At 37.3% G+C, this 72089-nt stretch overlaps 2 protein-coding genes and 1 pseudogene across 2 annotated transcripts; all 3 read left to right on the forward strand.

The window, feature by feature from the left end:
- The first annotated feature begins 28738 nt into the window (after positions 1-28738).
- On the forward strand, positions 28739-40606 carry MMP8 (matrix metallopeptidase 8). Its single transcript, XM_016133989.2, has 10 exons — positions 28739-28925; positions 30291-30535; positions 31188-31336; positions 31424-31549; positions 34271-34432; positions 35738-35855; positions 36613-36746; positions 37300-37453; positions 38152-38255; positions 38440-40606. Exons 1-10 carry the CDS (start codon positions 28815-28817, stop codon positions 38541-38543), a joined length of 1407 nt encoding a protein of 468 aa, XP_015989475.2. The 5' UTR covers positions 28739-28814; the 3' UTR covers positions 38544-40606.
- A 2605-nt stretch (positions 40607-43211) lies between these two features.
- Positions 43212-54755, forward strand: MMP27 (matrix metallopeptidase 27). Its single transcript, XM_016134027.2, has 10 exons — positions 43212-43359; positions 44188-44426; positions 45438-45586; positions 45688-45816; positions 50020-50181; positions 50370-50490; positions 51550-51680; positions 52415-52574; positions 53125-53228; positions 54433-54755. Exons 1-10 carry the CDS (start codon positions 43258-43260, stop codon positions 54675-54677), a joined length of 1542 nt encoding a protein of 513 aa, XP_015989513.2. The 5' UTR covers positions 43212-43257; the 3' UTR covers positions 54678-54755.
- LOC118603599 lies at positions 53917-54035 on the forward strand (annotated as a pseudogene).
- Positions 54756-72089: the final 17334 nt, after the last annotated feature.

Here is a 72089-nt window from a genome sequence, read left to right on the forward strand (position 1 = left end):
TCCTATGTTTTTAGTACTTTAATTTTTATGCCAGAAAATTTTTCTATGAACAACATAAAAAAAATGCCTGATTATAAAGAATATCAGGGAAATAATTATTATAATTTTTATTAACACAACCCACAAGGTATTCATCAATATAATTATGCATTTAATAATCTAGTGAGTGAAGCATTATATTTAAATTTTTTACAATTGAGCACCATATAGGTTAAGAAACCTCCATGCTTACAAGGGTGGTACTGGATCTCAAATTAAACCCTTTGACTCTAATCCTGTGCTTTTTCAAACATGCTGCTTGGCAGATCTAAAAACAAACCATCTCTCTCCTCGTACCTGCACAACTCTCCTCAGACCCAGAGTCATTAATTTAGGAACAAAGCACAAAAATAACAAAGAATATTGACTTTGAAATCAGTTCATGCTGGCCTTAAATCTCATCTGTGTCATCCATTTTACCCTGGGGAGGATAAGTCCCTATTTTTTTTTTCACCTGCCAAAAAGACCAAATGGTACCCTCTTGCAGGTGAGGGACTGGCCTCCCTTGTCATACCACAGATGTTCCCTGGGATCTTGACTTCCTACATGTGTTGCCACCAAGCTGGAAAGCAGAGTAAAATCCTCCAGGCTGAGGGGACACTCGTGGTTATGAGTTTGATCTACATTTGTATGTAATTTTTTGTTTATTCTCACTTTGTATAGTTTTCCATGGGGTGAATATATAACATTTTATATATTCAATCCACTCTTGAAAGGCATTTAGGTTGTTTCCAATTGGAGTCCATTTGTACAGAGCTCCCGTGGATATTCTAATGTGTGGTTTTTTGAATGCCTCTAGTCATTTCTGTAGAGGAAATGCTGGATCTTAGGGTATGCACATCTTCAGCTGTAACAGATACTACCAGACAGTTTTCCAAAATGATTGTACCAATTGCCATGCTTTATTATAACAATATTATGCTTTATTATAACAGCCACATTTTCAAACAGTGTGCCTCCAGTTTAAAATGAAACAGGCAAATTTACAAAGCAATTATGTGGGAAGATAGAAAGTTATATAAGAAGTTCAAAAGAATATATGTTGCCTGGGTCAAGGGGGGACCCAGGCTATTGAACTTATATCACTTATTTTTATTTTGAACCATGCCTTAGATCCTGCAGGCGGGAGCCATCATATCTAGTAGTTTTATGAGCATCTGTCAAGATTCCTGTTGATGATTAAGACTCATTCAGATGTACAAAGTCCATGAAATCTTCTGAAGTGCTTCTGACCATCGTGCTTAGCTGGCTGTCTCTGGGGTAGTGAGGTGTTGAGTAGGCCAACCATTATCAACTCAGGAGGTTAGAAAGACGTGTGAGTCCCTTGGCCAATCTTCCTGGGCTGGGACAGGGCGACTTGGGCAAGATGGACTCACTAGTCGGCATTACTCTACTTCCAGAGGCTCTCTGAAGGTTCGTTCCACACACACTGAAGACCAGTGGTAGGGGAGACATTCCACTCTAGTAGTTCTTAAGGGAACGAACGTGCAAAATACCCCCAGAAAAAATTGACTTCATCAAGATTCTCACCCCCTTTTGAGAATACTAGCCTTCGCCAAATCCCTCCTCTTACCTACTAAGTGGTCTCAGGACTTCCACATTGCTGCATTAATAAGTTTAACTTATTCATAATCAGGCGTAAATAAAAGACTGATAAATCTTTCTAGTTTACACTTTGTGCTGGCAAAGTTATTATTGGAATGGCAGAAAATCAGGCAGCAACAAAGAGGACAATAAAGTGGGATATCTTTCTGGCGTTCTCCAATACACTGAAGTGCACAGTTGGCTCTGAGAGCATGCAAGTGAACTTGTTTAATCTGACTGGTCCACACATTCTCCTTCTGCTGTGAAAAGTACCTGCTTCATTCAGGGAACCTCTCTTCTCTCCACTGCAGCCACATCGTTCTAGTGCAATCTACCTACCATAGTACTCCAGCACTTGGTCACTGCTAATTGTTGAGGTTATATGACAAAGAAAAGACAAATAGAACAGTTTCCTGAGATCTTTTTAAGCTGAAAATAAGGGGAAAGGAATGGATTGGAGTAAGGGCTCTGATTTAGAATGAGAAAGGTTTAGGAGCTGCCAATATTATTTTTCTCTAGATTTCACTTGAAATGTATAAAAAGGTATAAAACTATATCAAAACTCTTTTATAATAATCCTTATGAGAATCAAGGTTCTGACAGGAAACATTGCACACCCATGGGTCAGTGAGGAGGACTTCGGGAAAAGACAATCTATAAAAGTATGGGCTGGGTTAGAGAAAACCAACAAATCACGGTGAAGAAGCATGGAAGAACTAGCACCATAAAGCCTGAAGCAGCAAGGAGAGGGAACTGGCACCAAACAGCTTTAGCAGTAGTTAGAGCTGTAGTTACAAGAGATGGCAGCTCAGGAGAAACTGTGACCTTCACTAGAGAAAATCATCAAATATACAAAATAGAAGTTGTTGAAGGAACTCAAGAAGAGTCTAGAGGCTTTGCTAGAAATAAATAATAGAGATTTATTCAAAGGTCTTGGAGTTTGAAAACTGGGAACACCGCTAAGGAAAACCCAGAAGTGTTTCAAAGGAGAAAGAAAAGTTAGAAGTTCTTGTAGTAAAAAAGTATATTCTTGAGAATTATCAGTCCTGTATTGTTAACCCTAGATTGGTCCAGAATGGTTATCAGTCAGATGTCAGACAGTCAGGATGATGGGTGTGGGAGGTCCAGTCATGTCTTAGTGGTCTGGATAAGGGATGTATACGTGAGTCCTTCTGAGGTAATTGAGTGGCCTGAATTCATGAATCCAGGGGATAATTAGATGGCTACCTGGAGATCCAGATAGTTATCCAGGCATTAATGCAGGACTGAAAAGTTCAAAAAAGTTTAAATTCTCAGGCTAGTCTGAACAAGAATGAAGTCTTTCCTCATGCCCCAAGCTTCACGATGTTCATAATTTTAGTAGCTTGGTTAAAATGATGTGATTTTATATATTCCCTCTCTTCATTCTTTCCTCAAGGCGGAACAATCAACTCTATATATTTCAAATTGAAGAGTATGAGCAAGATTTTATACTTTCTCACTTTCCATTCATCCCTTCTTAAAATGAAAGACTACCCTACTTTTCACAAACTCTATTGCAGTGAATTTAATTTGGAGAACAACCAGCTGTGGTGGAGCAATAAGTGTTCTTCTTGTTATTACCGTGGTTAAGTTCTTTACTAAGCATGGACAATATCGATGGTGATTTCAGTTGGGAAACAATCAGAAAAACAGATAATTTCAATAGTGGATTGTCAATTACCATTACAGCAAAAGGGAAGAGAATGAATGCAACTTTTGGGAGAGGCGGGAGTGTTTTAGGGAAAGGAAATCAAAGGTGGCTTTCTGAAGGAGGTGACAAACTGCATTCAAGTGATGGTTTTGTCAGTTGCTACTCCTTGGGGAAGTCAGTTCACTTCTGAGATGGTCAAATGAAATAATACACATACACTGTATGGGAACCCACATGAGCCTAGGCTCGGAAGTCAGTTCACCTCTGAGATGGTCAAATGAAATAATACACATACACTGTATGAGAACCCACCTGAATCTGGGCTCTCATTGTGTGGTCAAAGGGCAACATCAGAGCCATTGCTGCAGTGCTGGAGGTATCAAGATTGTTCAAGGGATCATGGGGCAACATGAAGGGGAATTCATTTTTAGTAGAAATCGACTCTTCCTGCCAAGAGAGCTTTAACATTCCTCTCCTGAAAACTTAGGACTCAGAAAAGTGTTGATCCTGCAAGATAATTTGACCAGAGACACAGCAGACACAGACATTGCTAAGCTTGTTCTGACTCTTAGAAAACAGCCCAAGAAAACCTGCTGTGGTAATAAGGGTTTTGAATGAAGAAGACGATATTCTAATGCAGAACAAGGTGGTGAGGGGTGGGAGTCAGGGCGAACGCACGGCAGTGGGCCTAGGAAGGAGAGCACAGAGACTCTTTTCTCAGCTCCATTAGTGGAGGCTTATCTCCTGTTCCTTGGTGAGGAAACTGGAGATCCCTGCCATCACTATTCTGCATCCTCTTAGTTTGTGGTATAAAAGCTTGTTCAGTAAATACTTTGGACTTTCCAACTACTCTCAACGCATGTTGGGTTGTTTTCAAACAGTTCTGAGTCTATGCTTGATTTTAGAGTTACGAGTCTAGTACTTCAGACGTTCTTATTAACAAACATTCTGGGTAGATTCCAAGCTCTATTATGCAGACATAGGGCTATGCTACTGTGCTCTGCACGCATTTTAATGTTTGTTTCTACTAAGCACTACACTCAATTTTAAATTTCTTTCTGCTGGCTCTATAAATAAGGACCTCAAGAATCCTAGCTGAGGAACATGATATTGCTAAATTTCAATGACCCTGCCAGTCTCTGAGCTTCCTGCTTTTTGACAAGATCTATGAGAGATAATACAATTTTGAGTTTGGGGTCTGTCTCCAGTTGTTCAAGCTCACGTAATCCCAACAAATTATACATTGGAAACAACCATGAATTTTTGTTCTGTTTATCAGTCAACCTCTATTTGTCATACGAGTGAATATATTATCCTTAATTCCTTCGGAGCTTTTTCCTCTGAGATGTCTATGATATCATCATGATATCATAGGTATCGTGATATCATTAATGTACCTCACTAACTTGTTCTTATGATTATCAAATCCTAGTCCCACCTCACTAGATTATGATAATATACTGGTAAAGGCAAATATCCTTGGTTTTCATTCCAGGATGGTAAAAATTTCTGCTTGGCTGTACTCTGAAATGGGTATTAAAAAAGAGAAGAAGAAGAAGGAGAAGAATTTAGCCAAATCTATAACAGCACAGCGGTCCCATTGGCCATTGCGCTGCTTACTGTACAAGCTTTACTGTCAGTTTTCCAGATACTGCTGAAACAATTTGCGGAACCACCTTGTTTAATCTGCAATCATGACCCTCCATGAGTTATCTACCTTAAATATTGGCTACACGAGACCATTACAAAAGGATTTAGTGGAAATCAAAAGCCAACCATTTCCTCCATTACCAACAGTGATCTCGCATCAGGACTAGCAACATGATGTGCATTGGCCAATGCTAAGTGCAACTGCAGAGCTCTGTTCAAAAGCAGGGGAAAGCGCAGCTCCTTTCTCATGCGGTCTCTCTCATCCTGCCATACGTTTTCTTTGTGTGTCGTTTATGCCCTTTTTTGCTCCTAAAAATTTCAGTGTGTATTTCCTAAAACAAGGAGATTCTTTTACCTATCCATAGAATAATGATCAAAATTAGGAAATCAACATTAACAAAATACTATTACTTAGTCTATATACCTGATTCAGATTTTATCAATTGTTCCAATAATGCCCTTTATTTATTTTATTTTATTTAAACTAAAAAACAAACAAACAAAAAACAATACATCTATTGTTCACACACACACACACACACACACACACACACACACACACACACCCATCTCTGGCAACTACCAATCTGTTCTATGAGCTTGTTTTTTTGCTTGGTGGAGGTTTGTTTATTTGTTTTAGATTTCACATATAAGAGATCATACAATATTTGTGTTTCTCTGTCTGATTTAGTACACTTATCCTAATGCCTCCAAAGCTTTTTAAATTTAAAAGGACCCCTCATACACTGGTGGGACTGCAAATTGGTACAGCCACTGTGGAAAACTAATAATTGATCTACCATATGATTCAGCAATCCCTCTACTGGGTATTTACCCACAAAGACTTGAAAACTCATGTCCAAAAAGATATTTGCATGCCTATGTTCATAGCAGCATTATTCACAGTGGCCAGGACATGGAAGCAACCAAAGTGTCCTACGATAGATGATTGGCTAAAGAAGCTATAGTACATATATACAATGGAATATTACTCAGCCATAAGAAGAGATGAAATACTGCCATTTACGACAACATGAATGGACCTTAAGTTAATCAAGCTAAGCAAAATAAGCCACATAGAAAAAGTTGAAAACCACATGATATCACTTATATGTGGAATATGAACCTAAAAGCAACAAGCAAACAGGACAAGCAGAGACTTTTGGACATGGACAATAGACTAGTGGTTACCAGAGGGTGAGGGGAAGGGGGAAAGAGGGAAGTAGTTGAGATTAAAGGTGGTGACAGAAAGAAATCTAACTATGGTAGGTGAACACAGTGCAATACACACACACACACACACATACATACATACACTTTACTGTCAAATTGTATACCTGAAACTTACTGGATTTCATTAACCAATATCACCATTAAAAAGTAATAAATTTAAAAAATAAATTTAAAAATTAAAATATTAAAAACTCAAATAAATAAATAAATTTACTATTTAAGGTCACACTCTTTTGAGCACAGGGGTAATTGGAAGGCAAGTGCAGATTCTCCCTGGGGCTCCTTTCCAGCAATTTTGAGGTGCAAATGCATGGTAGATGCAGGAGTTGCTGGTTCCCCTTCTCACCAGCCACCGGAATGACTGGCAGAAAACAGGACAATTGAGCCACCCCTCTCCACGGTTGACAGGCATCCTTCAAGGGTATTGAACCTCTGCGCCAGGATGTGCATATCGCTGGGAGCAGGCAAGAGGCTTGCACCCAGCAAACTGTGTGTTGAACACATCATGAAATATTTTCAGCAGAAAATATTTGGTGTTTCTTTGTTTTATCTCACTGCACAGCAATAATTTTCTCAAGACTCATTTCCTTTGGCAATTTCCTCTTAAAATGATGTAACTTTGTCCTTTGAATCAGTCACAATTGTTTTACTAAGAAACAAAACAACAACATTCAAAGGTCTCAGTTTCCTCATTTCCAATGTAACAGGATTTAATTAGGAATTTTTAAATGTATCTTAACTCTAAAAAGAATCTGCACTCATGAACACTATGTAACAAACATCAAAGTACATATATATAATATACATTATTTTGGTTAATTCTCCTGATAAGCACTTTAGGGTGCTATTATTGTTGTTATTCCAATTTTCTAGTCAAGGGACAACTGAGTCTACACACCTAGTAAGGAGTAAAGTTAGATTTCAAATCTCTATATGCCTCATCCCAAAATCTTAACTAAAATGATGCCTCTCATTCAACATCCTATGAGCCCATGATTATGAAGCTATTCAGCATCTACAATGAAGCAATTTGGAGTGTCAATCACTTAGGGGTTGTGTCCTGTGGTCATATTTTTAGTAACTTTGTTTATGTTCCTTCTTCAGAGCAAGAAAGTATTAACCATGAATCAAGAAAAGGAGCTACATTTCCATGAATATCTGTTTACCTTTTATTACTATATAACACCTGACTACAGAAAAAGTTTTTAATGTCATAGACATAATATTAGTCACTGTTATATTAGTGAGATGTAAAAAACACATGTCTATAACAGCATATTTATAATAATTAAATGGTCTAAATATTGTTTCTTCTTTTTTAACAACTGAGCATCATGCAGGTTAAGAAACTTCTCCATATTTGCAGAGTTTATAAATGTTAAAGCTAGAAATTGAACACAGGTCCTCTAACTAATCCTGTGCTTTTTCACATGCTGCTTGGATGGTATGAATTAATAGAAAATATATACATAATGTTCTCTTCCCCTCAGTAGGTTGTATCAGAATTGAGTTAAATTGTAGAACACCCAGGTGGTGTCACAAAAAATTGCTTGATGTGGGAAAAACCCCTACGTATCTGGTGTCGGAAGTATTGTGAGTGGGGTAGTAGTGTGAGTATAAAGGAGAAGCACAGAGTGTTGGTTTTCCAAACAGATGGTGTAAAAGAACTGCTTCATTCCTCACATATACACAACTCTCCTCAGACCCAAAGTCATTACTGGATACCTCAAATGGCATTATTTCAAGTAACTAAGTCTGTAGCAATTTGTTATGCAGTGATAGCTAATTAACACACCAGAGAAATTGCCTGGAAAGCACTGTTGTATGTTGAATATTTCTTTTTCTATGTCCTATAAATAATTTTGGTGTGTGTGCCCACCTAAAACCTAATTTCTGTATAAAAATTGTGGTAATTTGTAGCTTTCTTAGAACTATTTTCCTTATAGCATATAAAAATCATACTCGAAGCTTCTATAGAATTTTAAGGACCTTGGTTACACACATTTGATTGCAAACATTTCATTTGATATACTACATCTTTTGTGAATACAATCAGAGTTTGATTATTTTTGGAACCCTAGCACATAGCGTAATGTTTCCCATATGATAGACCCTTCATAAACATGTTTTATTAAATCAGTGAGGAAAGTCTATGTTTACTTAGTTCGTTTATACAAACAAAAATTCAAAGTCTTTATTAACCAACATTATTTTGTCAATGTATTTTATAATATCTGAGAATTATAATTTTACCAAGAGATCACCGTGATTCCTTGGGTTCAAATGTTTTGGTACTTATATTAACTTGGGTTTTGCCCAAGTTATTTCAAACAATTCTAGCTGCAACAACCACAGCAAAGCTGTTTGAGTAAAGTATTGGGCAGTATAAAATAGTTATTGCCAAGCACTACACTGAATAACCCCTAAATCTCATTATTAAATGACAACCATGGTTTCCTGAGTTCACCAGGGATTTCCTTTCTTACCACTGTGGCTGCTGAGTGAGGCTGGAGATCCTTAGCTGGAAGCACCAGAACCGGTGATAGCCTCCTCCCCTCCCAAGGAGTGTATTCCTTAGTGAGCAGAGAGCTCCTTGGCTGGGAAAACGTGGCCTGTCTTCCACCTGCCCTAGAAAATACCTCCTTTCCTGATGTCTTGTGACTCTGTAGGTATCAGGGATCCTGTGTGAAAGAGGGGATTTGGTTTTTCCTGAGAAATTAATTCACTTCTCCTTTTCTGCTTGCACTCATGTGATATTCCATTGAGATGGGGAAGTTGTGGTTAAATACTAAATTGTCAGGACAGGGTCGAATGAACTCATTCATTATACCTTGCAAGACAACTGGAGCATCCTTATTATGCACAAGGTAATGTCAAAGTTACTGGATGGAGAGCAGAAATTTATAAAGCCCATGAATTCTGTGAAATTGAATGGACTTGAAAGGAAAGGGAAGAGATACCTGCCAAAGAGAAGGGAGGGGAAAATCTAGTATGAATGTTTTCTCTACTTTGTCTTTCAAGTTCACATTCTCAGGGAAGTTTGCTGAGATGGGAGGAGAAGCCATCAGGCTAGAAAAGTTTTTCCAGAGGGTGGAAAGCAAACCCTCGGAAGCACAGAAGACCTGTGTTTAGTACAGGGATAATATTGAATGTGAAATCAAAATGCTAACTGTGTTTCCACAAATATTACTGCTTAGAATGAGGTTGTTTTTAAAGAGATTGCATTAAAAAAAAAAAAAGCGAAGAAGGACAAAGGTAGGTATCTAGATCTGACAAAAATCTAGGAGGAGGAATGAAGGTTAAGGAAAGCTGGAAAAGACAGGGGCCAACTAACTCTACTATCCTCCCTTGTCTGAGTCCTCCAGAGTAATTCATGTCTGATATCTGTGTAATTGTAGCACTTTGTACAAATCTCTTAGTGCAAACTCAAGGTGCCATGAAAAATTTACTGGCCCATTTCTCCTCACCTTAAGTGACTGAACACTGAAGATAATAAGTAAATATCAGTTGAATGGACAAATGCTTATGGGAATGGATAAATAAATGTGGTCTAGCTCTGTGGATCAAAGGTGTTCAAGTATCTACAGAAAAAGTGTTGTTAAAATTAGTAGCAGGAATATCTGGCTACTCTGTGAAAAGGAGAAAAAGCTCTGAGACTTAAGGAAGAGAGTGACAGAGAGAGAGAGAGACAGAGAGAGAGACAGAGAGAGACAGAGAGAAAGAGAGAGAGAGAGAGAGACAGAGAGAGACAGAGAGAAAGAGAGAGAGAGAGAGAGAGAGAGAGAGAGAGAGACTCCCCAGCTTTCCAATCTTCTCTACCAAGACACCACATCTGTGATGAAGCTGGAACATCTTGGATGTTTCAGCCCCAACCCCCACTGGACTTCAACCACAGGAAAGTCTCCAAACAATACAAGTCCAACTGTCCATCTGAGACCTCATCAGCCATCAAATCACAACAGATAATTGCCTATATTGTTTTGGGACACTAAGTTTTGCAGTGATTTTGCAGCATTAGGTCACTAAAATATTTGCCCTCAAGAACCTATATATATAGAAAAGGATCAGCCAAGCAAACAAACAAAAAAACAATATCTTATTAGGTGACAGGCTAAGCAAAATCTGTGCCACTCTTAGAATCTTTCTCTCTACTTTCTTCTACTTCCAGAAAAATGGAGCCTGTACTAAATACCAAGAATGACAGAGTGCATCCTCTGGCACCCATAAAATATCTTAAAAAAAAAAAAAACAATCTTGTCCTCAAGGCAAGAACATTTATTTTTTTGCAAATTGCAGAGAGTCAATAAGAAGGGAAAAAAAGACAGTCAAGAGACTTAGAGTCATCGAAAAAGGAAATCTTTCAGGAAGCCGAGAGCCAAGTTGCAGACTCATCTTCCCAACTTCTGCTTTTAGATATCTGTTGCTAAGTTATGAGATACGTATGTGTCATCTTCCCACATAAATTCTGCAATGATGATGGCAGAGTTCATGTTCTCATGTGTGGTATAGTTGTTTTGATCACTCACAATGCCTCGTATAATATTCTGCACATAGTAGGCTCTAAATAATCCACAATTGATGGACCATCATGGTTAACTGATCTACCTTTTAATCATATGGATCACGAGATCGACTATGTCCAACAAAAATGTAATATGAGTTTCATGCAGAATTCTTAACTTCCTAGTAGCCAAATTTTAAAAAGTAAAAAAGTAAATGGGAGATTAATTTTTACAACATATTTTATTTAACCTAATATATTCAGCATATTATTCTCTTAACATGTAATTAATATAAATGACCATGATTGAGATATTTTCATTCCTTTTTTCATACTCAGTCTTTGAAATTTGTGTGTATTTTACACTTGTGGAATACATCAGTACATATCAGCTACATTTTAAGGGCTCGGTGGCCATGTTTTTGAGTGGCTACCATATTGGACAGCACAGACCCAAATTCACAATGGACTAATTACTGTCGAGGTCCTCTCAGAAAATTGAAATTTCACAATCATTACCCTTCATTAAAAAATGGTTTAGCAAATGATTTTATTTTCTTTCATTTAGCTTTATAACACTCGTTAGCAAAAGGCAAGATTTTCTTCATAAGGAGAAATGTGCTTTAATAGAATCCAAATAAAATTATCACATATTCATAGCTATTTTACTTTTGAAGTTCTTAGGAAGAAGGCTATGGGGTGATCACTTCATAAGTTTTATAGATGTCTAATCGCTATGTTGTACACCTGAAACTAATATAATATTGTATGTCAAATGTAATTTAAATTTGTTTAATTTAAAAGAAGACACTAAAAACTTTAAAAATGAAATTCGAATTTTCAGAAGACTTGGAAAATAAGAATTTGACCAAATTTTATTTATGCTAAGCTCTTATGCTATTACCCTGAAGAAGAAAAAAACTCACTAAATAGTTCTTTCTGAAATAGCTTTCAGATATACTTTTGTTATTGAACAACATAAATGTGATCAGTAAACTCAAATTACTCCCCTGGCCTGGACAGTAAAACACAGGTTCTATAGCAAACAAAATAGACAGTAGAAGAAGATCAAGATCTTGATCATGTTTTGCACTCAACAATCAGCTGCCTCTTCAAGACATTAAAATATCACTGTCTCTGTTATATATCATGTCGAAACAAAGGTTCTTAAATAGTTAAAGTCATTGAGTGATTTTCATATCTGTGCTTATTTTCTAAATAAAACTAGAACTAAAACAAACAAATAACAATTAGACTGAGACTTGCTTACACAGCTCTATCTAAGCCTCCATCCAAAGATCTTAAAGGAGTACCTCAGAGGGTACCACAATGCCCTGGGCAGGATTGAAACTCAGCGATGAATTATCTGACATTTTCCCTGTGGACCAAGTGGCCTCTCTAACCCAAGCTCATCTGTGATTGAAGAAGTTGATGGTGACTATAAAATCAAAGTATGTCCGGAAGCTGAAGAACCCATTGAAAATTCCTAGGCATCTGTAAAAGTAAGCCGGCTATAGAGCCAATTCTCTGTCCTGCAGGGTAGAAGAGCAGGAGTGGTCCATACACCGCCTGCCACTCCTTTCTCCCTCAGGAAGAAAGTACGCACAGAAACCAGGAGTGGTTTCGAACCAATGGAGTCAAGTAGTAAAGTCCAATGTGTTGAAAGCCCACAGAGTGTTCTATGTGTTATACATTACAGTGTAGATAGTAAGGGCCATTCTTAAAATTAATAAGAGAATACACTGTGTGGGATGGGGTATTTACTTTTTTGATGTTCTGTTTGATCATAATCATGAGACTACAAAGGCAAAAAAGATTAACAAGCTTTATGTACAATTTCTGATGAGTGTTGTGACAGCACATTGCAAATAAAGAGGATGTGAATCACACAACCTTTGCTCTTCTGAGAATGCAAGAGCCCTAATTAAAAGGGAGACTGCAGGTTGAAACCTTGAGCAGCAGGAAATAGAGAGCTATCCAATTCCTTCAGATGAAAAGGAAGACAGAGGCCAGCATAGCCAGCCTCTCTTTGCTTCTGCTGCTCCTCTGGGTTGTGGGATCTCACAGCTTCCCAGTGACTTCAGAAACACAAGATCAAGATACAGAGATTTTAAATGCTGCATTTCACACAGCACACACCAGAAATACAAGAACATGGTCTTTACCTTCATCTTGAAAAACAGCATCAGCTTTTTTTATCTATTCCAGTGAAATCATGTTATCTCCTCGAGATAATCCTCATGCATAGACTGCATATTTTCACCATACCTGGTGAAAAAAAATATTAGAAATATCAGAATGCGAATAATATAATAACAATAAATAACACTTAACATTTATGAAGGACTTCCCATATGCCAGCCACTATTCTAGAATAAAGTGCTTTGAGTATACCGATTCATTTAATCTTCACAATAAATCTAGAGGTAGGTGCTACTTTATCTCCATTTTGCAGAGACCCAATGGCTGCTTAAAACAATCATGGGTGGGTGAATCATTGGCATGAAAATAATAAAGGGTCTGGGTTTAATGGGTTATGAGATTGAGACAGACTATACCATCCCTAAAGTGACATCGGCTCTAAAAATCTGATTCAGATTTTATCTTGAGCTCCACACTCTGCCCTATCAAGGAAAGATGGTAATGGAAAGAAGGTGTCTTTTGGATGCCCTTTTAAAACTCAATCATATAAGTCCCTTGTCTTCCGAGGACAGGCATAGTGTGATAATAACAGGTAGGGGACTTAATGATGCTCAACCTGGCTGTATCCATTTACAGAGAAGGATGGAATTTCAGCACAATTTAAGAATATTTTTTAAAGGCAACTCCTCTTCCAAGCATCCTGTCCTAAGGTGCTTCAATTCTATCTCAGTCCTTAAACTTGCAAAAATAAATAAGAAAGGACCTAGGCTGTAACCCATCTAAAGAGGCCTGGGGAATGGATAGTCCTATGGACATATGAGATCACAGAGTAAATAAGGTTTTGTAACATATATCTGACTAAGGACTTTTATCTAGACTATATTAAAAAGTCCTAAAAATTAATAATAAAGTGACAAATACTCCCATTAAAAATTCAAAGAAGTCTTAACCAAATCAGACTCTTCACAAAAAGGCATATATATGGCCAATAAACACATTTAAAAAGTACTATCATTAGTTATCAAGAAAATAAAATTCTTATAAGGTATTAACTATAAACCACTAAAATTATTAATATTAAAAAGACTGACAATACCAAATGTTTATGAGGAGCTAGAACACCTAGAACTTCCATACAGTATGAAAATTGCTCATAAATTTAAGTATTTATCTACTCTATATCCTCTTCTACATATTTTCCCAGAATAAATGAAAACATAAATACACAAGAAATTTTTCAAGAATGTTTAAAGAAGCTTTATTCATGGTAGCCCAAATCTAGATATGGTATATTCATGTAATACAATATCATAGAAAAATGAAAGTGAGCATACACAATAACATAGATTAATATGAAAACCATTATTCCAAGCAAAAGAAGCCTGTTGCAAAAAAAGGACATATTTCAATTTCATTTATATGAAATTTGTGATTAGGAAAAGTAATCTATAGAAAAATAAATCAGAACAGTAGCTGAGTCTGGGGAGAGATTAGGATTGTCTGAGAAAAGGTGCAGGGAACTTCTTAGAGTGATGGATTCTAATTTCCATCAAGTGTTCATGATTAATACTCTCCCCCATTATTTCCAGTTCTCCATCTACTGGACACATAGGAGAATTACACTTTGTAGCCTAATTGCAAAAGATAGAGGCCACGTGATTAGTTTTGGACAGTGAACTGTGAGTGGAGATTACATATGGCTCTGCGGGGCTGAAGTATTTAATTGCCTGTGCAAAACCTTTCAGATGTCTTTTTTCCATTCAACATAATTGACACAATTCAAGATCATGGTTCCTCTGAAAGCCTGGGAATCTGAGTCACGGTCATGAATAGAGCCCCTCTGTCCAACCATGATGGACATGCAGCATGAGCAAGAAGTAAACTTTTGTTGCTTTAGATATTAAAGGACTCAGGGTTTATACTCACAGAATAATTTAGCCTATCTTCTCTGACATAACCCATGTATAAAATTAAACTTCAAATAAATTTAAGATCTCAATGTGAAAGGTAAAACTATAAAAACAAGAGACTATCTTTGCCACCTTAAAGTGAGAAAGAATATCTCAAATAATGCCAAAGAAAGCATAAACTGTAAGGGGTAAAGCTGATAGGTTTAACTACATCAAAATTAAATAAAATATTAAATGAAGGACAACTAAAACAAAGGCAAAGAAAAACTGAAAGATAAAGATATTCGAAACATAGGCAACTAAGGAAGAATTAATATGTGGTCCATACAAGGAATTCCTGAAGAATTTTCAAAAAGAAAAAAGATAAGAAATCTAATAGAACTACAAGCCAAGGAAATAAAATGGCAATTAATAGAAGAAGAAACCTGAGTAGACAAGAGAATATGAAGAGATATTCAATTTTACTTTTCAATCAAGGAAATGTGAATGTAAACAAGGTACAAATTTATTCCCATCAAAATGGAAGAAATTAGGAGTTCTGATAGTATTAAGTGCTGTTAAAAACATGGGAAACTAAACCTTCATTCACAGCTGGCGGGAGTGTTTCTTGCTACAACCATTATGAAGCAAAATCTGGCTGTATTATAAAAATGGCTATGCCCTAACCCAGTAATTCCTCTCTTGGGTATTAAGTCTGACCATGGTCCATAGGAGATTTATAGGAGGATAACCATTAAAGAACTATTTCTGAGAGCAGGGAGCTAGCAACAGCCTGGGTGGTCTTAGTTTATTGGAAACTGATAATAGGAAGTGATTATATATATATATATATATATATATATATATATATATATATATATATCTTGCCACAGCCTCCATAAGATTACTCATTAAGAACAAATACAAATCTTAAAAGTCTTCTCTAGAAAAATTAAGGAAAAGTGTTACCTATGAACTGGATTTTCTTTTGATCACCTTGAGCTCTTTAAACACATAAACCTGAGACTTAAAGACCTGGGCAGAAACATGGCAGAGTGAGAGACGTCTCCAGATCTCTCCTCTTGAAACAACAATAATCTGAACATCTGAAGCTCAACAAAAAAACACCCAAACTGCACACCAGCACATCTGAACGTAGGGTCTGAGTACAAGTGCCACCACAGGTCCGAACCCTGGGTGTCGGGTGGTGGACTGGTGAAATAAAGAAGTTCCTCCTTGCAGCTGCTGGAGCTACCTATAGGAGGAGGGAGAGAATAGAAGGAGCACCCAATTCATTCAGCAAGGTCCCTGAACATTCCTGCCTGGGACTGCAGTGAGCACCCTGCGTTGGGCAGCAGGGCCCAGTCATCAGGGCAGAAGACAGAAAAGCAGAATGGGACTGCAGAGAAACAACAGTTGGTTTTTACTGGCCCGGTTGCAAAACTGAGGCTGAGCCGCAGCCCCAAACTCCCAGCCCAGAGGGCCCCTTCCCCCATATCCTATGAGACAGATCACCGCGGAGCCCCAGGGGAATCTGAGCAAACGCTACCAAAACTGTTGCAGACACTGACGGGGATTGAAACTGAGAGTAGCAAGTGGGATTAAATATCTACAAAAATATATATATAAGACATTTTAAGGCTTTATATAAAGCAGGGATCCATGAGGTTCAGAAGCCACCTACTGGAAACCAAAAGAAAAGCACCTTCTTTGCAGCATGTTAGAGACCTTTATATAATAAATCTTTCTGGAAAAACAACAGAATACACTTCCATTAATGCCCAGGCAGAGAAATAGTCCATTAAACACCATGAACAACCAAGGTGACAAGGCATCTCAGAAAAAAAAAGAGAAAAATCTCCAGAGAATAAGCTTATAGACATAGAAATATGTGACTTAAATGACAGAGAATTCAGGGTGGTAGTTCTGAAAAAACTCAGTGAGATCCAAAACAACTCAAATCAATAATTTCAGGAATTGAAAAAACAACTAGATAAGCAGAGCAACAAGACTGAAACCCTCAAAAGGAACCACAGAGAACTTCTGGAGATGAAGTATACACTGCAAGAGTTGAAAAATGAAATAGCAAGTTTGGGAAATATTGTCGATCAAATGGAGGAAAGGATTAGTGATTTCAAAGACAGAAATCTAGAAATAAATCAGAAGGAAGAAGAGAGAAACCGAAGAATGAAAAATAAAGAGAAATTCAAGAATTAGCTGATACCATGAGGAGAGGAAACATAAGAATAATGGGCATTATCAAAGGCAAAGAAAAGGAGCAGGGACTAGAAAGCATTTTCAGACAAATAATGGGTGAAAATTTCCCAAATCTAAGCAATGAGCTGGAGCGTGAGATTCAAGAAGTCAACAGAACACCCGATTATCTCAACCCAAAAAGGCCTTTGCCAAAACACATTGTATTAAAGTTATCAAAAATCAACGACAAAGATAGGAGTAAAGCGACTATCAGGCAAATAGAAGCAGAGAAGTGCAACCTTTACTAAGAACAGGGCATTATAGCTTAAATAATAAAAAGTGAATTGTTATAACAAGATAGTAATGAACATTCAGCATACATAGGGACAAATAGACACAACAATGACTGAAAAGGGGAAGATTCAAAGATCCAACCTTGTAAAGGGGTATGGAGATTAGGCACATGCAGAAGAAAATGGACAACTATATATAAAACTTTTCTTTATATATCCATAATGGTAACCACAAATCAAAGATTCAGAACTGAAGTATATCACATAAAACAAAAAGAACAAGAGGCAAAACCTACAAAACCCAACCAAAATAAAGAAAACAGAAACACATGGACAAGAAAGCAGTGGAAACACCGAGCTCCCAGAAAGCAAAAGATAAAATGGATATAAGAAGACCTTATATTTCAATAATCACCCTAAATGTAAATGGATTGAACTCACCAATAATAAGACACAGAGTTGCAGAATGGATCAAAAAACAAAATCCTACCATACGCTGCCTCCAGGAGAAACATCTTAGCTCCAAAGACAAATATAGACTCAAAGTGAAGGGTGGAAAATGATATTTTGAGCAAATTGCATTCAGAGAAAAGCAAGAGTAGCAATACTAATATCAGATGAACTAGACTTCAAAATAAAAAAAGTAAAGAAAGATACTGAGGGACACTTCATAATGATAAAGGGAATCATTCACCAAGAAGACGTAACACTTATTAATATCTATGCTCCCAATCAGGGAGCCCTCAAATATGTAAAGCAATTACTAACAGAACTAAAGGGAGAAACAGACCAAAACACTATCCTAGTAGGAGACACAAATATCCCACTGTCGGATATGGACAGATCATCCAAAAAGAAAATCAAGAAGAAAATAATGCCCTTAAATGATACATTAGACCAACTAGACATAATTGACATTTACAGAGCCTTCCATCCCAAAACAGCTGTTTATACAGTTTTCTCTAGTGCACATGGAACATTCTCTAGAATCGACCACATGCCAGGACAGAGATAGCTTCAACAAATACAAGAGGGTTGATATCATACCAACTATATCCTCTGATCATAACCCTCTGAAACTAGAGATCAACTGCAAAAAAATAAATAAATAATAAGGAAGAACCACAAATACATGGAGACTAAACAACATGCTACTACTGAAGAATAACTGGGTCAGAGAAGAAATAAAAACAGAGATCAAGAGATACATAGAAATGAATGATAATGATAGTACAACATATCAAAACGTTTGGGACACGGCAAAAGCGGTCATAAGAGGAAAGTCCTATCATTACAGGTCTATCTCCCAAAACAAGAATGAGCTCCAATAAACAACCTAACCCTTCATCTTTAAAAACTGCAAAAGGAAAAACAAATGAAGCCTAGAGTCAGCAGAAGGAAAGAAATCACCAAAATTAGAGCAGAAATAAGTGAAATTGAAAACAAACAAACAAAAAATAGAAAAAATAAATGCAACAAATAACTGGTTCTTTGAGATGGTTAATAAAATTGACAAACCCTGGCTAGATCACTATGCAAAAAAGAGAAAGGACACAAATAAACAAAATCAGGGATGAAAAGGGGAAAATTATGACTGACATCACATAAACACAAAGGATCATGCAAGAAGACTATGAAAGAGCATATAACACCAAATTTAATAACCTAAAAGAAATAGACCAGTACTTACTAAAACACAATCTTTCTAGACTGAATCAAGAAGATCTGGAAAATCCAAATAGACCGATCAGCAGTATGGAAATTAAAACAATCATCAAAAATCTACCAAAAAACAAAAGTCCAGGACCAGATGGCTTCACCAGTGAATTTTACCTGACATTCAAAGAAGCTTTAATACCTATTCTCCTCAAAAATTTCCAAAAAAATCGAAGAGAAGGTAATACTTCCCAACTCATTTTGTGAGGCTAATATTACTCTGATACCAAAACCTAGTAAAGATAACACAAGAAAAGAAAACTACAGACCAACATCTCTCATGAACACAGATGCAAAAATCCTAAATAAGATACTAGCAAACTGAATACAGCAACATATTAAAAAAATTAAACACCATCAAGTGAGCATCATCCCGGGGGCCCAAGGATGGTTCAATATATGCAAATCAATTAACGTGATACATCACATAAACAAATTAAAAAATAAGAATCATAGGATCATATCAGTAGATGCAGAAAAAGCCTTTGACAAGATACAGCATCCATTTATGATCAAAACACTTAACAAAATCGGTATGGAAGAAAAACACCTTAACATAATAAAGGCCATATATGACAAACCCTCAGCCAACAATATACTTAATGGTGAAAAACTAAAAATCTTCCCTCTGAGATCAGGAACGAGGCAAGGCTGTCCACTATCACCACTGTTATTTAATATAACATTGGAGGTCCTAGAGAGTACAATCAGACAAAAGAAAGATATATAAGATATCCAAATAGGAAATGAAGAACTCAAACTGTCACTATTCATGGATGACATGATGCTTTATGCAGAGAACTCTAAAGACACCACAAGAACACTACTAGAAACAAGAAGCAAATACAGTAAAGTTTCTAGACACAAAATCAACGTTCAAAAATCCATAACATTCCTATACTCTAACAACAAAGTGTCAGAAAAAGTAGAAAAAAAATTCCTTTTACAATCGCAACAAAAATAATAAAATACCTAGGAATAAATTTAATAAAACATGTGAAGGACCTATATAATGAAAACTATAAGACCCTATTAAAAGAAATTGAAGAAGATACAAAGAAATGGAAAGATAGTCCGTGTTCTTGGATTGGAAGAATCAACATAGTTAAAATCACCATATTACCTAAAGCATTATACAGTTTTAATGCAATCCTCATCAAAATCCCGTCAGCATCTTTTAAAGAAATAGAACAAAAAATCATCAGATTTGTATGGAAGCACAAAAGACCCCAAAGTGCCAAAGCCATCCTGAGAAAAAACAAGCCTGGAGGCATCACCCTGCCCAACTTCAAATTATACTACAAAGTGACAGTAATCAAAACAGCATGGTATTGGCAGCAAAACAGACACACGGACCAGTGAAACAGGATCAAGAGTCCAGAAATAAACCCATATTTATATGGGCAAATAATTTTCAACAAAAAAAAGCCAAAAACATACAGTGGAGAACGAAAAGCCTCTTCAATAAATGATGCTAGGAAAACTGGAAAGCCACCTGCAAGAGAGTGAAACTAGACTGTTGTCTATCACCACACACCAAAATTAACTCAAAATGGATTAAGGACCTGAATACAAGACAGACCTGATACAATAAAATGCATAGAAAAAAACATAGGCACAAAACTCAAGGACCTTAGACTTAAGGAGGATTTTATGAATTTGACCTCAAAGGCAAGGGAAGCAAAAGCAAAAATAAGTGAATAGGACTACATAAAACTAAAAAGCTTCTGCTCGCAAAAGAAACTATCAACAAGGCAAAGAGACAACCATCTGAATGGGAAAATATATTTGCAAGCAATATATTAGGTCCAATAAGGACCTAATATCCAAAATATACAAAGAACTCATACAACTCAATAACAACAACAACAACAACAAAAATGATCCAATTAAAAAATGGGCAGAAGACCTGAACAGACACTTCTCCCCAGAGAACATACAAATGGCTAACAAATGTGTGAAAAGATGCTCAACATCGCTATCTATTAGGGAAATGCAATTCAAAACTACAATGAGATACTATCTCACACCTGTTAGAATAGCTATAATAAACAGGGAGAAATAGGAACCCTCACACACTGCTGGTGGGATTGCAAATTGGCACAGCCACTATGAAAAACAGTATAGAGAATCTTCAAAAAACTAAGATTTGATCCACCATATGATTCAGCAATCCCTCTACTGGGTATTTACCCACAAAGACTTGAAAACCCATATCCATAAAGATATTTGCACACTGATGCTCATGACAGCATTATTCACAGTGGCCAGGACATGGAAGCAACCAAAGTGTCCTATAATAGATGATTGCCTAAAGAAGCTGTGGTACACATATACAATGGAATATTACTCAGCCTATGGAGAGATGAAATACTGCCATTTACAACAATGGGATGGACCTGGAGACAATCATGCTAAGCAAAATAAGCCAGACAAAAAAAGTAGAAAATCACATGATATCACTTATATGTGGATTATAAACCTAAAAGCAACAAAGGAACAGGACAAACAAACAGAAACTCATGGACACGGACTATAGACTAGTGGTTACCAGAGGGTAGGGGGTAGAGGAGGAAAGGGGTGGTAGATGGAGTATAGGAGGTTAAATATAGTGGGGTAGGAGGAGGGTTAAGTGGGTAAAGGAGATCAAATATATGGTAGCTGATGGAAACTGAACTTTGGTGGTAAACACACAATAGAATATGTAGATGTCAAATTATAACATACACCTGAAAATTATATAATTGTATTAACCGATATTACCCCAATAAACTTAATTTAAAAAATAAAATAAACATATAAACATACTAAAAAAAAAAAAAAGTTGTGTGATGGCCACTGTGTGACCGCATATGGCCCTATCAGTGACATTCTAAAACTGCTAGCCACGATATGGCATTAAGAAGATATTCTTTCATTAACGGAAGACAAACTATGGATTTAGAGACTTTGTAGCCACTCTATGTAATTTCTCATTCTGCATTCTCATCTACCACAGACTGGACATTTTAATAAGCCTTACTTAGCTGAGTCTCCAATGCCCAGTTCTCCAACTAACCTGCCTCGTTCAAGCCCTGGGCTCGTACTTATTAAATAAGACAATAGTCATCTGTGTTTGCATTTCTATTTCAGACTATTGACCTGACTAATCAGCTCACAGCTCAAGTGGACTATGGACGCCCTCTACTGGGTCTACGTGGGCATGACCAGCACTAGCTTGGCTGAGGGACTGATGAATAATTCTCTGACTTGATTTCGGCTTCTCTACACAATTTTAGCCTTGGAGCATCTGACATTTTACACTAGGGGCAGACTATAGTCCTGGAAACTTCTGTAACAAATAGCAGCCTTTGGCATTAAGACGTAGAAAAATATCTGAACGGAGACATATAGAAATATTAACAGTGGTCACCTCTAAAGTTGGGGAGTGAGGTGAGGCAGAGGTCTTAGGGAGCTCCACATTTATTTTTCATACTTCTAAGTGTTTGAAATTTTTTAAAAAAATTAGCAATGTATTCCCGTGTTACTAAAATATTTTTAAATAAATTATTTTTAAAATGAAATAAATACTTTAAACAACACTTCATAGTTTATAAACCGCTTTTCTTCTGTTACCTCCTTAGAACCCATGGCTGTCCTGTGAGATACTTTCATATCCACTTGTCATAGAAATGTAATTCTTATCTGTTATTTTGTACCATGTATTAGGCTTTTCATGCATATCTATATCTAATCTTCACAATATTTCTACTATGTAGGTACTATGGTTAAGACCATTTTACACATGAGGAAACTGAGGTTTAATGAGATTAAATGAGTTGTTCAGGGTTCCACAACAGTAAGTGGTCAATTGGGGTTGTAAAATTGACTCATGGTGATGAAGGAATTTGTACACGATCAGGTAGATGGCAAAGAAGGGTAAAACCTAGGTCTCCAGACTTATCTTTCACATGTGGGCCCCTCAGGCTTGCCATCACTTGCTTCTCTGAAGTTCTATTCTCATGTACTAAGCAATCACACTTGTAGAATTTTGAGGAAGGAAGGAAGGATCAGAATATGCCTACGGTGTCTTAGTACCACATTCAAACTGAAGAAGCTACTAAGGTGAAAGGTCAACTCTATGACTTTGTTGAGCTTTAATGGAAAAAGCTTAGGTGTTAGAGTTATGAAACCAAATCTGGATCCCAAAATCTGCCTTACATTACACACCTGCTAGCTGTATGAACTTGGGTAATTCACTTAACCTCTATGATCCTCAGTTTATGTATTGCTTTAAAAAGTCATTTTTAAGAGATTTACATGAAAGTGACTTTGCAAAGGTACTTACAGGCATGCCTTGGAGATATTGTAGGTTCAGTTCCAGATCACCATAGTAAAGTGAATATCGCAAAAAAGTGAGTCACGAATTTTTGGTTTCCCAGTGCACATAAAAGTTACATTTACACTATATTGTAGTCTATTAAGCGTGCAATAGCATTGTTTAAAAAATTAACAATGTACAAACCCCAATTAAATAATACCTTATTGCTAAACAAATGTTAACCATTGTCTGAGCCTGTGGAAAAAAGGCCCATACTTGCCACACCGTCACCTTCAATTTATAAAATACACCAATATCTGCAACACACAATAAAGCAAGGCACAATCAAAGGAGGTATGCCTGTACTATAGCACCTAACTTACCATGGATGCTCCATAAACAGTCACATGATATGTTGTTGGCATCGAAAGTCAAATTGGGAACCAGACTGGGAGCGGGTCATCCTAGAACAAAAGAATATTGGTTTGTTTTGTTTTAATAGAGGAAGTCTGGTGGCATTTTAGACAGAGGGGAAGGCACCAAAGTTGGGGAGGGGAGAAAAGACTAGAGAGAATGTATAAATCAGATAGGTTCTGGTGTGAGACTACAGAGACATCTGTAGATATTCTAAAGGACAGTTATCTGGAGCCTTGGATAAGAGAAATCAGACCCTTCATGGTGAAAATGAGATAAAATGAGGTATCGCACCTATAATAGGAAGCAATGTCATCTCTTGGCATAACTGAGCATAAAGTTAGACAATAAAGAGTGGAGAAAATTTGGAAAACGCACAGCTCAAGAAAAATGAAAAATGAAATATCTCAGCCACAGAGCTGGACCAAATGAGGAAGGAAGAGAATTTTAGCCAATTGAGTCAATAATTTCCTTCCTACAGAAACACAGAGCAGCTTGGAATGGAAATGCTTATCATGTCCTGGTCTGTTCTCATGTGTTTCTGTCAAGCTGGCTTGTGGACAGTTGATGATTACCAATGGGTCATTTTCTCTATTCTGTCTTATCCTCAATGTTCTCCAGTAGGGAGGGGAGTTAAAATGGGGGAAGAAATGAAAATATTTGATACTAATAAGCCAGCAAGGGATTGGACCCTTGTTGCTAACCGTAGTCACCCTCTCACTTGCCTGAGCCAACACAGCTGCTCAGCCAGGCTTTACTGGCTTCATCTGCCTGCTGAATTTACTACCACAGCTTTTGAATTCACATCTCCAATTTCTTCAAGCCCTGGCCCTAACGTGGCTCCCACCCGCCATCCCCAATACAACAGCTCTTACTTTATCCAGATAACCGATATCCAGTTTGGATTCCCCAGTCTATGTCTATGACATAAATGGCCGCCCCTGGAGATGTGCAGTGTGACTGCCCAGGTTCCCTCCTGTCCCTCTTCACCATCCATCCCTGCATGAAGAGATGTGACTCTCCTCTTCATGGAGGAAGACCTGTGGCCACCCCCCGGGCAGGTTTCTGGGAACTTTCACTGAATCTTATTCTACCCTTAAATTATTCTCCTTACTTAGAGCTTATCCCCACCTCAGCCTGTCCTAGATATTATGGTCAAGTTAGCATTATAAGTCAGCCTAGAAACCAACAATGACTGCATGCTATTGATCTTTAATGTTCCATTTCTGCCCCTCCACCTTCCGATTCCAATCTACCATGTCGACCTGCTTCTCTTTATAAATTCTATATTTAATCACCTAGAACCTTGTTAATTCCTAAATATAACCCAAGGTTATATTTCTCATCTCTCTGCCCTTGTTCTTTGTTTCTTCCAATCTCACCCTCATTCACCCCGATCTTGATGCAAAACTTCAATCCATCGTTCAAAATTCATCTCAAGGGCCACTTCCTCCATGAAGACTTTGCCGACCTCCCTAACTGGGTGTCACTTGTCCTCTCTTATAACCCTTACGGTGTGGATGTTCGCCTCTCTTGTTGTACGTTCTCTCTCTTCTCTTACAACAGAGATTCTTAACTCACTCTCAGAGCCACCTGGGGTGCTCTCTAAAATTGTATGTGCCTGGGCCCCACTTTTGGCTCAGTAGCTGAAGTGGAGCCCACATCTGTATTTTTAATACAGATTCTGATGTAGAGCTGAGACTGGGAATCATTGCCTTATTCTAAATTTTTCCCCATAGAAAGAACAAAGAGGATTACTAGGAAGGATAAATGGAAAAGAAAGTTTGAATCAGATCTCCGAACTTTAGTTTCCTTATCTTTAAAATGGAGATAATAACCCCCACTTCCTTGGGTTGTTATGAAGCTTAAGGAAGATAATAGATAGTGAATGTCTAAGACAGAGTCCTGCAGAGTATAGACACCTAACATATATATTTCCCTCACTTGATAGTAAAGACTGCCAGCTTAGCACAGTATTTAATACATACTGGTTTGTGTAATTTTAACTTAACCACTTATATTCTGTGCAATGGGTGTGTAAGTATAGGCATATGTTCCCCGGCTTCAAGCTGTATGGAAGTTACTTCATCACTCTGTGGCTTAACTTTGAAGAACTTCTCTTACTGAAAAGGAAACCTTTTCAACATCGCTAACTCAATTCACAGCATTATATATAGATGTGGAAATTGAGTCTCAGAAAAATTCAGATGATTTGCTAAAAGTTGTATAAATAGGCAGTGACAGAACTACAATTTTAATCCAGTTAGTATAATTTCAAGTCCAATACTCTTTACACTTCTCCACAACTGACCCCAACAATTACCCTGTTAATTGATTAGACTATAAATATCATCCTAATCAGCAAAGTTTAAAAATGCCTAATGCAAAGGACACTTTCCCTTGGCTTATATAAATCAAATTAGCCATATGCTTTACTGGGTATACTTCTGAGCTTAGTGCATGCTGATTCCTGTTGGCAAACTCCTACCCATCCTTCAAAATTCAAGCACACACAAACACCTCCAGGCAGCTTTCCTAGCTGCCTATGCTCCTCCCAACTGGCTAGACAAGTTCTTTTGTTTTTCTCTTTAACTAAAAAAAAGAATAAACTATATATATGCATTCAGTTTCATTTCTTTAAACTTAAAAAACAAAACTGAGCTATGAAAATACAACTTGTTATCTCTGCTGTGGACCAGCATACCAGATGATCAGACTAGGAGCCTACCTACTGGTGGTGGCATTAGGGAAACAGAACTATTCTTCATTGCCTTGATTGTATTATTTCTATCCAAAACTAAATTTTCTTCATCTTATTACTTGTTCTGAAATTCATTTTATAGGGAACAACGCTTTCATTTTAAAAAATTTTGTTTCCTTGGTTTTTTTCTTAGTAAGAAATTGACCTAAAGGGAAATAGTCCCTAAGTTCATGCTGAAGTGTAAATGACTGATAGCTGAGCCTTTTCCAGAAGGAGGATTTTTGGGAGGGTCAAGAAGAGGGCCTGCAAGAATTCTGGGTTTCAGGCATCAAAAGGGGTGAGGTACAGACACAATGTAGGCAGGTAGTGATTAGTTGTGAAGAAAATATTCAGAAAGCAGAAGCCAGAGGCCCTGGAAACAAATGTGGCTGAACCTACTGTCAGGGATCCAGACCCAACAATTTTGTTTTTCAACACAACATTTATACCAATACCAAAGAACTGAGATCACCAAAGTGTTAAGTTCTTATCTAAATCACCCACCATTATGTTCACAAGAAAGTGTATTTATAAATCTTGTAAACAAGTCAGTGCATCAAAATAACTCAACATAGTGTAGACCAATGTTAAGGCATTCTTGTTTAGTAAGAAAAGGTTTTTTCACTAAAGACCTAATGTGGAGAAAGCCACGTTATGTCTAACTTGTGCACCTAGGGCAGGTTAACATGGTCATGACCTTAGAACATCTTGAACAACGTGGAGGGGGCGGGGGGTGCGGGAAATGCCACCACATGTGTACAAGAATGGATCACCACATTTCTGCATGTCCACAGTCTATTTCTCCTTCAAGGGCCAGTTCAAATTCTGCCTCCATCATGAAGCCTTCCTTGATTCCACACTTCCTATCCACTACCACCACTATTGTTTTTTTCCCTCCAGACTTCCACAGCATTTCATCTGCATTGCAATTAATTTATATCCAATAATTAATTACCTATCATAACACCTGGGATATGGCAGATGTCAGAAAATGTTTTTTGAATGAATGCAGGAATCTATATATGAGTACTAATCTTCTGTTCAGATATGTTCTAACCTAAGACACACTTCTTTAGATCGTTTACAAAGATTGTAAGAAACAGCAGGAGGGAACTGAATTACTTACCCCTGCATCTCAAAGACATTGTTGACATTATGTAACATATACATTACACATCATACATGTTGACATAAATTTATATACAAGATACCCGCCTTTCAGAATACATATAAATATATGTAAATGAATATATACGAAGACTGTATGGTAACATGACCTACATGCACATAGAGTCAGAGTAAGTGGGAAGAGCTAATTTGATTTGAAAAGCATGCCCAAGGGCCCCTGACCGATATAGCCTCGTATGTAGCCACACTGTCTGCAAATTCTCTCTCAGTGTCATTTTTCCTAGGGAACATGTGACATCTCATTCTCCCTCCCTCTGGTCTCCTCCATGAACACAGGCAACATAGCCCAATTGTCATAGGCCTAGAGCTACTGCTCCATTATGGACCAGCCAGGCACTCGAGCAGAGACTATAGAACAGCCAGATATAGCAGCTGCCAGCTCAGTCTCTCTAAACATACCACCTGGGATTGAACCCTGACTCCTTCACAAATTTAGCATGTGACCTATACAAGTCATCTCACGTCTCTGGATTTGATTTCATCTGACTTCCTGAGGTCACATGAGGATGACTGGATGTAATATTTGTACAGTATGTATGTCTAGGACATAATAAATATTCAGCAAACATTTGTTATTATCATCATCAGCATTGCTTTCTTCATCTTTCCTGTGGAAAACCAGCTCATAAGCTGGAGATAGATGTTCTAATACATCGATGCCAAAACCACATCCTCCAGAAGCTGCTCCAAGACCCCCATACAAATCCTGCTTTGTGACAACACACCCAGGCACACTCTCCTCACATACAGCAAGGGTGGGTAAGCACAGAGATTCTCAAACTGAGCTCCTTGGTCTCAAGATACCCGCCACTAAGTTAACAATATCCCCCTGAGTAAATTAATAGAGCCTCAGCATCTTACAAACCCACAAAGGCAAACCCGTAGGTAAGTGCTGTTTATTAACTTCAGGATTAGTCTCTTATTCTTTTTCCTTGACCAGACAATTTTACAAAAGTAAATATCTTACTAAAAACCCTCAAAGCAAAGAGTAGCAAGTTTATAAATACTTTATTTCCTGTGGGAAGACTCCTCCATTTTGGGGTACTAAATCACTTCATAACATTGCAAAATTGTCAGAGTGTAATTAACCTGTGTTTCTTCACATTCCTGATGTGGCAACTGTTTAAGACATGGCTTTATAAGCCAAAAGAGAGCAGTGAGGAACACACGATGTTGTAAATGTCAGGGCACCCACCAGGGGAAGGACCGGAGTAGCGGAGAGAAAGGCCAGGAGGAGCAGAGTTTGGAGGAAAGGCCATGTTCAGACTAAAGATGCTTCCACTTCTGCTCTTATTCCACATGCAGCTTTCCAAGGCCTTTCCAGTACCTTCTGCATTCCAAGAAGAGAAAAGTATACACATTGTTCAGGTAAATTAACAGTCAGTTAGGTGGGTGGTTAATTTATTTGCTGGTTATTAGGAAATTATATGAGTTGTGTTCTCCTTTTAGTTAAAAACAGCCTGGAAGAAAGTTTGTGGGTGATTTTTGAGCTCGAACATCTCATTTCAGTGATTTGGAGGGTTCTAAACTGGCTTCTCTCAAAGCCAGGCATGAAAACAAGCTAGGTTCTTCAGACCCTGGGAAAATACTGCTGCCAAGCTGCCTCAAGCTGGGGAACAATTTTAGAAGGAATGATTTTAATTACAAAACTAAGTGGTTTTCCTTTTTACTTACCTAAGATTTTCCCTTCTAGAATATCTGCAATCTGATTACTGCATGTCTAAGCGCTTTCCATATGACTTGTCTTTGCAGCCAAGAATCCCAGGTGTACAAGAGAACATGAGGATGGGAAACTATAAGGAATAAAAATCAGTTTTGAGTACAATCAGATTTCTTTACACCACATTATGGAGCTGTTTATAAACTCTTGGAAGCACTATAAAAGCAGAACCAATAGCTTTTTTCCATTGTTTCACAGTATGAACATCAGGTCCAATTTTTAAGAAACACAAGGGAAGGCTGTCACGAATTTGCCATGCACAATTTTCTTAGCATTACAGTTTTAGAAAAGCATTATTCTTGTTTCTTTTGTTTCTTTTACTTTTTAAAAATACTCCTACAATGGTAATAGTAACCTCTAGGCTAATAGCTAGAGTTTATTGAGTATTTACTCTGTACAAGGCATTCTGCTAAATATTTCATGAATATTATATCATTTCATCTTCATGACAACTCCGTGAAAGGGGGATTATTATTTCCACTTTAGAGATGAAAGTGAATCTTAAGTCAGTTAAATCATATGTCTAAGAACTCAATTTGTAGCAGAACTAAGATTTGAATGCAAACCAATCTGAGAGCATGGAAGTTCTCTGTCCTGTATCACTTGCAAAGTGCCAGGTGTTCACAGGATGCTTAAGGTAAAAGAAAAAGTCTTATGATTGGCTTAACACCCTTCAGAACCTTTACTTCCTAATGAGCATCTCCCCTTTCAAAGAGCTGCTGTGGTGGACAAAATGCTAATAGCAGTGGTGCTATGATTTGAATTCTTTTGAAATTGTCAATTCTCATTCAAGAAGCAATGTGATGAGCTGGGACCTGAACTGCCATCTCAGCAAGTTCCAATACACACTCTTCTCTCAAAGTCAACCTACGAGTTTGTGTTTTTGTTCCTGTGACTATCAGGTTATTAGACTGTTATAAGTCTGCAGAAACTTAAAAAGAATGCAAAATGCTCCAAGAATCAGAGGTAATTCCACAGCAAGCTATCTTCCTTACATGTTTGTCTTTGTCTAGAGTTACCTAGAACACTTCTACCAGTTGCCACGAAACAGCTCTCAATTTGAAAGGAAAAATGGCACTAGTGTGATTGTTGAAAAGCTCAAAGAAATGCAGCGATTCTTTGGGTTGGATGTGACTGGGAAGCCAAATGAGGAAACTCTAGAGATGATGCAAAAGCCTCGCTGTGGAGTGCCCGACCGTGGTGATTTTATGTTAACACCAGGAAACCCCAAGTGGAAACAAACTGACCTGACCTACAGGTGACATTTTCAGAGTTTCAAAATCCATCCATTCAACCAGTGTTTATTGAGCATTTATTATGTGCCAGGCACTGTTCCAGGACTAGTGATACACCAGAGACAAATAAATAAATATCCCTGCCCTCGAAGAGTTTAGAGTCTAGCGAATGAGTATGAGAATAACAGGGTAAACATTCCATGGATTCTCTTCACCATTTTTGTTTTCCTTCTCTAATAACTCAAGGACGACTATGGCGATGTGACAGCCTCTATAAGAACTCACTTAACACTATCATTGCTGGAGAGAAACTAACCCCACCCACCTTTTGTGTAGCTAATAATAATAATAATACCCAACATTTATTGAATGCTACTATTGGCTGCATAATCAGCTAAATATTTTACATGTATGTAATCCTCCACAACAACTCTATGAGAGGAGATATTTTACTATCCTAATTTTATAAATAAAGAAATTGAGTTTAAAGACATGCAGTAACTTGTTCAGAACCTGTCTGTCTTCAACCCCGAGCCCTGTATACTCCCTCCTTATTCCCTCTCCAGTGGTAGCTTGTCCCACATGTAACTCACTCCAAGATGGAGAAACACAAGCTGTTGATGGAATGCTGTTCTGAACAATTATGAGCCCTTCACATTTCTTCTCATTTTGAAGGATTATTAACTATACCCCTCAACTGTCAAAGGCTGATGTGGAAGCAGCTATTGAGAAAGCCTTTCAAGTCTGGAGTAATGCATCGCCGCTGACCTTCACTAAGATCTCGCAAGGAGAAGCAGACATCAATATTGCTTTTGTCCAAAGAGGTGAGATTGAAGCAGTCACGCTCAATTTTGCTTTCTCTGACTAACATGAGACTTAGCAAAGGCCTAATTCAAATTGTTTTATTTCAGTTCATGGTGACAATTCTCCATTTGATGGACCCAATGGAATCCTTGCCCATGCCTTTCAGCCAGGTCAGGGTATTGGAGGAGATGCTCATTTTGATGCTGAAGAAACATGGACCAAAACCTCCGAAAGTAAGTTAACCATGTTTAGGTCAACTTGTAGCTTCTGAATAAACATTTGCCACATTATAACTTACCCTTACATGCAAACACACACATACAATTTTTTGTAACACTTCAAACTCACACAAATTGACCATTTAAATTTTTGCTATCTCAAGATACTAAATCAATTTAGGTTTTTTATTAAAAAAAAAAAAAAAAAGTCCTGAGGCTAATTACTGACCTTGTTTCCTAGGGCAGGAATCAGAAAGCTATAGACTATAGTTAAATCCTACCTGGCCCTGTTCATGTAAATAAAGTTTTACTGGAACAGGACCACACTTATTTGTTTATGTATCATCTATGACTGTTTTCATGCTACAATGGTAGAGCTGAGTAGTTGTGACAGAGACCATATCACTCACAAAACCTAAAATATTCACTATCTGGATCTTTACAGAAAAAGTTTGCTGACCACTGACTGCCTAAGTGTTTATTATTCTTTTACTAGTCTGAGATTTAATGATGTTTGAAAAAAAGTCCAATTTTAAGAAATTCAGTTATAATTGGGTTCATTTAGAAAACTCTCCTAAATAGAAAAGAGTAGTCATCTTCTTTTTTATCTATTTTATCTATTTTGTCTTCACCTAGCCCTTTTTCAATCATATGTTCCTAAGTAGCAAACCACCCCTTTCAGAAGACTCAGAATAAGAAGAGTTGACCACCTGAAGGGAAGAACTGAAGACAAGGACGGGTATACCCAGTCCATGTGGTACTCCACAGGGCCGTGGGTGACAGTATGTCACAGAGCACCTTTTAGAAAATAATAGAAAAAGAAACTCTTACCTTTCTTGGCCTTGTTTCTCCCTCCATTTCCTCAACAAAAATGGTGTGTTTATTATACCTAAGTCCTTGTTTCTCCCTCCATTTCCTCAACATAAATGTTGTGTTTATTATACCAAAGTCCCTGTGCTAGGCGCTACATGTACCTAAAGACAGGTAACATTCTCCACTACTTTGCATTCCTATTGTCCTCTCCACTAGTGTAGATAGATGGTCATTACCTCTGATCTGAACGAAATGATCCAGACTCCCACCTGGCCTGGTCATGTCCAATCTCTGCTCCCTTGAATTTTCCCCACTACTTCAGCAAGGCTTGTCTTTGGGAAGCCCATCTGGGATTAAATTAGTCCCCTGCTGAAAACTTTCAGTGTTTACATTTTCTGAATCAAATAATGTCCAAATACTTTCACTTAGCGCTGAAGGCTCTTGGTGATTTTCCAACTTCATCTTTCATGACTCGTCTTCATATTTCACATGCAGCAGACACATTGTGCATTCACTATTCCTAGATCACACCGTGTGCTTTCTAATGTCCCAATATTTGCTCACATTGCTTCTTCTTCCTAAAATGCCCTTCCTCACACCTCAAACCCCACCTTTCAAAATCTCTCTCTTCCTATGCTATCTCAAATGCCAACCTGTCTTATCTTTCAGCCTGAAATGAGTCCTTCCTCCTCAGAATCTCAACAGCCTTTGTTTCTCCTTCTCTAGCTGCTCTCCTCATTATTCTGTGCATTCAAATTTTTGCATCCATCTCCCCTTCCAGACTATTTATCATGATAACCCCCCAGAGGCCCCTCTCACAGTACTCTGGGCACTCAAAATGGAAGGATATAGTGATCAAGAAAGCAAATCTTGGAGCGCGGGTAGAATTTTACAAAGCTACTTATCAACAGGAAGTTGAACACTGTGGTAAGAGCGCAAGTCTTGCCATCGTACCTGGGTTTGACCCCAGCTCTACTACCTATTAGTTGCAAGACTAATAACTAGATATTCAAAACCTATGGGCTTCAGTTCCTTACTGTAAAAATATTTCTAACAATACTTCATAAAATGGATTAGATAATATTACCCTTTCTAGCATATAGAAAGCACTCTACAACTATGATTTAAAATGTTCCCATGTAAGAAAATGCACAGTGTGTTTGTGAGGTGGCTCGTAGACTGGTGGAATGAAGGAGTCACATCAGAAGTCAAGCCCTCAAATGTCTGCTGGAGCCAAGCAGAGAGGCCTTGGACTTAGCAAAGGTTCTTAGGCTTTATTTGATAAGAAGTACAAGCCTTGGAAGTTCTTAAGTTCCCAGTTGTGAAAGGCACTATAATCACGGAAGTTAAAAGGTGAGAAAAGGGAGCAATAAGGGGGAGGGTTTATCTCCTGGTAGCTGCTTAGAGAGCTCAGAATCAGGGAAGAGCTGGTGCAAAGCTGTCGGTGATAAGTGAGTCAGCTCTGCATCTAAAGCTACTCTGCTGCCTGGCAGACTTTTCGTCTTACTCTCTGTTTATTGAGACTCTACTCATGGGGCTGAGGGCTTGGGAGACTGGAGAGGGGTATGAGCGGCTGCACAAGAGGAGAGGGCTTCTGAGAGTCACAAGACCTGTGATGGTTCTGCCATCATTTCTCTAAGCTTCAGGTCCACATCCACAAAATATGAGTCAGAATAAAGGCAATTTTTTCTTGATTCTGAGATTTCATAAGAAGCTCATATTCTCTAATTCAACCTATAATGCCTCCCTTGATTCCTTTTAATCTTCATTTCTTCAGGTACCCAAAGGAAAAAAGAGAAAGACAGACATGGGAAGAGCTATATCTCCAGGCAGTTTTGGGTTAGAAGCCACGTTCCTTGAGAGGATATTCCCACCACACTTGGATACACTTGGAGCCATTAACCACACTCGCTTGCATTTCAGATTACAACTTGTTTCTTGTTGCTGCCCATGAATTTGGCCATTCCTTGGGACTCTCTCACTCCTCTGACCCGGGTGCTCTGATGTATCCCAACTACGCTTTCAATGAACCCAGTACCTACTCACTCCCTCAAGATGACATCAACGGCATTCAGGCCCTCTATGGTAAGGTCATCTGAAGAACACTGCAGCACACGGTGAGACCTGGGCATGCCAAGGGTGTTTGTTGCAGCCCTTTCTGTGGTGATAGAAGTTGGAGGGCACCTGGGAGTCTATGCAAAGGAGAATGTGCAGGTAAAATGTGCTAGATCCATGCCACAAAGTGATGTGCACTTAGTGAGAAGCACTGAATTAGATGAACATATAGCAACAACATTGACCGGTCTTTAAAACATTGCACTTCATGGAAAAGAAATGGAATGATACATATTACACAGTGTATGAATTAAATTATACAAAATATGAATCTACACAACTTTAAAATGCACTTAGACAAAGAAAGGCATTTTCAAGAAACATGCTAACAAAATGGTATATACTGAATACATTTAGATGGTTGTCTGTGTGGCAAGGAGGGGAATGGGAATAGAGTATGGAGAGAAAGTAACATTTTTTAAAGACATGACTGAAACTTTCCAGGGAGGGATATAGAGGCCTTTGGCCCTGTTCTAAGTACATACTATCTGAGTAAGACCAGTGCATCTCTCCTGCCCTCTAGTGGCTGTGAGTAAGAACATGAAACCAGAGAAGCAGTTTGTAGCTCTAAAATTAAAATATCGAAGGGAGTGGAATAGAAAGGAGCGGAATGGAAGACAGTGGAGTGGAATGGAGTAGAATTGAGGAAAGCGTTCTGCCCTCTCTGATGGGACCGCATTATAAAACCAAGTGTGCCAGGGCACCACGACTAGGGAATTTTTACTAATGACAAGACCTACTCTAACCGTATTCCCCAACTCCTTTCCTCTCGAAAACACTTCTTTCCTTTGCTCACCAATGTCTTAAATTCTCATAACCATTAGTATAGCCCTTCATTCTACAATGAGAAAACAAATTAAAATATTGCTAAAATTTGACTTAGATTTATGCGATGTGGTAAAAGACTGATATCAGCTCCTTTCCTGAAGCTGGATTTTGGTGGGGAAGTAGAAATTGGATACTAAGTGACCAAAAGAGCAGAAAGAGGAAGCAAGAGAGGGGAGAAGGATGGGATTAGGATTTTAAGTGAGGAGTCATAGAATTCTAATTTCTTTACTTCACAGTTTAAGCTGGAACTGTCTCTGAAAATCACTATTGCTCTTATTAAAAAAAAAAATTAAGAGGGCCAAATGTGCAGTTACTTTGATGACTTGGATAATAGTCTGGTAACATTTCTCCTCATGCGAAGACCCCTCACCATCCTGAGAAGTGCTGAAACACAATAAAAAATCACACTGGACTTATGCTTATAAAAAGCCTTTTTTTTTTTTTCAGGTCCTTCAAAGAACCCTATCCAACCAACTGGACCAAGCACACCCACAAACTGTGACCCCCGTCTGACATTTGATGCTATCACCACACTCCGTGGAGAAATACTTTTCTTTAAAGACAAGTATAAGATTAAACTATTCCTTCCTTTGGCTTCTTTAATTGACATAACTTAGAACTGGATTCTAAGTAAGTCACATATTACACATTACTTAGCTTTTCCTTTGAATTCTACACATATGCATCTTTTTGGAATTTACAGTGTTTTCTGGGTTACTGTACCATCCAGGAAAAGAAAACTGAAACATTCATGAACATTCAGATGTTTGTGGTGATGTAAACAAAAATGGGTTTTAGCTGCTTGGGAATTCCGCAGCTAGCTTCATCTGACACCAAAGCATCATTCCGTTCCACCCAAATTCAGTCAAGTAACTGGAAATGATCACTTAATAAGCTGCAGGGCAAATCATCTAAGTGATTGAATTTTTCAATATTCCATCAGCTATTTTGTGATTATGTGATCACAGGCTAAGTGTACTTGTATTGTTTTTGCTGAAGTGTTCTAAATATTCCCATAATTTTGTAAGAACAATAATAAGAGACTAAAATAAGTCTTGTCAATGTAGGAGGAGGGAACAGTGCAAAAATGTAACCAGATAAGGTAGCTCCTATGACCCCTTCTAAAAATAGTAAAGCATTCACCAAATGGATAATATCACCATAAAGCACGGGCCATCTGTTGGTCACTGCTAGAAACTTTGCATTTATCATGTTGTCATATCCTCTAAGCAATCTTAAGAGGGCCAGTACTAGCCCAAAACTCACAGAAGCTGCCTACTTAGACTACAGTGTGTGTGGTTCTCTCTCTTGTGTTCCCTTAGATACTTCTGGAGAAGGCATCCTCAGTTACGACTAGTCGAACTCAATTTTATTTCTCTCTTCTGGCCAAACCTGCCGAGTGGTATTCAGGCTGCTTATGAGGAGTATGACAGAGACCTAGTTTTCCTATTTAAAGGTGAGTGCTTAGAGTTTTCATCTCATTTTAGTTCTCCCTGAAGGGAGGAGAAGGATTTCTCTGTGCTCCCTACCAGGTTCAGAGGAGGTGAGCCAATGAGAGAGTGTTATGCTGGCCAGGCTTTTGTCTAGAGTCCTGGGTTGGGTCCCAGCTCTGTCACTAACTACTGCGTCAACTTGAGCCTCAGTTTTCTCACCTACAAAAAGAGAAAACATTAATAGACCACTTTTAATGTTTCTCCACTCTCATCTCAGATGTAATTTTCTAAGATTGCCCAAAGCTGTAACTTAAGCTCTGTATAGAAGTCACATGAGATAAGGCATCCAATTATGAAGCCCTAAATGTCAATCTAAGAAGTCAGAAATTTTTTTTATAGGAGCTGGGGAACCATTGGGGCTATCACAGCCTGACAAACTTCACTTTACCACCTTTTAAAGACTATTTGTCCCATTTTCATTTCTATGCTTAATTTATACAAAGGCTGAGAAGTGGTCCACATTATTTTGTAGGAATGGAAGAACCTTTTCTAACTCATAACCTAAATCATTTGCAGGCAACCAATACTGGGCCTTGAGCGGCTATGACATTTTGCAAGGCTATCCCAAGGATATCTCAAACTATGGCTTTCCAAGCAGTATCCAAGCAATTGATGCAGCTGTTTCCTATAGATCAAAAATATACTTCTTCATAAACAACCAATTCTGGAGGTAAGGTAAACTGTTTTTTCAACTAGAGATTGAAATCTATGTTTATTTACCCTGTCTACAAACCACTAACAATCAGGCAGCTGGTTTTAAAAATCTAGGATATCTTTGATAGGCATTCTTTTTCATAAGGTGATTGATGTTGCTATGACTTTTGAAATTTTCATTTTTAAAAAATTGAAATGCCTGCACAACGGTATTGAGGATTCTATATTATGAAACAGAGCAAACCTTAATAAAGTACTAGGATGGGACGCAAAGAAAGAGTTAGGCTAATTCTCACTTATGAGTTAAATTCTAACATACTCAAGCAAATGTTATTCATATAGCCTACAAAATGTGGTACCAAACTAGACTTATTATTACATTTATTGAGGCAAAGGGGGAGAAAGAGAGAGAGAGAGAGAGAGCGCACGACAGGCTACATATCAATTAACTAAAAGCCCTAGAAAAAATAGCTCTTCTTTTAAAAAATAACATTGCATAAGCAATATAAAGCCTATTTAGTATTAATGATATCCCTATATTTTATAGATGGATAGAGAAGTTAATCATTCTTAGTCACAGATAATAGGATACTGTGAAGACTGAATGAGAGAATAAATGTGAAGGTACTTTGTAAAGTATATGCAATTTAAAGAAAACCATTATCATTATACACTGTTTTGGTCTTAAAACATAGGATTTTTTTTTCTCATCAGATATGATAACGAAAGACAATCTATGGACCCAGATTATCCCAAAAGCATAACAAGTACCTTTCAAGGAATAGAAAGTAGAGTTGATGCAGTTTTCCAGCAAAATAGTAAGTAGTAAAAACTACTAGTAATAAATTTGTTTAAATTTTTAAATAACACATTTGCATTTGAATGTAATCTTGGGATAGGAGTGAGGTCTTTTTGATTGAAAACATCTGAGGTCTTACTTCCACAGGTTAATTCAGTACATTGTCTCTCTCCTCTTTTTTTTTTTTTTTTTTTTTTTTACAGACTTCTTCTTTTTCTTCAGTGGACCAAGATATTATGCATTTGATTTAAATGGTAATAGAGTCACTAGGGTTGACAGAAGTATTAGATGGCTTAATTGTAGATAAAGTTGAAGTGAAATCAAGTGTGTTTATATCCACTTTCTGAATATAAGAGAAGTCTAATTTTCATATGCATTACATTATGTCCCATTTATACTTTTCTCAATACTAAGTGATGTTCTTTGCTATCACTATATTTATTAGACCTGCCCTCACTGAAAATACATTTGGAGTATTCCACTATTTGCAGGATCTGATTTAGTATTTTTATATTCTATCTCAGGTTAGTGAATCTATCACAAAGAAAAGGAGATTAAGTCCTCTCTGTCACCTCAGTATTCACTATTTCATTACTTTCTTATCTGACTGTAAACATGTCTTATGTATACTGTCATGTGCAATTTAGCACTGGATTTTGGTTAGAAGTAAGGATTATGAGCAACATAGACAGTACCCTTGCCTCTACCCCAAATGTGCTATTTTCCACTCTTGGAAAGAAATATTATTAATAAATGTTATGTTATGGGTTGAATCGTGTCCTCCCTAAAGAAGATGTTGAAGCCCTGACCCCAGGTACCTATGAATGTACCTTCTTTGGAACTAGACTCTTTGCAGATGTAATTAGTTAAGATTAGTTTATACTGGAGTAGGGTGGGCCTAAGAACTGCAGTCTCTATGAGAAGAGACATAAACACACAGTGGAGAAGACCACGTGAAGATAGAGGTGAAGGAGATTGGAGTGACACATGTGCATGCCAAGAACTGCTGGAAACCACCAAAAGCTAGGAAGAGGCAAGGAAGGATCCTCCTAGAGCCTTCAGAGAGAAGAATGCGACCCTTCCAACATCCTGACTTTGGACCTCTAGCTTTCATAACTATGATAGAATAAATTTCTGTTGTTCTAAGTACCAAGTTGTGATATTTTGTTACAGCAGCCCTGGGAACTTAATACAGTATACCTGCACTTAAGAAAAGAAATGAACACAGAACGACAAAGTTGAACCCCCAGTAAGAATTAATGGTATCTTTCCAGGAGAGGAGCAGCAAAAAGGATAGGTACCACTTTCTTTCTTCCCTGCTTCCCATGGTCTTTTTCTAGAATCCAAGTACATGGATTTGCTAGAACCCTTGTTCCTTACTTCTTTTTTTTTCCTGGGATACTCAAGAAGACACTGTCTACAGATAACTAGGGTTTACTGCACAAACAATATTGGGCACAAAAGTCGATAAATCTCACTAAATTGCATTAAATTGAGCTTAGGTGCATAAATTTATTAATGATTCTTTTCTGTTAAAAACTTTACAACTCGTGGTACCATAATGGCTAGTCCAGATATCAAATTCATAATGTTATATCTGCAGTTGTTAAAATGTAATGTACCTTATAACACAATAAATATGTTAATTGTAAATTATATTTATCACTAGCATATCCTATTTTCTTTTTCTGTTAAAGTTTTTAAATCCCGCAGGTAATTATTATTTAGTATAATTTAGAGCCTTAGAGCCTTATTCTGGTGAAAAATAAATATTTCGTTTTAAATGATTGACGTGATCTACTATAATTTCTTAGATACTATCACATAGTTCATCTAAAACATAAAATACAACAAATTTTGATATATTTGCAGTCATTTATTCCCTTGTCAGAATTATAACGTTAATATTAGCTTTTAGATATTGCTTCACAGGTCATGAAATATTTTATAAACATTCAATGTCCTCAAAAAGTACCCTCAAATATGTCAGTACATAACTCTCATCATATTTTACAAGATGAGAAAATAGGAACTAGGATAGACTATAATTTTATTCATTTGTTCGTTTATTCAACAAGAATCAGTCACCTACATGTTACATGCTGTGCTAGGGAAAGTGAGAAAGATGTATAAAGAACCATTGTATAAATGTAACAAGCGTACAAAGACCTATAAGAACTAAATACTAAAAGGTATTTCACTTTTAACAGTACATTCAATTTCAGACTGTCATATTTTCTGAAACTTATGTTACTTTTCACAAGCATGAAGTTGGGAAATTCATCTCAGAATACCTGCTATTGTGCTACCTAGTTATAATAGATTATTGGCCCAAACCTCATCTATATATTTTTTTGAGATAAGAACTAAATTCACGTTATTTCTTTAACCATATTTCATTGCCATAAGAAGTGAACAGAAATATGATGTATAATAAAGAATTCAAAAAATTTATTCCTTTTTAGTTTCTTTTCTTGACAACATGTGGTATGTTCTGGCTATTACATTGAGTTATGTGAATACAAAAGATGTAAGAATCTAAGCTTAGATTTTAACTAATGAGATTCCTTTTCATCTTAGTTTGAGTTCTTTGTCAAAAGCAAAGTCTACGACCTTGGTGCTATTATTTTATTAGGGACATGGTCCAAGGAAGCAAGACTGAGGTAGCAAGCAGACTGATACAGAGAAGGAGGACAAGCCAAGTACTTGTTCCCGGTTTTTGCAATAGGTTTCTGGGGCTCAATTTCATCAGGAACACCTGAGAAGCCTACAGAACACCGTTCAATTGTTCAAACCTCCAGTGAAGAGAAGGTTGAGACATTCATCTTTCAGTTCCCTTCCCCATAGGGTGCCTCTAAGGTTGACCTGTCAGGCTCTATGGCATCTCAAAGCCCAGGGCAGAAAGCAGAAGGACACCTAGTATGTGCTTAAGGTGGGACTTTGTCAGAGCAAGGTGAGTTACACAAACTCGTCCACTGCAACTGCAACTAAACTCAGAGGTGTGCCTAGGGCCACCAGAAGCATCTCTTACATCTTTGTTGCTGGGATATTAAAATGATGAAAAATTGAAGGAATTTTCTCTGGAGAAATTTACTAGCCCAAGGAAAAAAAATGATTTATAGATACCGACTTATAAAATCTTGAGGTGGCAGAGGCTGATAGTTGCCTACATTAATACGATTTTCCCTTTTCTTTGTTGCAATAAGACCCCCAACTTCATTTGAGGTGGTAATGCAGCAGCTAAAAGACTACAGTTTGTAGCCTCACTAACAGCTAGATGTTGCAATGTATTTAATTTCTTGCCAAAATATGAAAGCAAAATACCGTTTGGGCTTCTAGAAAGAAACTGAGAATTTACTTTCTCTGTCTTCCCCTTCCTGCTGCCTGTAATGAAGATACAATCACCACAGCTTGAGAAGCCACCTGGACCATGAGGTATTGCACCAAGAGAGTGGTGCAGCAAGATAAATGTTGCCTCCACCCCTGATGGTGTAGAACTGTCATTCAAGCCTTGGATGAGCCTGGACTTCTGCTACATGAGGGAAAAATAAATTTTTATTTTCTTAATCATCTGTTATTTTGGATTTTTGTACTAACAGTCAGCCAAATCTCTACCCAGTGAATATATCCCATGAAATTCCTAGAACCCACTCCACTTTGAGGCAGTGAAGTTCATCAATTGACAAGCCCTGCCCATGCACACAGCGCTTCCTGTCAGCTCTCTTATTGCTCATTCGTAGACAGACTGCACAACACAAAGTCTCAAAACACTTGGGGGAGGGAAAAAAGGCCTCTAATGTGAACAATAGACACCAAAAAAAGAAACTTTGAAGAAATAGAGACAATCCTGGGAACAAAAGAAAATGTCTAAATCAAGTAAAATTATACTTAACATTCTCAAAACATAGGTCTATTTTACATCTAAAAACACTAACAAAATACCAAAAAAAAAAAAAAGTTAAAAAAGGAGTCCTACAGATACATATTCCAGAAAGAGAAAGAGGAAAATGGGTGGGAAGAAATTATCAAAGAAATAATATAGAATAGAAGGTTCCTCAACAGCAACATTAGATTCTAGAAAATAATAAAACAGTATCGTCAAAACCCTAAGGAAATTTTACTTCAGCCTGAAATTCCATATCCAGATACTCTCTCAATCAAGTATGAGGATGGATTAATAAAGGGCATTCCTAGGCATGAAAAGACTCAAAACATTCATTTTCCTTGTACCCTTTCTTAAACCCTCCATCCCCACCTCCCATGGCTGTCTACACATATATTTGCTCTGGCCAGACCAAATTTTCTATAGCTCACTTCCACTGTGTTACCTGCTTCCTAATTTCTCTCTCCACCTGTGCAATGCAAGTCCTATCCATTCTTCAAGGCCCAAAGCAAGCCTCACCAGTTTAAAGACTCTAGCTCACATACATAAGCAGTGATCTGTCCACCCTTCTCGGTCTCTAGAATCTTTGCTAAGCATTTGCCACTTGCCTCCATTTTGTCTGGCATCAGTGTCTGTATATAACTGAATCCTCCAACAAGATTGGAATGGTATCTTATTCATGCTTGTATTTAAAGTGATAGGTGAATAGCAGGTGCTCAATAATATTTGATGTTTAGTTAATTACGATGATTCAATTTCTGATTCAACTATCTTTTCATGATACTGTGTTTCCCAAGATATTATAGAGTTTCATTCAAAAAATATTTTATAAACTCCCAAGAATTTATTAATAAGGAAACCTCCAACTTTACAAGGACAAAAGTAACTTGGAGGCTGACTTCATATCATATTTGATTAAGTAATGAACAATGGCTCTGTTTACTGAACAATCACAGATCATGATTGCAAAATAAATTCAATCTAATTTTAAAAAAAAAAGGCATACCATGACACACTTCATGGCAAATGTCCTTTTTCTGTTATTAATTAAATGATGATACAAGCCAATTCATGCCACGTCTCACTATTATTTTCTAAATTCTATGCAAACAGAACCAGGCTTCAACTGAAGAGAGGAATGAAGAGCTTTCTGCTTCCATGTGTGCTCTTTTTAACATTTTCTTCTGCCTTCCCTACAGACCGAAAGATAGAAGATGAAGAAAACATTCAATTGGCTCAGGTACTGCTCAGTAAATCTTATTAATGACTATCAATAAAAATTCATTTTACCGATTGTCTTGGGATCTAAAAAGACAGCAAATTCCTACAAAAGAGTCCTGAATGCTCTTGTGAGAAGGAGCTGCTTTTCATTTCCCTAGCTCTAAGGACATAGAAGAACTGTGTGAGGGGTGGAGAGCGGGGTGTGGGGGGTGGAGGGAGTCAGGATTTGCTACAACTTTAAGCAATGCTAACAAGTAAACTAGTCAGAGAAGAAAGGGAACAGCCCTGCAAGAAATGGAGATCTATATAAAAGCATTTCGAGACCCGTCAAGAGGATCCAACTATAATTTAGAGCCCCTTATCTCTCTGTGTATGAAAAATATATTGCTTTGGAGATTCCCTCTAAAAATCAGTCTAGTTACTTTGCCATATTTGGTTAAATCGATCAAATTTGCAAACTAATTATTCACCTATGTCTCCTAGAATTTGTTTCAAAGAAATACCAAAATGAAAGTAACAGTAAAAATATGTAAGATATGTGATCATTTAAAACATAGAAGAAGCTTAATTCTCTTCTGTGGAAGTTTGGAGTTTTATAAGCCGAGTGGTTTGGCCAAATCTAGTGACACAGCTCAACCAGTTCCTGGAAATTGGGGGCGGGGGGGAGGGTAACTCTTTTTTTCCTATTTACTTCCTTCCTTGCTCTTCCCTTCCCTCCCACCCATTGCCAAAAAGTATTTCACACAATTTTGTTTTATACTGAGATGGAGATTTGCTCTCCTGTAGTATGTGCCTTTGTTTTTTTTGTTTTGTTTTGTGTTGTTTTGTTTTTTGTCTTTTTGGGCAGGCATATCTCAACCAGTTCTACTCTCTTGAAATAGAAGGGAGTCATCTTGTTCAAAGCGAGAACAGGAGTCTCATAGATGGCAAAATTCAGGAAATGCAAGCATTTTTTGGATTGACAGTGACTGGAAAGCTGGACACAAACACTCTGGAGATCATGAAGACACCCAGGTGTGGGGTTCCTGATGTGGGTCAGTATGGCTACACGCTCCCTGGGTGGAGGAAATACAACCTCACATACAGGTAATACTTTTGCCAATTTACTTCTCCAAATCCAAAGGAGCATGAATATAACCTCCAAGGGAGAAAAAAAAAGTTTATCTTACCACACACTTCCTATGTGCATGGCATTTCATAGATTTCATTTATTCATCCTCCCAACAAACTTGTGATATATGCACCATTCTTATAGAAGACCTAAACACAGAGAAACTGAAACAAAAGGTTATTTACTATAGCTGAGATTACACAGCTCTCACCAGCAGACTGGCTCTGGCACATATGCTCGAATCTCTTACCTCTGCCTCCTCCATATAAGCTTAGGACAAGAAGTACTGTCATCTGAGTGCAGATGCTTGAAGGTATAGATGAGGCATGCTCAAGAGAAAGTGGAGCACAGCTGGTTCATGTTAGAGACATGTGTGAGTTAGAGTTGTCAGATCTCAGATGGAGCCCGGAGTGAAGTACAGAGTTGGCCGCCAGACATTGCAAGGAAAGGGGGCTGGCTCATTGGCAGAAAGAGACTGAAGTGTGCTTGTGACCTGGAACAGAGTCAGAAACCATAGCTATTGTTCTGGTGCCCTCCTGGATGGCCCTAAAGAGTCTTTCTGATAGTTCCTCATTCATCTTATTGAGTCTTAGGATTTGAGATAAAAACAAGCTTAGCAGGATAGGCAATATAAAGAAGAGGAAAATCTTTTTCTGAGTAACTAACTCTTTGTGGCTCTCAAATGAGACTCTTAACATATGACACATGCATGAGACTAATTTCCACAAGCCATTTGAGAAAATAATGTAGTCATATTCACAGCAAACACACCCATAAGATTAATGCTCTCCCACTTAGGGTGTGACCTTAGGGAAGTCACTTAACTTCTTTGAGCCTTATTTGTTAAAGTGTTATAATCCTACCTGAATAGTAGGGCAGATGAGAGATTTGAAAAAGTACTTTATATAAATAGCTATATATTATACAAACGTAAGAATAACATGCATGTATAAATACCAGCTGACATATTTTTGTTAATATTTAAGGATCATGAACTATACTCCAGACATGGCACGGGCTGATGTGGATGAAGCGATCCAAAAAGGTTTAGAAGTGTGGAGCAAAGTTACTCCACTAATATTCAGTAAGATTTCCAAGGGCATTGCGGACATCATGATTGCCTTTAGGACCCGAGGTAAGGTTTTCAACAGAGATAAAAATATGTCTATTTTCACCTCAGGAATTTTAGAGCCTGATCTTACCCCTCCCCCTCCCCCCCATGAACTATATCTTTAGTCCATGGTCGGTGTCCTCGTCACTTTGATGGCCCCTTGGGAGTCCTCGGCCATGCCTTTCCTCCTGGTCTGGGTTTGGGTGGAGACACTCACTTTGATGAAGATGAAAACTGGACCAAAGACGGAGCAGGTGAGCCCAATTTTCTTTATGAACAAAACTGTCTTATTCTAAAGAATCTGTAAAAAGAATAGCTTTGCAAAGAGTTGCTTTTTACTTCCCAATTTCTCCACAATTTACCATATTCCAAAATGACGCCGACAAAAGTGTTCAATATCTAATCAGACAATTGTGCTTATCCATACAACACCCTCATAAAGTTGCTTATCCTTTATAATCATAGCATTCTTCACTTACTCATATATTCATTCATACATCCACAATGCCTGAAGGCCCACTATATGCCTGGAACTATGCAAGGTGTTGTACAGACCACATAGTTGTACTAGAAAAGTTCCAGCCCTTCAGAGGTTCTTGACTTTATGTGGTATATGAGACCTAGATGCACACACCATCATACATGGCAGAATATGCTGCACGTTGTACCAAAGGTAGAAGTCATCTGTGGGGGAGAATAAAAGAAGACTCTAGGCATGTGGCAACTCTGAGTCAGTTATTGAAAAATAGTATGTGAGTTCATGGCCCATGGAAGGTCTATTTACAAGCATGACCTTCGTCTTCTAACTTGTCTATCTGCCAAGAAATTAGACCTTAATCTTTATATTTGTCTTATTCCTTTAGACCAAGTTGGTTGATTTTATTTCTTCTAAAGGGCCTGCCTGGCACTAAAATGGGAAACGTATTATTACTTCTTATACAAAAAGAGAAACAAACAATCTTTACTACACTAAAATTATGTGCATCAAACAAAGGAGTTCAGTAGACTCGCAGATTCTCCACACTTTTTTCCTTCATTGAAAACAGTCACCTTGGGTCTGGTATCTGATGTCCAGGGTCCCAGGAAAGCAGAGACTGTGGCTCTGCTGATAGGTGGTATACAAAGCCACTGTTCATTTTTGACCAAGTAGTTCCAGATAGTCTGTAAGTCACTTTTATAAGTTTCTGCAAAATTGAAAACCAATGACTCAAAATGGTTCATGGCCACTCGTTGCTAAGACTGAACATGTAATGCATTTGTTCTTCCAAGTGCTAGAGAACAAAGAAGGTAAATAAGTCAGTACCGGCTGTACTTCAGGCACCAGGGGAAGTCTGGGGTTTGTTGCGGCCATTGCCACATAACTTAGCATCACAGACAAGAGGATACAGGAGGCAGAGACACTGTCATCTGAATGATGGAGGAGTTGAGTAGACCGTTTCTGTTGAGTCTCTCCTGCTGAGACATGTCCCAGTTCTTCGGATTTAGCCTAAAGGCAATGTGGATATGTCCAATTGGGAAGTTATAGGACATATCCTAGTGTTTGCCAAAATCAGGATGATTCAGCTTGCTCAGCCAGGTTTTACTTTCATATCTAGAGGCAGATTTTAGTCAAAGACTTTATTTTCTTTTTATCCATATTAAATCCAATACCTAGTAGTAATTACCATTACCATCTGCCAAGAGGGAAAGGTGGGACAAAGTTCTTATTAAAAAGTCCAGAGAGTTCTGGGCCCCAAGTTGGCAAAACTTGCTTGAGTAAGGCAAGGGATAAATGGAATCCTCCACCAAATTCTGGGCAGATGGCCAGGAAACAGATCCCCGATGGGTTGTCTTTTAAATGCTTTACTATATTCCCTCAATGTATAAATCATGGATTCCAGAGGACACTCAATTGTACGACTCTTAGCTCACTGACATAAAGGGGAAAATGTCTTCCTGTTCTCTAATAAAAACAAAAAACCTCAAGCAAATGTATTTTCCAATAACACTAGGATTTTTTAATAGAAAATTTGGCAATAATATATGATAGACGATTACCTCTCTTATTGGAATATGTAGAGTCTCTCTGTGGAAAGAGCACAAAAGTTTTATTGTAACTTGCTTAAGAGCGATAGGCTATAGTCATCTGCTAATCCCACTGCTTCCTAAAGGAAGGAAAAGTCATTGTGTAGTGATGGTAGAGGCGTTTGCGTACATATAGAGATTTTCCTGAGAATCTCCCAAAGGAAGGCCAGTATCAAGCCTGTATGTGAATGCATATGTGCTACACACACATGTGCACTAAACAACTGAAACAGACCTTTCAGATGCTACAGGTGCACACAGTGTTGCAATGTGGAAAGAGCAATGGTTTATAGTTTGGCAGACTCTGGTTTCTTTCAGGGCTTCTCATTTACTGCCTGAAGGACCCTGGGCAAGTGAATTTTTTTGACTTTCTGTTTCTTTATCTGTAAAATAAGGATAATAATGCCATTCTTGCAGGGAGATGACACAAGTTACCTGCAATAAAGGTGAAAACACCTTGGAAAGCACTAGTACATAGTGAACATTTAGAAAGTTCTTTACATTGATGATTACAATGGTAATGATTAGTATTGAGGATGATGACGACTAAACGGATTCCCAAGCACAAGAATAAATATTCACGAAGTTACCAATGTACAAGTTTAATGTACAAGTTTACCTATTTAGTCACATCTCCAAGAGGGCTGAGATATTATCTTTTTCCTACAGTATAATATGGCCTATAATATTGTCAGCACATAGGTGCTTTAAAAATATTTAGTAAATGAAGTCATTCAGCACTCATTTACTCAACATCCACCCTGACCCAGGGTCTGCGATAGAAATGGAGTCTACAACAGTGCACAAGACACAGACCCCGCCCTCCAGGGATTTACAGTCTAGGGGATACACATTATCACATGGCAATTCAAATCAATATGATCAACACTTGGATAAAGGGAACTATGGCAATGTAATAGGAGCGCATCAAAGAAATTCCAACCCAAATACAGAGGCCAGGGGAAGAAGTGATGACAAACCTGAGAACTGAAGGCTATGCAGGAACTCAGATGGCAAAGTGGAATAAAGAGTGTTCTAGGCAGAATAACCCAACCTACTCAAGTATTAGAATTGTGATGGGAGAGAAGGCTAAAATGGTGAATAAGATTCATATTATACAGAGTCTTGAAAGCCAGGATAAATGTCTGGACTTCATTTAGATGACCTGAGTTTGAATTCTTTTTTCAAAGAGTCATTTGTCCCATGTCTTGTCCAAAAGCACAACCAATGATACTGCCAACCAAATAAGAGGAAGCAGCAAACGCAAGAGCAGAAAAGCAGGAAAGACCATGAAATAATCCTTTGCCATTCCATGTGAGTTTTGTGCAAATATCACTGGACAAATCTTCATCGTGTAAGGCTCAGCCTTTTCCCTAGGATCCACAGACTTAGCTCTAAGTCCAAAAACAGTCTTTTATATTTAGAACTTTATATTTAGAGACAGAGAAATAAAAAAAGCAATTCCACCATGTATGGTAAGACTTCTGGTGTGAATAAGTACAGGTCTTGTGTAGGAGGCACATCTAACCATTCTTTCATACAAATAAACACCTGATATCCAGCTACTATTATTAAGCACTCGCTATTAATAAGCTGTTTAGCAGTCACCAGGAATAACAGATGGTTAACATATGGTCCCTGTACTGAAAGGGTGCACAGCTTGAGGACAGGCATAGACTATGCATGGTGCCTTAGGTATTATGACAGAATTAAGCATTGAGTCTATGAAAACCCAGAAAGGTGAATTTAACTTAGTCTGGATAGGAGCTGGGGGGATAAGAAAAGCTTCGTGAAGGAGACGACTCCAGAGTGGATTCCTGAGCAATAAGTAGGATAGTTGGGCAAAAAAGTGGATAGGAGAGAGAATATTCTAGGCAGAAAGAATGAAGATATTAAGACATTGAGATTATAAAGAATATGGCATAGATGAGAAATGCGCATGATTCAATATGGCTAGCTCATGGACTATGAAAATAAAATATGAGTCTGGAAAAAAAGCAGGCGCTAGATCATGGAAGACCACGTTACAGTATTTGAATTTCATTCTACAGCCAAAGGAGAACTTCTGATGAATGTAAGTAGAATAAACATGATCACATATAGCATAGCCTAACGACAGCCAAAGCTGGTGATTCCCATTTTTTTAATACAACCCTTTTCTGAGACACTTGTTTCCTACCACCTGCTTACTCTAGGTTATATTTTTCCATGATGTGACTAATACCAATTATTAGTGCTGAAATATTTCTCATATAAACGATGATAGATATGTTATAGGAATTATCTGCTATACGGCAAGCCTCTTCTTTCCCCTTAGTTACTTCTTAATCTCAGATGTAACAATTCTTCTTTCGAGTGACTCCTGTTCTCCTATTTTCCCTGTTTTTGTTAAGGATTCAACTTATTTCTTGTGGCTGCTCATGAATTTGGTCATTCACTGGGACTCTCTCACTCCAATGATCAAACAGCTTTGATGTTCCCAAATTACGTCTCCATGGATCCTAGCAAATATCCACTTTCTCAGGATGATATCAATGGAATCCAATCCATCTATGGTGAGCAACAGTATAAATCTGAACATAGGTGAACTAATTAGGAAGGTTTCCAGAAAGGAAGTTAAGAAAATCCCTTCTTGAAATCCCTTCATTATAATATGAAGGAAATATTCACTTGAGTAAGAGCCTCCTGTAGGTATTTCCACATATCTTCTTCATTCACTGTGGCATTTCTTTTCTCATCAAAGGAGGTCTGCCTAAGGCAACTTCTAAGCCAAAGGGATCCACTGTACCCCATGCCTGTGACCCTGATTTGACTTTCGATGCTATCACCACTTTCCGCAGAGAAGTAATGTTCTTTAAAGGCAGGTAAACCCATTTACTAAAATATCTTAACTTCCTATGAAGATTTTTCTTTTCAAGAGATTTGGAGATAAAGAGGAAGTCATGGGGATATTGAGAATGTGTGCCTTTTACTTTTCACTTTGTAATTACCCACACTCTTCGAATGTTTTCCTAAGCGTGCATATCTCTTACTTGTTTGATAAATTGATTTTTAAATATTTTTAGCAAATTTTTAAATTGCCATTTTATAAGAAAGTGAAGTACAGTCTACCTTCAGTGACTTCTTAGCTAAAATAATACACTAATCTCAGTTGGAACTGATTTATACCATTTCAGGCTTCAATTGTTCAATTTTCAGGAATTTTGCAAACCAGTTTACATCACTTTGTAGCTTGAAACTGGCCATGGTTGGAGTATTTAAACCCTGGAAATCAGAAAATAATAAAAATTAGGTCTTTTTCCTACCCACCGAGCCAGTTGTTAAACACCTGTCAGCAGCCCATTCCCTAATGTTGCGTCAATTAAGTGTTAGTTATAGGAAGAAATCTCTTTTCTGTGTACATTTCATTGGACTCAAATTGCAGCATGGTGTGTCAGCTACATATACCATGAGCATAAAAACTATAAAAACTTTTCAAGTCTCATTCACAGACTCAAAATTTTACAGCCAGGAAGGAAAATATTTCACCATGCCAATGATAACATTTCTTCATTCTAGCAAACATCGGCACCGAAAAGTTCTTGGAATGCTTGGTGCTAGCTTAGAATGTTGGGGCATTGCTGCTTTGGCAAAAATGAGGCCGCTGGGTACATTAAGAACTGTTTATGATATTTCCATGGATCGTTTGCTACTCTTAGTATTCAAGAAAGTGAAAACAAAGGTATGTCCTCACCAAGATATTCCAAAGGGTAGAACTGAAATCACAGCCACCTACGTTTGCTGAGGAAAATTGTGTTAATGCTCTACATTATCTGAGGAAAACATCAGTCGGTTAGGTAAAAGACAAGCCTCAGTTTGCAATGTTTTAATTGATATAGCTAGCTATAGGCTGTATGTGTAAAGTGTTTTTTTGTTTAATGTAGGCATCTATGGAGAATCTATTGTGATATCGCTGATGTTGAATTTGAATTAATCTCTTCATTCTGGCCATCTCTGCCAGCTGATATTCAAGCTGCATATGAGAACCCTAAAGATAGAATTCTGGTTTTTAAAGGTAACTTTTCCCATTATAATCCCGACCTTCCCTTCCCCAGATGCCTGTACTTAAGTTCTTATTATAAATAATAACTATCCAGGGATTCTCTGTGGCTGTGAAAATAAACACCATTCCAATTATACAGGAGCTTTAAAAAAGAAAACTGTATGACAGAAAATTTTAAAAAGTCTTTTCTTTTCTACCATTTAAGGTTACCCATCTCTCTTCTATAGTCCCTTTTTACTTGGGTTGCCAGATTTTGCAAATAAAAACACAGGAAGTTCAGATAAATAACTTTTAGTATAAGCACGTATTGCAGATTTTTGCATTAACTTATACCAAAACTTAGTCCTTAGTTATTTGAAATTCAAATTTAACTGGTATCTTATTTTTAATCTAGCATCTTTACTTTTTATAAGGATTTCATCAGATTACTTGCTTTCAAGAACACTTGGGTGCTGAAATTTAGAACATGTCCTAACACATGTGATTATCAGAGTTAGAAAAATAATCAACAGAGTGAAACCAATTGACATAAGTATGCACACTATTAACTATAGGTTTGTATTATTTGTGTAATATTAATAATATAAGCAACTAAAGAAAATGGTAAGAATAAATGGAGACCTAAGATTATTAAAACTCTAAGCATTAAACCTGAGGAAGTAGGCATCTAATTATTTTCAAACTTAAGACATCTATTTCTCACTCTAGAAAACAGATTGCAAGGTAACCGCTTTCTGCCTTCCTAGATGACAATTTCTGGATGATCAGAGGATATGCTGTTTTGCCAGATTATCCCAAATCCATCTACACACTTGGCTTTCCAAGATATGTGAAGAAAATTGACGCAGCTGTCTGTGACCACAACACAAGAAAAACCTACTTCTTTGTGGGCACTTGGTGCTGGAGGTAAGATTACCAACAATTGACCCCTTTGTTATACTCTGAAAAAAAAATTCATATAGCATCACTTTAATATAGGCAAAAAAAACCCTATAGCCTTTTTAAAGGGAATTATGTTGACAACGATTTCATGTGGATGACATTCATCAAACAAAAGAATGTTTTAATGAGTCCAAAGATCTTTCTCCCACTTAAAAAATAAAGATAAAATAATAAAGTTGGCAATGTCAACCAAATTGCTAATGACACAAACATATCTGGTCAAAATCTATTAAAGCCCGGGGCTGAGCCCTATCTTTGATTTAACAGTTCCTCAGAATAGCATCAAACTGACAAATGATGTGACATTTTCCCTCATTAATTCTTCTTAAAACATTGTAAATGATTCAATCAAATGTAAAATTTGGCATATTTTATTTTATTATTGATCCAATTAGTTTTCCTGCACTAGGCCAACTTTTTAGCCACATCCCTGCTTGACTTCAGGTTGGTTAGTAGATTAATTAAGCTCCCCAAAACAAAGAACCCCCAAAACTTCTCAAATACATATATCCAGGTATGACGAAGTGACCCAGACCATGGAAAAAGGATACCCACGGAGGGTGGTAAAATACTTTCCAGGAATTGGTCTCCAAGTTGATGCTGCTTTCCAGCATAAAGGTAAGTATTAAGGTCAAAACTTTTAAGATACTTGGAAGACTTTATTGACTGTAAAGTAAGACAGCCCAAAAACTTAAACATCTGAATTTTAATGTAATGTTACTTCTCTTGAGTACATGTAATAATAAATGTTAACCTTGGGGACATCATCACAAAGTGAATCAGTAAGTTTTGAATTATATCCTCTATTTCAAATCTATGTAAAATATACCAAAATTAATTTTTCTTATCATTGATCCAAGATACCCTCTAAAAGACAACCCGTGAAAAGTTTCAAGTGTGAAAAAATGACTAAGCACATAAACTGAACAGTCATTCTCAAATTATAATGTATATAGTTAATATACAGAACTTAAGGAACTACAAATTCTTTGGTTTATTAGGCAGTGGTATTGTGGGTGAGATCCAGAAACCTACAGTTTTAAAAGAACTTCAGGCAATTTAATGAACCAATCCAGCTACTGTTATCTTTAAAGAGAAGACCTAGACTGTAGAGTAAACAGAAGTCTTAAAATTTTGGTGGGGGGTGGGGGAGGGGGGTGACACAATCTTTTATTCTACTAATATCTAACACAGAACCTCAAAATCTAAAACAGCTCTAAGGAAATGAGGATGTAGGGCCCAAGGCAAGACCCACAGAGGCCTTCTTCTCGCCCTCACTGAGACATTCTTTTAAAACCTAGTTTGAGTCTACTGTCTGGCTACCTTGAACAAGCCCAATCCCGTCTGATCTCGGAAGCTAAGCAAGGTCAGGCCTGGTTAGTACTTAGATGGGAAACCACCTAGGAAAACCAGGTGCTATAGGCATAAAAAAAACAAAAAATAAAAAAATAAGGGATTATAAAATGACCAAGGTCCTTACAATCTGTGAGGTCAACCAAGGGTTGCCTTGCCTAAAGGAAATTTTAAAAAATAAAATAATAAAATAAAACCTAGTTTGAGAACCTCTGGCATAGACCACAGTCTGGCTAGAAAGGTAGTAAGCCTCTTGAAATTCATGTTTCATACTTCAGCATCTTCCTCAGAGAAATAAAAAAAACAATATTTCTCATGGGATAGTAACAAAGTAAAATGTATTTATAATTACACAGGTTTATTTTCTCTCCATAACATTCAATTATTTTATTCTATATTCATAAAATTTAGAAGTATAGAACCATTGTATACCTGTCCAAGATGACTAATCATAATTCTCTCTCTCTAGGATTCTTCTATTTCTTCCGTAGATCAAAGCAATTTGAATATGACCCTAAGGCAAAGAACATTACCCGAGTGATAAAAACCAATAGCTGGTTTCAATGTAAAGAACCATTAAACTCATCATCTGATTTTAGTACCAGAGAGGAAAAAGTACATTCAGGAGGAGTGGAGATGTTTTATCATAAGAATTTAAACTTGCTTATTCTCAGTATTGTTCACGTGCTAAAAAAAATCTACCATTATCAATAAATTCATAGACCTAAAATAAACCCCAAGAGGTCTTTTGCTCTGAACTCTGCTCCAAAATAGAATAAAACTATTCTTAAATATCAAATTGCCAGTCCCAGTTCTAAATATCTATTGGATAAAGATTCAACATCTATTTTGAGGTGCCTGACTCTTTCTATAGGAAGTTATTATGTATAAACAAAACTCTTACTGTACTTTAAGCTTATTTCATACTTTGTGGACTTGAAGAAGTAAACCATGTATCTTATAATAACTAAATACCAAAGACATTTATTAAACCAATCTTTAGCTCTCTATTTTGTCTGGACTTTTGGAGTTGGAGAGGCCAAATAAGTGGCATCCCTCATCCCTGCCCATATTCTGAACTGACTGAGGAATAACATATAGTGGGGAGAACAAAATACCACCTTTATTGCTGATAAAGCTTATGCTGGAGAATGTATCTGCTGGCGAGCAAATTTCCTAATATCAAATTCTGGAATGAGACATACTTACCCACAAGTCATGGGAAGAACTGAAAATCATCACGCCTCCCCAAGAATGCGAGCTCCCTATAGTCTACATGGAGGCCAAAGAGAAAGAAATGAAGATGAAACTACATGTGCCCAGATTCTATTTCCAAATGCACCAAATAAATTATTTCAAATCCCAAAGACAGGAATGAAAGCCTAGAGAGATGTAGGAAGTGTTACATAAGAGGTGATTCCCCCAATAATTAAGGAACTAGCAGGAGTAGGAAAGGAGTGGTCCCTCCAATCCCTCAGGACTAGACCAATGTAATTAACCATTCCTTCAAGTTTAAAATCAAGTTTTTTTTACACCGATCTCACCTATAAGAAACATAGAGGTTTCTTCCCTGTGTTTGAGATATATGAGTCACTCGAACCTAAATCTATAGGTGGAAGGTTCCTATCTTCTTTTTTATACCATGTGTTTGTTGTGTTTCTAAATTCTTATGGTTAGGTTTTACCTTTACATCCTCAAAGCTAAATGCTTAGCAAAGCTCTTCATAAATTTTCTGACCCAGAAGAGGAGAGGTCGTTAGTTGAACTTAATTGTGATGAGGTAATAGGTTGAACAGATGTCAACCAATGAAAATAAGCATAGAATTCCTAACATTAGTCCCCTCACACACATTTTTCCTTGAGTTAAGTGTTGCCAGATTCCTAAAAGAAAGGGGTGTAGAAAAGCATTATTTATATTTAAAAAGAAAGTAAATTTTAAGAAGTACAGTTACTACCTAGCATATTGTCTTGGCAAAAAAAAAAAAAGAAAAAAAAGAAAAGCACTGGAATAATCAAATATCCATACAAATTTTTTAAAAAACTTCAACCTCACATCCACATTGTTCATAAAAATTAACTTAAAACAAGCTATAGACCTCTAAATAGAAGAATTAAAAATATAAAACTTCAGGAAGAAATTTTTTTTTTAATTTGTGACCTTGGATTAAGCTAAGATTTTTAGATAGAACATAAACAACATGAACCATAAAAGAAAAAAATGACAAATTAAACTTCATCAACATTTAAAACCTTTGCTCTTCAGAAAACAGTATTGAAAGAATGAAAAGTCAAGCTACACATTGGCAAGATATATCTTCAAAATATATATCTGATAAAGAACTTGTATAAAGAATGTATAAAGAACTTTTTTGATGCAAAAACAAAATAACAAACAGCTCAAAATTTTAAAATAGTCAAAATATTTGCTATGAGTCAAATAAGCAAATGAAAAGATGTTCTACATCTTTATCATTAAGTAAATGCTAATTAAAACTACAGTAAGATATCATTACATATGCAGCAGAATGGTTAAAATTTAAAAGATTGAAAATATCCAGTGTTGATAAGATGTAGAGAAATTGGAACTCTCTTAGAATGCTAGTGAGAATGAAAAATAATACAGCCACTTTGGAAAAGTTAGGCCATTTCTTATAAAGTTAAACATACACATTCCCTGTGACCCAATGACCCCACTTCTAAATATTTATCCAAGAAAAATGAAAACATGCTCTCACAAATAGTTGTACATGAACATCACGATAGCTAAAACCTGGAAACAATCCAAATGTTATCACTTAGTGAATGGATAAACAAACTGTGATACATCCAGAGAGTGGAAAACTACTCGGCAATACAAATAACTGATACATGAAATGATATAGGTGAATCTTGAAAGCATTATGGTAAATAAATGAAGCCCAACATAAAAGAGTATATATTATATGATTCCACTTATATGAAAAATTAGAAAAGGCAAAACTGTAATGATAGAAAGCAGATCACTGGTTTCCAGGGGCCAGAGTGAAGGAAGAGATTGACTACAAAAGAACATGAGTGACGGAAGTGTTTGTTCTATGTCATTATGGTGGCGGTGACACCACTGAATATATTTTTTAAGACTCCACACAAAATTAGTGAATTTCATTATATATTAATTCTACTTCAATATCGCTGATTTAAAAAGGTAGTTGTGGTTTAGTATTTAACATGTAGTAGATTCTCAAATGTTTTGTTTTCTTGCATCTATTCTCAGTTTTGTAGCATAAATACCTGTGACATAATTTGGAGAGCATGTGAAATGGCACTCGGATTTGGGAGTTACTTTCTCCTTGATTTTCAAAGAAAAAAAAAATTGACCCATAGAGGAGAACTAGACACAATTATAAAAATAACCTTATTTTAAACCCAGTGGAATATCTAAAAACACAGTTTTCCAAGGCATATGTGTTGACTATTAGAGCTATATTAAAGAGTTATAAGTATAACCCGGCAGTCAGGTGATATCATTCATCTTTTGAGATATAAATAAACTCGACTTCCAAAATCCTATGGGGACCTAAGATCTTCCACTAAGCAGTTGGGGGGAAAATCATTCTTAATGACCTCCACCAACCCATTTCCCAAGTTTTCTTCCCAGTCATCTTTCCCCACACTCCAGCCCCCTGCTCCTCTGTTTGACACCTTCCCTGCTTTGCCCTCTGTGAGGAACTCAATTTCCTACTTGATTATTTAATTATTATATACATATGTGTGTGTGTGCACACACATGCTCATGTGTGTGTACAGCAGTTAAGCAGTACATTGTCCCTTAAACATACCATCGGGGCCTCCCCTTCCTTGGAAAAGCAGCTTAAGAAGGTATTTTTTTTTCCTAGAGGAAAGCACCAAAATGCACTTTCAGTGTGCTTCATAAAGAAGACATTTTCATTTCCCTTTGCTAGTTTGGAGGCTGGGTAAGACTATGGGCTCTGGAGCCAGACTGCTGAGGTTCATGGCCCAGTTTCTCCACTGATTAGCTGTGGAGCTTTGGGCAAGTTACTGACTGCTCCGTGCCTCAGATTCTCCATTTGTGAAATGGGCACAGTAAGAGATCCAGGCCCCTCAATTTGCTCAGAGTCTGAACAACCGGTCATGTACAGCGCATAGGATCAGTACTTGAGGCATAGCAAATGCTCCATAAATGTAAGCCATTATTGTTGTAATTAGGTAAATTACGCAACTTATCCAAAGGTACCAACAATTGGAAAAACTAGAAGCTGATCTTAGCGTTTCTCAAAATTGGAATAAAATATGAAACAATTCTTTCCCTGCTGTAACAAATTAACTAGAACAACAAATTTTGTTCCCGTTTGCTGTGTCCTTTCTCAAAGGCCTATCAAGTCTTGAAAAAAAGAAACACCCTTAAAAACAAGCATGAACAAGAATATGTTGACAATAGTTTTTCATTTTGGAGATCTGATCAGTTGAGATGAAACAAAAATGAATTCACCCAGAAAGAATGTATTTAAATTTTTTCTTGCCTGGGGACAATTAGAAATTCATCATAACCTTTCTATTGTTCACCATGGATGGACTTTCCTAAGACTCTTACCTAAATGAATCATTCGTCCCAGAGGAAACAGAATGATCTTTTTTTTTTTTAGTCTCAAAGTTATTTTAAACACACGACACATCTTTGGTCTGACATTCAGTCCTTTGTTTGTCTTCAAATACAAAAATCTTAAAAAGGATGATCAGTAACTAAAAAATATCTTTAACAGACTTAAATTGGTCACAAAATCATAAATGTTATTTACTTGCTACCCAGATACCACTTTCTATCTGAAGCTTCTTTTTTTTTCCCCTGAAGTTTCCACAAGGAAATAAAAATTTACTATTCCTGATATGAATCACTTAGAAGTTGATTTCTTAGGAAAGATGAAGAAAATATGAACAAGATAATTAACACTGACTTTAAGACTTCCTTAAAGTGGAAAGTTACTGGAACAAAAAATTATTTCTGTCTGACCACCATATATAGTTTCATGCAGTGTTTGCTTAATTCATCTATAAAGTCAGATTTGATTTTAATCTTAAAATGTAATAAATTAATAACTTTTTGTTTATTTTCTCCTGAATTATGGTGTTCGATTTTACTGGTAATAAATAGTGCAAGCATTTATTTCCAAGGTTGTTTTAATTTTTTTGACAAACCGAGTTAAAAGTTTCAGGTTTCCTGAACTATTTTGAAAACTTAGAAGAAAAAAGAATCAAATAAAGAGCATTTCAACTAGAAATATTCATGAAGATGAAACTGAAATTAAATGAGTCAAAAGTCCTTGGGAAATAAGAAGAAATCACATTTGAAAATGAATTATAAGTTATAAGGCTCTTCAAATGAATGTAATATTCTCAGGAGTCTTGTGTTAGAAAATTGTTGAGATGGATTTCAACTTAGATGGCATCTTGTTTTTCACATAACACTTAACTTGGTATTGTAATTATTAATCAGTCTCATTTACTCAATATATATTTGTCCAATGCCTTCTGTAAGTCATATTCACTGTCTGTTGAGAGATATTCTTTCATTCAACAAATATTTATTGAGTTCCTACTATGTGCCAGGTGCCCTTTTAGGAGCCAGGGATATGGTAGTAAACAAAACAGCAGACCGTCTACCTTCAGGAGCCCTATATTCCAGTCAAGGTAGAGAAATCACAAATAATCAAAAAATTGTGAATAAGTCAAGGCTGATAAATGCTCTGTGGAAAAAATAGGACAGGCTATGCCAGTGGTAGGCCTCTGTTTGCCTTCAGATTCGGTCCTCTGCTGAGAACAGGACGGTGGGTGCTGCCCCCTGCAGGCTGAACGCAGGCCTCAGTGTTAACCCGTGGCTGGGTGAGTTCTTCCAATGGGAGGCACTGCGGGACACCGGAGGGCAGGAGGAAGGGAGAAGCCAGGATGTCTCTCCCTCTCCCTCCCATGGTGGCATCTGTAGTGGTGGCTCTTTCTTCAGCACTCTGACTTCTGCCACAACCATGGCGGTTCCTGCTTGGCCGGGTGATGTGAGTGCTTTTCTCCTGTGTTCCAGTGGCGAGGGGGGCAGGGGATAGAGAGTTGGGGCGGGGAGCAGGAGGGAGACTAGTGGTGTCCTACTGTTTCTAACGTCTGGGTTGCTTCACTGTTCCCTCTGTCTTCTCAGTCTCTTCTATCACTCATAGAACTAATTTCCTATATTAAATCTCCTCTATTTAAAATACTCAGAATGCTTTCTATTTTCCAGTTAATACTTCCTGTCAGTGTTCATTCTCCATGCCCTGTGCCATGAGCCAGCGTCACCCTGCATGATTTACCAAAATTCTTAAGTCCTTCTAGTGGATTCTCCAAACCAGATTGCGAGGACATCTTGAAGGATGAGGATGGAGGGCAAGAGAACACTAGTCTCTAACCTCACAGATCTCAACAAAACAGAACTCTCAACAGTACATGAAATCACCTATGTCAACAAAATACTTCATGGTTTCATTTAAGAAACATTTTAAAACATACATTTTTCACTAATGTGGGAAAATTTACGAAATAAAAACTTTCATCATGTCATCTTAATGAGAGACCTATTGTCTATGATGTAGGAGAACTCTGCTTCACGTCCTTGCTAGTCTGAAAACTGAGTTTCTGGCCATGTGGGCTATAGAGATTTTATTTTAACAAGCATTATAAATATTATTGACACGTCTTTTTCTATAAGAATAAAATTTACTATAAGAAACAACCCAAAAAAATCGATTTAAACTTTTTAAATTAGAGGCTCCATTTCTAAAAACAAGCAAACAAACGAAAACACCTCACTTGATCATTTTTCACCTCACTCATTGCATTCAACTTAGGAAAAACATCCATGCTAACTCCCGGCAGTAACAACACCATGTTATCCGAACAGAATGCCTACCCTGTTTGGAACAGATACTCAAGAGGAAAATGAGTTCTTATATTTTTATTTTCACTGTTAAAGATAGCTTACCTGTGAGCTAGTTCTATAAAGACTCTTTAAGTAACCATAATAATAGTGACCATTTATTAAACAGAGTACACTAGTTATTTTATAGTATTCCATTTATCCTCATAATAATCCTATAAGGTTGGATATTGTTGCATTTTATCAATGAAGAAATGAGGTTTAGAGAAATGATTTTTCTTGCCCAGGGTCACATGAAAAAAGTTAGGATCCGGATCCTATCTCAAATATTTACATTTTCAGTCTTTTCATGGAATATGAATGTTCTAACACTCCATTATGCCTTATACGCACCACCACTAAAAACAAACAAAACCAAACCAAACTCCCTTGTATGCATTTATCTTTTTACCTATAAGAACCTGATTTACCCATTTACTCCCAAACTTGCAGCAGCACCCAGCAGGCTCCATTGCAATGTGTTTCCTGGTTCTTCTGCAATGTATTTCACCAAAGTTCTGATTTCATGATTGCTGTGGTTTATTTTCTTAATGTGTGTAAAAGAAAAAGAAGAAACACGGTACATTCCCCATTAAGCAATCCTACTACACACCAGGTGACAACAGATAGTAAGCCAGATTACATTGGACCCAGTAGTGCCTGTATCCTTCCACGAAGACATTCCTGCTGAATACAATTGTCAGAAAGGGTCTAGGGAACCGTCTGTGTCTCAGCTCTCTAGCCATCGCCCATCACCATCACCCTTCCCCCCACCCCTGCCCCACCTGAAACACCTTTAGTTCACTGTAATAAATATAACTAAAAATACTGGCCTGCAAGTTTTTCATATAGAACTATATAAGTATTACCAAGTGGCAATTAAATGTTTGAATTTCACTAATTATTTTCACATCTATGATCTTATTTGGTTCTCAAGGTAACCCTGGGAGGTAAGAAAGAAAATGCTGTTGGTGATAAATCTGATGAATCCATTCTACAGAGAAGAAAGCTAAGATACACAATGAGCTGCTAACAATGATGCAGTTGACATTTAGAGACCCTGAACAATGGTTCTGTGTTCTTTAACTCTTTCTTGTAGAACATTCTTTGCCTTTCCAACCTCTTTGGTGTTGATGATGGTGATTATTTATTTCAATCTTAACTGATCCCTCCCTAAATGTAGAAACTATGCCTTAGGCATCTATATATTCAATATAGTGTCCTAGAACGCCCTAAGGAATTTGCATTACATTGAAGGTAACGACCTCGTGGTCACACTTCCAAAGTCTTATGTGCACCTTCATGTTGCCTGTGTTTATTCCATCAGACATGAGCCTGGGCTACCAGTGGTGGTTTGAGGAGTATTAAAATCCAACTCACTGCCTTGCATTATCCAGAGAAGAGGAGCATTCAGTAAATTTAACATGTAACACCCAAAGACATAACTGCCAGTCACCCCAAGCATTACAAGACCCTGGAAGCAGGCCTTAAGTGGGAGCAAATGTTCATAAAATTATGGAGCTGCAGCTTCCTTAAGATGCCACATTTACACACAGGCTGGTTGTTAACCTGAATGCCTGCAATGCTGATGATTCCTGGGGAGGCTACAAGACCAGTGCTGCCCATCATCCAGTTGATGAGGATAGTGCTGAAGCTCTCCCCACACTGCCTTCTTCTCTCCTCTGAACGGGGCCTCACTACTGGCTAACCTTAGCCCCCGGCCTCAGGCAAAGCCCAGGCTGAGTCTCAACACCTCTCATCCTGAGACCTGCACACCTTTCTTCTTGTCAGTGAACCAGGTCTGAGTTGGAGTTAAATTTGGGCTGCTGGGCCCTCCTTTTCTTGTTCCCCATTTCTTTTTTTCATGGCCTTCATCTCACATTAGTAATAGCTTGATGTTAGTCTTTGCTTCATTCCTTTGAGGGAACCCAAAAGTATCATTGATGATGTCCCAGACCGCCATCTACTGCTGAAACTCTGAAACTTAACCCCTCTTTGAAGAGAGGTGTGACAACTGGGCTCTTCTTCTAACTGAGCTCCAATAAATCTGCGAAGGAAAAGTATTTATATCTTTTAGTATCTGTGAAGACGGGATCACTTTTTCTCCTAGAAAACATGAACTGTATTTAATAATTTCTTCCTTTGTGCAGTAATTCTCAATCCTAGATGCATGCCTTAGTCCAGGATACCATAGACTGGGTGGCTTAAACAAAAAGTGTTTATGTCTCACAGTTCTGGTGGTTGGAAGATCAGGGTGCCACCATGGTCAGGTTCTTGGTGAGGATTCTCTTCCTGATTATGTCCTCACGTAGCCCTTTCTTGATGTGTGGAGAGAGAGGGAGAGATGGGAGTGGGGAAGAGAGAGAGTTCTCCTGCCTCCCCTTCTTTTTGTAAGGGCAGAAATCCCATCAAGAGGGCCCTACTCTCATGACCTAATATAACTTTAATTATCTCCCAAAGGCCTTTCTTCCAAATACCATCACACTGGGTATTTGGATTTTAATATATGAACTGGAGAGCAGGACACAAACATTCAGTCTGTAGCAATAATGGACTTCTCTGTCCGAGACAGTTAAGTCAAAACCTCAGGAGGGCGGGGCCTGAGGTGCTCCGTCCTAACTAGCTCCCAGATGACCACAGTTCACAGACTTCTTTGAGTAACACTGTCTAAAACAGTGGTTCTCAAATGTGAATGTGTATCAAAATTACCTAGAGGACTTGTTAAAACACAGATCACTGGGCCCAATCCCTGAACTTTCTGATTCAATAAGTCTTGGGTAGGGCCTGATAAACTGTGTTTCTAAGAAGTTTGCAGGTGATGCTGATGCTGCTGGTCTGGAGACCACACTTCGAAAACTACTCTGTGCACTGCCTTACCTCCCCTCCCCAACCGTGCCTGCTTCCTTTTTTGTCCTTCTAACTCCATTTTGGCTACAATGGTGATGATATGGGAGCAGAGAAAGCAAGACTGGGGAACATTAGATAGAGAGCCCCTACCCCTTTGACTGTTCTTGGGTGTGGCTCCATAAATTCAACTTTAGGATTTGGATTAAGGGAGCTAGCAGTTGCTTCTGTCCAGCAGTCCCCATTTGTGTGCCATATGTTTACCAAACAAGAGCCAAGCTCACATTCATTCAGGCTTCCTAATAATATCCAAGGAAAACAGGCAACTCCCTTGGCTGGCTGTAAGGATTTGGAACACTGTAATGAGTGATTGAAGCCAGTTATGAAATATCATTCCCAGAAAATACCAACACCCACCTGAACTCTGAGGGTTCAGGAATCTGAAGCGTCAAGACCCTCATTAAATCAATTTTAAAAACTACTGGGAAAGGAAACTTGTGAACAAGAATAGCCTGAGGATAGAGGTAGCATTTTTCTCTTTATAGTGATACATGACCAGCTGGGGAAGGGAATGGGAAATGCCTGATCGTGAGATGATTCCTGACTTATTCTTCTTGCCCAAAGAGGATTGCCATTATTCCTGTTCTCTATTTTCACCCCTTAGGTTCTGATTGAAAGCAGGAGAAGGGAAAGTAAATACATCTCCAATTTTGACAGCCCAAGGCAGAGAAGAGTAGCCAACTAACTGCTGGCGCCAGTTGTGATTAGCTTGCATTGGGCTGTTACTAAAGAGGACAGTTCCATCAGGGAAAGTCATAACCCCATTTATAGAGCTTGATAGAAATCAGTCAGATTCCACAAATTTCCATGGAGCTACTAAGAAGAAAACGTCAAGCTTTGCAGTCGAGAGAACATTCAAACCAATGACCAGAAAGGGAATAAAATCAGATCACAGAATTAGGTATTCTGGGATCATTCCCTGCTAAACACAGACCTGAATTAGCTCTCTCTCTCTCAATCTCTCATAAAATTGACCCTCAGCTGAGAGGACTCAGGTCAAGTCTGGTTTTCACAACTTTTTAAATCGCAAGCATTGAATCTTAAGCATTATTTTAAACTGTCCATGCACCACCTACTGAAAACTTCATCTATCCTAAACTTCTTTCATCTATCCTATAGGGTCTGACCACTGTTTAATGAAGGGGAAAATGCAAAAATAGACACTCCAGTGTTTTACTAAGTTTAATATGCATATGAATCAGCTAGGGAGCTTGGTAAAATGCAGATTCTAACACAAAGTGGCCTTTTTCAGTAGGACTGAGATTCTCCATTTGTATCAAGCTCCCCGTTGATGCCCAACTGAGGTCCTCCAAACAGCACTTGGGGTAAAAAAGATCTGCATAGTTCGCCTGAACAGGTGTTTTCAATTACGTTACAAATGTTAAGTTACCAAGAGAAAACATGGGAGAATCTTTAAAAAAAACATTTTTTCCTTTCTATATAAGTCACAAACCCAGAAATTATAATGGAAAAACTGTAAAATTTGACCAAATAAAACTTTAAATTTCTCCATGGCAAAAAGTACTTTAACAAAAACAAAACAGGAAAAATATTTGCAACTGGAAAGGGATTGTTTCTTTCTTTAATATTGAAAGCTCTTTTAACATCAGTAAGAAAATGACCACCAATTCAATTTTTAAAAATGGTCAAATAAAAGTAATAAAGAGGCCAGTGAAAGGAAGCTTATATGTGAATCTATGCTCAATCGCACTTATAATTAAAGAAACACAATAAAAAGCATTGAGGTACTTTTTTTTTTTACCTCTCAGATTGTCAGAGTTGTTTGTTTTTTAATGTCAATATATAATGAGGAGAATACACAGTAAAAGGCATTCTCGTGCCTTGCAATTACAGATGCAAACTATTGCAACAGTTTGCAAATGGCTGATGGGCAATTAAAATACACATATCTTTTGATCTAGTCAATACCACTTCCAGAAATTTATTCTAAGGATATATATTTACACATATATGCAAAGTTCAATATCCATAGAAAAATCATTACCCCATTGTTTTTTACTGTAAATTTAGTTATTGGAAATAACTAAATTTACGTGGATAAAGAACTAATTAAATAAATTATTATACATCCATACAAAATAACATAACATTGATGATATATACAAGATATTTAAGAACTTTATCAAAATTAAAAACTTTTATCCATGCAAGATGCCGTTAAGAGGCTAACGAAACGAGCTACACTCGGAGAAAATATTTGCAATCCACAGATTTGACAAAGGCTTTGTTTTTTTGTTTGTTTGTTTTTTTTAAAAAAAAAACAAATTAGAAAATTGGCAAAGGATATGGAGAAACAATTCACAACAGAGCTATATGAATAGCAAAAAGCATAGGAAAAGATATTCAATGTAGCCATGAGGAAAATGCAAACTAAAGCCACAATGAGATATCTGTTAGAACAGCTGAAATGAAAAATGGTGACAATACCAAATGCTGAAAATATGGAAAAACTGATCTCTCATACAGTGCTGATGGGAATGTAAAATACTACACTTGATAAATTAGTTTGGCAGCATTAAAAAAAAATCTAAACATACACTTGTACAACCTAGCATTTGCACACCTGGACAGTCATATCAGAGAAATAGAAAGCTATGTTCACACACAAAACTGTAAATGATTGTCATAACAGCTTTATTTGTAATAGCAGAAAACTAGAAACAACAAAAATATCCCTCAACAACCAAAGGTGAATGGCAACAGAAACTGTAGTACACCCATACCAAGGGACATTACTCAGCAACTACAAGGAATGAATTATTAATACACGCAACTTGAATAGATCTCAAAAAGACATTATGCCAAGTAAAAAACAGCCAATCTCAAAAAGTCACATACTATAAGATTTCATTTATAGAATATTCTCTAAATGACAAAATTGTAGAGATGGAAAACAGATTAGTGGTTTCCAGGAACAGTGAGAGGTTGGGAGGAAGAGAGCAGGTGTAACTATCAAAGGTCACATAAGGAATATCTTGATCTCAGTAGTGGTTAGGTGAGTCTCCACATGTGATAAATTGACCTAGAACAATATACAAACATTTTACCAGTGTTAATTTCCTGGCTTTGATATTGTAATACAATTGTGTAAGATGTAACCATTGGGGGAAACTGGGCGAAATGTACTATCTTTGCAACTTCCTGTGAATCTATAATCATTGTAAAATAATTTTTTTTAAAAGTCATGTTGAATTAACATTTAACATTTGACTGTGTGTTGCAAAAAAAGTCTTAAAGATATTAAGTGACAAAAAAGCAAGGTCAAGAATGGTGTGTAGTGCAATGTGTTCCTATTTATTTTTTTTCTTTTAGAAGGCTATCTATGCATGTATTATGCTTATACTTCTATAGAAATTTATTAAGTGATAGTCAATAAACTAATAGGAGCCTGGGCAGGAGAGATACTGGGGAACCCCGACTGAGAAACACTGTTAAAGGTGAAAGTGGGCTTTATTAGTGATTGCACAGGGACAACGGGCATTAACAAGAACAAAACTAGGAAATCAGAGCTTATGATCTTGATAGTTAGTACTCAATAAATGTATTGTTTGAGTACTATTGTCAGTTACTGTTATCTTTTTTCTTCCTTATATTTTTATCTATTGTGTGCCAAGAATAGTTTATGATAACAAGGGAACTAAGTTATTTGTAATGACCCTGCAACTGAAAAAGAATTGATAATCTAGTTTTAAAATGTTATTAGCCCATCAAACATATGATAGGACATCTCTTAAATCATCTGTAAATTACTCAGTGGTCAAGAACCCAAATGCCTACCAAACCAGGTTGGTAAGGTAGATATGTGAATTGGGCCATATTTATTATATAACGATTGAGACTGACAAATTAGAAAGAACTCCCAGACAAAACACTCAATTGCAAATGTTTACAAGCTATGACTTGGGCCAAACAAAACACATCTATATCTGCCAGCCCCCAGTAGCTACCCTATCCGAGTCTGCTTGCTAAGCCATCCTGTTCCACTGTAGATGAGTCTAGTTGCTAGAAAGTTCTTTATGCTGAGCTGATATTTACCTGTGGTGATTTCTCCCCATTAATCATTGTTCTGAGCATTTCCTTCATAATGAGATTTAGTTGACTAGGTTTCAGAGTTGGTCTAATTGGACTTGCTGGGGTCTAATTAAGATCTAGTTCAAAGGTACTTACAGGCAATGTAACTCAAGTTTGTCCTCAGACAAACTAGGGTTAAATGCAAACTCTATCATTTAAAAGCTTTAAGACAATTGAAGTGATTTAATCTTTAGATATCTTCATATTCAACATGAAAATAATAAAAATGCCCAGCTTGTAGAGTTGCTCTGAAGATTAAATGTGGAAACATGTAAAATGCCAAGTAGATGTCAAAGTAATGACATCTTCTGTCAGAAAACAATTGTAATAGAATTTATTTTGGACCAATTGTTCAACTTTCGTTTCTGTGAGAGTGGGAAATCGGCAAATTTTCAGAGTGACTCCATAGCCAAGGATCTAAGGGTGAGCGTCCCCTCTTCCCTGTACCAGGTACGTTTCCTCACTTTGCCACTAGATGGCACTTGCCTCCCAGAGCATTTGAGGTTGAAGGAGGTAAAATCAAGTCTTACATGTCTGGCTTTCATGTAACAGATCAGACCTAGAGCTATAATATACCAAGTAACAGGGTAGACCCTTAAAGAGAATTTGTTCACTCAGTACCTAAGAAATTCAAGGACCTTTCCTGAAAGTCATATTCTACGTTCCTTGAGCCTCCACTGACAACTGCAAGACTAATAAACTGTGTGACTAGAGAAAGTATTACCTTAACCTCCCTAGGCCTAGCCCCTGAGATAATGAGGAAAAGTCAGAAATGACCCTATCTTTCCTTATCAGTAACATGACTTAATAGAGTCACTCTGGAGAGAAAGTTGTTACCAAAACCCAATATCTCCTACACATAGACTTTTATCAATAGCTTTATGCCTTATAAGTGCTTCAAACTCATATAAATTTATTCTCTTCTTCCATAAACTGTCCGTGATAATAGCATGCCAGTCACAGAACTTCAGGTCATTACTCTCCTCAGAGCCCATATGTAATTGTCATCCCCTAATAATCCCACCTCAAGCCTGGCTCTGTGTTCCTCTCCTCCATCCTCACTACCACCACCCAGGGGCAGGCCCTCTTTTTCCTGTGCTGCTGCAACAGCTGAAATCCAGAGCTCTGACCATAACCTTCTGCTCAAAACCATCTATGGGCCCTTTAAGGATCAGCTTATTCCATTCTTTATGAAGACTTCTCTCTCCCTGCTTTTCTGAGAACTGACCCTCTCACCTTGTGTTTCCACTGTGTTTCATGTAAAGTTCTTTCATAGCATCTATTTTTCTTTATTGTGAATAATTTTTAGCCAGCTGCTCTCACTAGACCAGAAAGTCTTTGAGGGCTGGACAATATCTTATTTGTTTAACTTTTTTCAAGCCCAGCACCTAAAAATGGATCTGGAGCATTTCGATCCCCATAATTGGTCCCCATTATATACCAAATAAATGCCAAGCCTCTTGCTCTATCACTCAAGATGTTCCTTAATTACTTCCCTACATGTCCTATTCACTCCCAGCCAGGCCAAACATCCCGGGTGTTCCTGTTACCACATGTCAGAGACTACCTAGTGCCCCCGGAGAAAGGCCCCTGAATGATAAACTTTAAATACATGATGGTAGAGTGTACTTAAAACGTTAGAATACAGTGGCCAGAACATGGAAGCAACTGAAGTGTCCTATGATAGATGATTGGCTAAAGAAGCTGTGGTACTTATATACAATGGAATGTTACTCAGCCATAAGAAGAGATGAAATACTGCCATTTGCAACAACCTGGTGGACCTCGAGATAATCATGCTAAGCGAAATAAGCCATAATGAAAAAGTAGAAAATCACATGACATCATTTATATGTGGAATATAAACCTAAAAGCAACAAATGAACAGGACTCAGGGACATGGACAATTTACCAGAGAGTAGCGGGTGGGGGAGGAGGGAAGAGGTAAACAGAGTAAAGGGGGTCAAATATAGGGGGATGAGGGAGGGTAAAGTGGGTAAAGGGGATCAAATATATAGTAGCTGACGGAAACTGGACACTGAGTGGTAATCACACGATAGAATATATAGATGTCAAATGATAATGTACACCTGAAAATTATATAATTGTATTAACCAATGTTACCCCAATAAACTTTTAAAAAATTAAAAATAAATAAAAATAAAAAGTAAAAAAATAAAAATTAATTTAAATAAATAAATAAATAAATAAATAAATAAATAAAAACACAATGTATAAAAGCAAAAAAATAAAAAAAGAACCGAAATGTTCGAATATATGTTAAAAGGAAGGTTCTATAGCCAGACTGCTTGGGTTCAAATTTCCCTTCCACCACTTATTGGCTGTGTGACTTGCGAAAGTATTACCTTAACCTATCTTTGCCTCAGTTTCCTCATTGGCAAAAAGGTACGAAAGTAGCTTTCCCATAAAGGGGGTGTGTGTTTGTGTGTGTGTGTGTGTGTGTGAGATGAGGATTAGGTTAACATATAAAGCTCTGGAACAATCTTGAAACTTAGTAAGTATTAAATTAATTCTAATTATTAAGAATTAATTCAATTAATTCTAATTTCAACAACACTGGAAGGAAGCAGTATTTTCCCCCTTCACCTGGTAAGAGGGCTAAAGTTCATAGAGGTTAGGTATCTTTCCCAAAATCACATGGTCAGGAAGTGCTGGAGCAAAGATTTGAACCCAAAACTGTCTCTCTCCTATATGCTCTTTCTAAATTTCAGTCAGCTACATACCAGTTATGTGACTTTTGCTACATGTATACTATTGTTTACTAAATATTCTTAATTTTGCTCTTTTTCCCTTAAATAAATATAGTATAAATGTAAACTTCATTTAACTTTCACAAATGAGATTGATGATGTATTGGCCAATTATCCTAATTCACATGAAAATAAATATATAATTCTTAAATATTTGTCCATCTCTCACTTTGGTAAACACAATACTGTATAATGCTGCTAAGCCTGTTTTTTATTTATATGAGTTTTACAACAATAAAGTAGTTGATTTGCTATACAAGAACGTGCATATAGTGCATATAGTTAACAATACTGTACTTAAAAGTTTGTTGAGAAGGTAGATTTCATGTTATGAATTTTTCCCCATGTCTTTTTTTTTTTGCACTTTATTTTATCTTATTATTAGTTTCATGTATATAGCATATTGGTTAGATATTTATATAGTTTATGTAATGATCCCCCTGATTACTCTTTCTCTCCTTTGGCTCTCCACCTAGCCATTGCATTACTGCTAACTGCATTCCTTATGCCATGCTCCCCAACGCCGTGACCATATCTCATCTACTAATTTGTACTTCTTTAACCCTTCACCGCTTTCTCCCAGGCCCCTAAACCTTCTCCCTTCTGGCTGTCACTCAATTTGTGAGTCTGCTTTTGATTAGTTTGTTCTTTTTGTTCCTTAGATTCTGCATATAAGTGAAATCATGTGGTATTTATCTTTCTCTGTCTAACTTATTTTGCTCAGCATAATAACCTGTAAGTCTATCCATGTCATTGCAAAGGGTAGGATTCCATTTTTTTAATGGCTGAGTAATATTCCATTGTATATATGAATCATAACTTCTTTATCCAATCGTCTATTGATAGGCATTTACATTGCTTCCATATCTTGACTAGTGTGAATAGTGCTGCCGTGAACATAGGGGTGAATAGATCTTTACGAATTAGTATTTTGGTATTTGGATAAATACCCAGAAGTGTGATTGCTGAGTCAAAAGGTAGACCCATTTTTAATTTTTTGAGGAGCCTCCAGATTGTTTTCCATAGTAGCCCTACCAATTTTCAGTCCTACCAGCAGCATAATGAGGGTTCCCTTTTCTCCACATCCTTGCCAACACTTATTTTTTTGATTTATTAATGATAGCCATTCTGACAGGTGTGAGGTGATATCAATTGTGGTTTTAATTTGTATTTTTCTGATGATTACTGATCTTGAGCATCTTTTCATGTCTATTGGCCATCTGTATTTCCTATGAGTTTTTTTTTAACCACAATTTTAAAAAGGTGAGAAATGAGAGAGAGAGAGAGAGAAGGAGGAAGAGGGAGAGAAAGGAACTATGTAAATAAAAGAACATAAGACTCAGTTCATATGAACCTCAGTTCTAGAATTCCATCAACTACTTAACTAGCTTTGGTATATTTGGCAATTCACTCAACACTTACTTTC

This window comes from Rousettus aegyptiacus, unplaced genomic scaffold (assembly GCF_014176215.1).
Source record: "Rousettus aegyptiacus isolate mRouAeg1 unplaced genomic scaffold, mRouAeg1.p scaffold_m13_p_5, whole genome shotgun sequence".
Taxonomy (NCBI): Eukaryota; Metazoa; Chordata; class Mammalia; order Chiroptera; family Pteropodidae; genus Rousettus; species Rousettus aegyptiacus.

What these genes read in the sequence shown, in the direction of transcription:
- MMP27 (XM_016134027.2), top strand. Translation starts at nt 43,258, where the DNA reads ATGAAGAGCTTTCTGCTTCCATGTGTGCTCTTTTTAACATTTTCTTCT. An exon ending in AAAACATTCAATTGGCTCAG is followed by an intron (nt 43,360 to 44,187) that starts GTACTGCTCAGT and finishes CTTTTTGGGCAG; the next exon opens with GCATATCTCAACCAGTTCTA. An exon ending in GTGGGCACTTGGTGCTGGAG is followed by an intron (nt 52,575 to 53,124) that starts GTAAGATTACCA and finishes ACATATATCCAG; the next exon opens with GTATGACGAAGTGACCCAGA.
- MMP8 (XM_016133989.2), top strand. Translation starts at nt 28,815, where the DNA reads ATGTTCAGACTAAAGATGCTTCCACTTCTGCTCTTATTCCACATGCAG. An exon ending in AAAGTATACACATTGTTCAG is followed by an intron (nt 28,926 to 30,290) that starts GTAAATTAACAG and finishes GTCTTTGTCTAG; the next exon opens with AGTTACCTAGAACACTTCTA. An exon ending in CCTAGTTTTCCTATTTAAAG is followed by an intron (nt 36,747 to 37,299) that starts GTGAGTGCTTAG and finishes AATCATTTGCAG; the next exon opens with GCAACCAATACTGGGCCTTG.